General features: G+C 35.6%; 10 protein-coding genes, 1 long non-coding RNA gene and 1 other non-coding gene across 12 annotated transcripts; 8 read left to right on the top strand and 4 right to left on the bottom strand.

Annotated features, from left to right (window-relative positions):
* Positions 1 to 6,185: 6,185 nt before the first annotated feature.
* On the top strand, positions 6,186 to 6,256 carry Trnag-gcc (transfer RNA glycine (anticodon GCC)). Its single transcript has one exon. It is a non-coding gene; the product is annotated as a tRNA-Gly (tRNA).
* Positions 6,257 to 6,315: 59 nt separating this feature from the next.
* LOC132798906 (zinc finger protein 132) lies at positions 6,316 to 44,639 on the bottom strand. Its single transcript, XM_060810936.1, has 4 exons — positions 43,317 to 44,639; positions 27,749 to 28,956; positions 14,133 to 14,327; positions 6,316 to 6,675 (listed from the first exon to the last, which is right to left on the bottom strand). The coding sequence occupies exons 1-4, from the start codon at positions 44,628 to 44,630 to the stop codon at positions 6,357 to 6,359; spliced, it is 3,036 nt and encodes a 1,011-aa protein (XP_060666919.1). The 5' UTR covers positions 44,631 to 44,639; the 3' UTR covers positions 6,316 to 6,356.
* On the top strand, positions 11,521 to 12,468 carry LOC132794065 (accessory gland protein Acp29AB-like). The gene is made up of 2 exons (XM_060804297.1): positions 11,521 to 11,633; positions 11,695 to 12,468. Exons 1-2 carry the CDS (start codon positions 11,574 to 11,576, stop codon positions 12,355 to 12,357), a joined length of 723 nt encoding a protein of 240 aa, XP_060660280.1. The 5' UTR covers positions 11,521 to 11,573; the 3' UTR covers positions 12,358 to 12,468.
* LOC132794123 (C-type lectin 37Db-like) lies at positions 12,946 to 13,762 on the top strand. The gene is made up of 2 exons (XM_060804386.1): positions 12,946 to 13,056; positions 13,124 to 13,762. The coding sequence occupies exons 1-2, from the start codon at positions 12,997 to 12,999 to the stop codon at positions 13,703 to 13,705; spliced, it is 642 nt and encodes a 213-aa protein (XP_060660369.1). The 5' UTR covers positions 12,946 to 12,996; the 3' UTR covers positions 13,706 to 13,762.
* On the bottom strand, positions 20,122 to 21,015 carry LOC132793783 (C-type lectin domain family 6 member A-like). Its single transcript, XM_060803871.1, has 2 exons — positions 20,913 to 21,015; positions 20,122 to 20,835 (listed from the first exon to the last, which is right to left on the bottom strand). Exons 1-2 carry the CDS (start codon positions 20,970 to 20,972, stop codon positions 20,227 to 20,229), a joined length of 669 nt encoding a protein of 222 aa, XP_060659854.1. The 5' UTR covers positions 20,973 to 21,015; the 3' UTR covers positions 20,122 to 20,226.
* Positions 29,998 to 31,051, top strand: LOC132798134 (accessory gland protein Acp29AB-like). Its single transcript, XM_060809870.1, has 2 exons — positions 29,998 to 30,092; positions 30,158 to 31,051. Exons 1-2 carry the CDS (start codon positions 30,027 to 30,029, stop codon positions 30,884 to 30,886), a joined length of 795 nt encoding a protein of 264 aa, XP_060665853.1. The 5' UTR covers positions 29,998 to 30,026; the 3' UTR covers positions 30,887 to 31,051.
* On the top strand, positions 37,113 to 37,964 carry LOC132799018 (accessory gland protein Acp29AB-like). The gene is made up of 3 exons (XM_060811131.1): positions 37,113 to 37,188; positions 37,248 to 37,848; positions 37,957 to 37,964. Exons 1-3 carry the CDS (start codon positions 37,129 to 37,131, stop codon positions 37,962 to 37,964), a joined length of 669 nt encoding a protein of 222 aa, XP_060667114.1. The 5' UTR covers positions 37,113 to 37,128.
* On the top strand, positions 38,658 to 39,515 carry LOC132799014 (accessory gland protein Acp29AB-like). Its single transcript, XM_060811116.1, has 2 exons — positions 38,658 to 38,739; positions 38,808 to 39,515. Exons 1-2 carry the CDS (start codon positions 38,680 to 38,682, stop codon positions 39,513 to 39,515), a joined length of 768 nt encoding a protein of 255 aa, XP_060667099.1. The 5' UTR covers positions 38,658 to 38,679.
* Positions 40,236 to 41,158, top strand: LOC132796645 (C-type lectin 37Db-like). The gene is made up of 2 exons (XM_060807894.1): positions 40,236 to 40,323; positions 40,386 to 41,158. The coding sequence occupies exons 1-2, from the start codon at positions 40,258 to 40,260 to the stop codon at positions 41,100 to 41,102; spliced, it is 783 nt and encodes a 260-aa protein (XP_060663877.1). The 5' UTR covers positions 40,236 to 40,257; the 3' UTR covers positions 41,103 to 41,158.
* Positions 44,640 to 49,683: 5,044 nt separating the features above from the next.
* Positions 49,684 to 52,888, bottom strand: LOC132798569 (nuclear cap-binding protein subunit 1-like). Its single transcript, XM_060810478.1, has 3 exons — positions 51,378 to 52,888; positions 50,282 to 50,585; positions 49,684 to 50,230 (listed from the first exon to the last, which is right to left on the bottom strand). Exons 1-3 carry the CDS (start codon positions 52,787 to 52,789, stop codon positions 49,715 to 49,717), a joined length of 2,232 nt encoding a protein of 743 aa, XP_060666461.1. The 5' UTR covers positions 52,790 to 52,888; the 3' UTR covers positions 49,684 to 49,714.
* Positions 52,889 to 53,941: 1,053 nt separating this feature from the next.
* Positions 53,942 to 56,297, top strand: LOC132798880 (uncharacterized). The gene is made up of 3 exons (XR_009633987.1): positions 53,942 to 54,553; positions 54,638 to 54,721; positions 55,736 to 56,297. It is a non-coding gene; the product is annotated as an uncharacterized LOC132798880 (long non-coding RNA).
* A 4,219-nt stretch (positions 56,298 to 60,516) lies between these two features.
* LOC132798303 (uncharacterized) lies at positions 60,517 to 60,902 on the bottom strand. Its single transcript, XM_060810115.1, has 2 exons — positions 60,833 to 60,902; positions 60,517 to 60,773 (listed from the first exon to the last, which is right to left on the bottom strand). Exons 1-2 carry the CDS (start codon positions 60,887 to 60,889, stop codon positions 60,525 to 60,527), a joined length of 306 nt encoding a protein of 101 aa, XP_060666098.1. The 5' UTR covers positions 60,890 to 60,902; the 3' UTR covers positions 60,517 to 60,524.
* Between the last annotated feature and the right edge of the window lie 46 nt (positions 60,903 to 60,948).

Here is a 60,948-nt window from a genome sequence, read left to right as displayed (position 1 = left end):
ACCCTGAATATAACTCACAAGAGAATAAAGTAAATCAAATAAGTAACCTCAATAAAAACAGAAGTGATTTTGAAGTAGATACACGATTTAGACAAGCCCCATTGGTTAAATCAAAAACCACAAATCCTTTCAAAAAACAGGTAACATTAAAAGCTCGATGAAAAACATTACGAAGAAACGAATAGAGGTAGAAAAGTTACACATTATAGATCGAAGTTTAAAAGAAGAAAGTAATTAACAAAAGTAAATATGTTAATTCCAGCCCAAGTGACAAAACATCCTAAATTACTGATGTTACTTATATTGTCAATTATTTGCACAACCGTAAACGCTCAACAAGTTGAAGTAAATCCCATTCAAAATGATCAAGGATTCATCCTATTTGAGTCAGGAACAATTAATTTACCAATATCCTTCGAACATCATTGCTTAACTATAAACGTAACACAAATAGAGAACTCTTTTGATTTATTATTAACTCAAAGCCATATCTTTAATAAGTACCCCCAAATAAAATATTTAATGAATAAATTAGAAAAGCAAATGGCAGGTATCAGAATAACAAGTCGTACTAAACGAGGTTTATTCGATTTCATAGGATCATCACTTAAATTCCTTTTCGGCACATTAGATGAAGAAGATAAGAAACAATTTGAAAACCAAATTAACGTTATTGCCCATAATTCAATTCAGGCAAATAATCTTAATGATTTTATAAATACATTTAATCAAGGTATTAATGTTATAAATAATCAAAGCAAAATTTTGGAAGAAGAAAAACAATTAAATTCATTAATTTTTAACATTGAACATTTTACCGAATATATAGAAGACATCGAACTAAGCCTACAATTAACTCGCTTAGGAATATTTAATCCAAAATTACTTAAACACGATCAAATAGATCACATTAATCACGAAAAGTTGATGAATATTAAAACTTCTGCTTGGTTCAGTACACTTACAAATGAAATTTTCATCATGTCCCATATTCCATTGAGTAATCTTGAAACCAAAACTTTCCAAGTAATCCCTTACCCAGATAAGAATGGACAAATCATCAATGAAAATGTTGAAGGAAAATTTTATCTACACAATAACTTTGTTTCAAATTCAATCTCTAAAAAGATCATAAATGACCACTGCATAAATAATATAATAAAACATGAAACTCCAGTTTGCACTTTTAATAAATACCGTAAACAAGAATTTATACAAATAGTAGAGCCGAATATCATAATAACCTGGAACTTAACCAGAACCAAACTAAATCAGAATTGTAATGATTTAGATATGTACATCGAAAAGATAAAATAATAAAAATATTTAATTGTACCATTGAATTGAAAAATGTTAAAATTTCAAATAGAGCACAACAATTTACAACTATTATGTTTACAGAATATAATGTAACTAAAATAGAACCACTATCACACATTGAAATAAAAGAAATGATTATGTATAACAATAGAGAAAACAATAATTACAAATATTCAATAATTACGATTGTATTAATATTAATCCTCATTGTTATATACAACTTAGTGAATAAGAAAATTAAAACACTATTCAACATAATAACACAAAAATTTGTAAAAACACATGACACAGACATAAGTGCTAATGCTGAAACCGATAATATTGAAATTCCAGTCCCACTTATGTATCCTGAACTAAACGCTTGAGGACAAGCTAACCTCTATAGGTTGGGGGGAGTAATATATCCACCACCAGAATAATTTCTCGTACGTGACAAACACTCATAATTATTCCCCTATCTTCCAAATTCTTTCCCACAAGTCAAATCATAAACATAAACACTTGTCGCGACGGCACCGACTGTCACAAATAGAAAGATCCTATTACATTGGCGATCGTGCCACTTCCAAAAATCCAAAGTCCATTAAAACTTTCCGTTTGCAACTTGAGGACTCAGCATTACTGCACTAACACAAACACAAAACATCACACGTATGTTAGCCCTAAGTCGTAATAAGAACTTTCATGTTAGAGCCCAACATATTGTGAGTTCAGTTTTTTTAAGACACTTTCCTCATTCAAGACGCGTAGCTCGCGACTTTATAAATAAAAATAAAGTAGTCTATTAAGTAAACAAAAATAAATCCTTGCGTTTTATTTTTTTTACTGTTCGTGTACCGCGAACTTATAATTATATACATATATCAACACATTTCTTAGAATGCTGTTTGATAACAAATTTCTGGTTACACAAATTTTTGTTATACAGATGAAATTTGTAAGCTTTTTCCCAATTCAATTAAAAAATATTAAAATTTCTTTTCAGATGAATTATAACAATGCTCGAATTTCTAATTGCGTCAAATAAAAGTACATTTCTAAAATATAGTCTTAATAAACTGGGAAATTTTTTACAGAACAAAACAAAACGACCTTATCAGAACAAACCATATAAGTGTGTCGAGTGTGCTTGATTGTGAAATACCGGCTACCCAACAAAAAAACAAAACAATGCGGTACTTATTTTAAATATACTGCAAAAATTAAAAAAAATACCTAATTGTTTATTTGGTATATTGATATAGTACCACATTCAAAATATACCAATGAGTACAAAATATATCAGATTGTCAGCCAAACCAACTAAGACATCTAGTAAATGCTATCGAAAACAATTATATCTCTATCTCTTAAAGTCTTTAAGATCTAGGTATTCATACGGTCAGACAGACGAGCATGGCTATATGAAGAATATATATACTGTATAGGATCGGAGGTAGCTCCTTCTGCGTGTTATATACATTTCCTGCAGGCACAAAGTTATAATAACCTTCCACCCTATGAGCAGAGGGTATAAATATTAAAATACACCTCTGATTTCTTATCCGATGAGTTTTAACAAAAGAATTTAATGCTGTAATCTAAAATTGGGTCAATTACTAGGCTTTTATGCATCTTGTTAATTCACGTTTGAGACTAACATTTGTAAGACTTAAAGTAAAAGTAAAAGTAAAATATTATGATTCGTACAAATTTGTTGCAACAATCATTTAACTCAAGTTGCGCCAATTAAACATTCATTCTTCTAATCATCATATATTTTGATATAAATACTATTTTACACCTTTTCATTTAAGAAAGTTCATCTGAGTGCCAATAATTAGTTTCTATAAATATTAAAATATTTAATTTACTATATGTATTTTTGAAGTGCCGTTAGCAGAATAAAGAAACAAGAAATCTACAGTCGAGTGAACTCGACTGAGAAATACCCGCTAGAAGCAAATCAATTAAAAAAATACCAAAATATACTACAATGTATATTTGGTATAACAGGTGCTCTCAAATAAATAATACCCTATATTATATCCATTTCGATTCGTACTAAATAATCGAAAATTAATAATCAAACAAAATTTAGTGTTCACATCATTTTCAGTGGTAAAAACATTTGGCAAATTCCTTTATGCCATAATACTAATTACATGTGTATTTGTTTCTGAGGCTATCGTAAAAAACAAACAATCTTTGCTACAAATTTTGACTTCGCTGTCTTATCAGCACATATTTCTATTTTTCGGTCAATAAGAAAAAAAAGTGATTTATTTATTTCGAATAAGACGACAATATTTAAACTGATATTTTATTAAAAATTCATAATTGTTCATGTCAATTTTGTTCTATGCTCGCAAATAAACAACTGCTTGTCGTGACATGTAGCATCATTCATTAGGTGATTTCCATCACAGAACCATAATTCATTGCAATGTTCTGTAAAATTCCAACCGTTGTTTGGTTCATGAAAATGCCAATTCACATATGTCGGCTTTTTGCCAGTTGCTACTGAAATAAATTCTCCCTCGTTAGCTAAATCGTTAATGTCAATCCAATAATCTTCATCAGCTTGCAATTTATTCTTGATTGCATTGAACTCATCCTGATTTTCGAAACTAACTAAATGTCCATCTAGCATAAGACATTTGTTAACTGCTTCAAACCAATTGAGTTCTTCAGATTCTTCAATATAATAATACTTCGATCCAATCTGCTGATAAGGTGGTCCAGGTATAAACTTTTTGACTACCTCCATTTGTTGCTCGACTTGTTTACCCTGCAATTTGATTTGCTGCATAATTTGTTCACTTGCAATGTGCAAGTCTCTCAATTTCTGTTGGATCGTATTATCCTTCGAATCGAATTTGTTCTCCGACAAGCATTTTTTCTTCAGGTTTACAATCAGTCAATTGTCTCTCTAACGCCTTCGTATGTTCTAATAGAGGCTTCAGAGCTTTATGGCAATATGTTCCACAGTTTGACTCAAGTTGCCTCGATTCCTGACAGCTCTATGAATGGAAACCGAAACTTAGGATCATCTAAAGGAAGATTTATTAAGAGTACTTACTTCCTCACTGCCATATACAACAAGGACTGAGAGAAGGAGTCCAAATATTATTATATTCATGTTGATTCACACAATATTAAACAGTGATGTTTTTTTGAACTGAAGCTCTTCTGGCAAAAACAGAACTTATATACCCAAAATATACTATATTTAGTTCATGTGTAACTGATTGAAATGCACGCAATGCATAATATGTGTTATGCAATTGAACTTAAGGTTATCAAAATTGAAACAAATAAGGAGATGAGTCGTTGTCTATCACTTTCATTAATCTAAACATATAGTGAAAATGTTCGATAGACTCTGCTTCTAGATTTATACGAATAGAATTAAATGAATGTTATAAAATAATTGAGTACTAAGTGCAATTTTTAGATTTGTTGTTGAAATAATTAATTTATTACTATTTAGTGTTTTTATAAAGTGCACAAAGGCATTGCCATAAGAAGCAAAAAGAAAAGAAAATATATTTTAGTAAACAAAACTTGTATGAAAAACTGTTGCTATAATCGTGAAGACAATTCTTAAATAACCTATTCAATTAAACAGATGTGTATTTATGTGGCTGCCTGGAATAATAATATATTTATTTATGTTCATTTCCGAGTTCACAAATAAACAATTGCTTTTTACTACATGTATCATCATTCATTTGATGCCCAACAGCGCAATGTAATTCGCCGCAATGTTCATTATTACCGACATTGTTTGGTTCACCAGACTTCCATATAAAATAGTTTGCTCTACGACCTGTCGAAATCGAAGTAAATTCTCCCTCTTTAGATATATCGTTAATGTCAATCCAATAATCTTTATCAGTTCGCAATTTCTTTTTGATTGCATTGAACTCATCTAGATTTTCGATACTAATCAAATGTCCACCCAAGGTTAGACATTTGTTGACTGCCCCCATCCAATTGATCTCTTCAGATTCTTCAATATAATAATATTTCGAACCAATTTTCTGAAAAGACGGCCCAACTTTTTGTTTATGTTCTTCTATTAGTTTCTGTAGATTTTGCAGTTTTTGATCGACCTTTTCATCTTGCAATTTGAAGTGTTTAAGTAAATCTGCTTCAGCAGCTGCTCTCAAATTATCTAATCTCTGTTCGATCCAAGTGTCTACATGTTTCTTTAAATTGTCTGGCTCAGTCAAGCGTTGGCTTTGATTCTGTAAATGCTTTGTATAATCTAACACAGGTTTCATGGCTTTAAAACAATAATTTCCACAGGTTGATTCCAGTTCTTTAGATTCTTGGCAGCTCTATAAATAGAAAGCGAATCTTGTGGCAATCTTGAATATAATTTAATAGTTGAACTCACTATTTCCACGTTATTCCCTGCAACCGCCGAGATAAGGGACACGAATAATATTATTGTATTCATTTCGATTCGCACAAAAGTAAACAGTAAATATGTTTACCTAGAAGCCGAGCTTAAATACCAAAAATATACTAGATTTCACGGAATTTGCGTCACATAATTTATATTCTTTTTTTAGAGGTTATCACTTGACCCTCTTTTTATTAAAGACGTTTCCTTTATAATCATATAAAGTGTCATGAATGGAAATTTATGAGGGGAATTACACACGTATTTTATAAATAATAAATATGATCAGCATTAAATGAGTGATTCATTTCTATTGGGGTTATCAATGTCACATGCGCGTGAATCACATTTCAATCTCTTCATGACAGCAATCTATGAAAATTTCTTAAATTATACAAACGATGAACCTTTTTGAGTTAAGACAACGATTTGACATTTTAAATTTGGTATATTTTAAGATTGAATCACACAAGCATCGGTGGTTCAGTGGTAGAATGCTCGCCTGCCACGCGGGCGGCCCGGGTTCGATTCCCGGCCGATGCAAAAAAAACCTTTTTTCTATTTTGTGTACCATAAAAATTTTCTGTTTCACTTACCTTCAAATTACTTAAAATTGTATACTTTTAGGAGCATTTCAAATGATTTATGCCAACGGCGAATTGTGTGTGCGTAAATGCAGTTGATACTCCTTAAAACTGTTGCTCTTGAAGATGCTGGTTGAGTGCGGATCCTCAGCCATGCAGGAGGCACACTCGTAGATGAATTTGCCGGGATGTTTGCCCGTCTTGATGATGTGATTCCGCAGGTTATCCAACGTGCTGCATTGGTAGTCACAGTGCGGACATTTGTGCGATTTGCTGCCCGTGTGACGAAGCATGTGTCGCTTCAGTTGACCCTTGAGACGCGCCTTGAAATCACACTGATCGCAGCCAAAGCGTTCGCTCTCATGCGAATTGAGGTGCCTGAAGAAAACAAAAAAACTGTTAAATATTCGCACTGCTAGTAGTCGAAGCCATATTTAAAATCTTGAACTTGATTAGGAGGTAAATTCCAGTGGCGGCGGCTGTCGCAGAGCAACGCAGCCAGCAACAACTAATTGCTAATTTCGCATTCGAATCGCACGCCCGAAATCAAAATACGAATAAGTTGGCAACTCGCGCCGCTTCAAAAGGACAACAGGCAATCGACAACGTTTGCGGTTCTCAGTTGCGGTGTGAGGGTGTGGATAAGGGACAAGAGACAAGGGAAAGAGAGGCGGGACTGAAAACCGTCTACTCAGATGTAGATCTGTTTTGGTAAACTGCATCAAAGCATTCGCTTTGCTTGGGTTTTTCAGACTAAAATATACGCTATTTGCAATTTATTCAAAGGCTGCTCAGCTATTAACATAATGCTTTGATTTATAGACAATTAGTACGCAAAGTAATCTATTTAAATAGGAATAAAATATTAAAAAAAAAGTATATAAGGAAATTTTATATCTAAGCTAAACATCCACTGATTTTAAAGTAACTTTTAATGATAGCAAATTCAATAGAAGGTTTAATTTACTTCAGCTCAAAATCGTAAGCTGATGACTAGAAAAAGTTATTTCTCTTCAATGCAAAAATAAACAATATTTATATTCTCAATTTGCATATTCTTAATTTTCGAATCTCTGATCTTTATTTGAAAAAATTTACTTCAGTTCAAAATCTCAAGCTGATCTTCAATGTCTAGAAAAAAAATTGATTTATATTCAAAGAAAAAACAAACAATTTTTATATTCTCAATTTTCATATTCTTAATTTTCGAATCTCTGATCTTTATTTGAAAAAATTTACTTCAGTTCAAAATCTTAAGCTGATCTTCAATGTCTCGAAAAAAAAAATAGATTTCTATTCAAAGCAAAAATAAACAATATTTATATTCTCAATTTGCATATTCTTAATTTTCGAATCTCTGATCTTTATTTAAACAAGTAAGAAAGCTACAGTCGAGTGTACTCGACTGTGAGATACCCGCTACCCATTTTGAATAAAAGCAATATATTTTGCGGTATATTTCTCAAAATATACCAAATATACTACTAAAAACCAAAAAAAAATATACCAAATGGTATATTTGGTATATCGATATAGTACCGCATTCAAAATATACCATAGACAGCACAATATACCAGACTGTCGGCCAAAGCAAATTAGACCCCTAGTAAGTAGGCGTTTTTGCCCATACAAAAGTATTTCTTTAATAACTTCGACAATTTTTATCTGATCGCAACCAAATTTTTAGGAATCATAACTACTATAGTAATTATTATATATACCAAAATTCGTAACTCTAGCTTTAAAATTACGCTTGTTATTCGATTTTTTTTATTTGCGGGGGCGGAAGGGGGCGTGGCAAAAATTTGAAACAAACTTGATCTGCGTGCAAACATAACAAATGTTGTCGAAAAAAAATTATAGCTCTATCTCTTATAGTCTCTGAGATCTAGGTGTTCATACGGACAGACGGACGGACACACAGACGGACAGACACACAGACGGACAGACGGACATGGCTAGATCGTCTCGGCTGTTGAAGCTGATCAAGAATATATATACTTTATAGGGTCGGAGATGCCTCCTTCTGCCTGTTACATACATTTCCTGCCGGCACAAAGTTATAATACCCTTCTACCCTATGGGTAGCGGGTATAAAAATGTACTTCAGTTAAAAACCTTAAGCTGATCTTCAATGTGTAGAAATAGATTATTTCTATTCAAAATGTATTAATCTTAATTTTAGCTGATTAATGCTTAGAAAAAGTTTTGTTTCTATTCGCCACATATATTTTAAGATGAGCTGATCTTCGATTGAATCGATTGAGTACAGTTTGAAAAGTCACAAAGCAGATATCTCTGCCCATATGCCTAACTTTCGATGATGCCATACACGACTGTAGGGTGCACACAGTTACGCGGCTTCAATTACGACGACGACCCAATGCCAATGCACGGCCTTTGGAGATGCTTCTGGCAGAGTCTGGCAAAAAACTAAGCAAAAAAAATACCCAGAAGCAAATTCGGGGCCTGCGGCTGACGCTCATTTGTTGCTGTTGCTGTGGCTGTGGCTGTTGTGTCCACTCCAGTTATCAGCTACTGTCCAAACCGAGGACTCACAATTAATTGCCAATGTTCTGCGTGGCCGCGTCGAATTGGAATCTGTGTGAAATCTCAAGCAGAGCTTAAGTTGCAGCCTCGATAGAGAGAGCGGAAAAACAGACTCTGTGACTCTGAGATGGAAACCGAGACGAAGACGAAGACGGAGAACAAGACTGAAACTGAGAGGTGGAGACAGAGACGTTTGTCGTGCGGTTCATGCGCACTCGGTAGGCTTAATTAGCGGCAAGTAATGGAGCCGCTCATTGCTGTTGCAGTTGCTGTGGCAGTTGCATATTCGTGCCACGCTGCAAGTTGTAGGAGTTGTAGGACTTGCGTCTCCTTTGAGCGGCCGACAACTCGTCGATCGTACCAAATACTGAACGCATTTCAGAGACCCGGCTTTGAATTCCACAACAGGCCGCACTTTTTCTCTTCTTTGTTGTATTTTGATAGCTAATTGAAGATCTTGACTGCGAGTTAAGCATATCACAGTTCGCGCTTCTTGCCACTTCTGTGCGGGATTTATGCATCCCATTTTAATGAGAGTCTCGCAATTATTTGAAATTGTTGAGCGTAAACAACAGTTTTCGTTCGTGTGTGATTGAATATTGATTCATTTTTCCATACTTCTTTTTAAATTTTGTTGCTTACATTTCCGACATATTCACTTGTGAGTAATTAAAGTATTTTTGGGTTTTTTAAGAATGAACTAAAAATAAATCTGAGCAAAACAATACGATGTTTTCAACTGCTCTAGCTGAACGATTTTTTTCGCCCTATGAATTGATCGTAAGTATTATGGCAATGGGTATAGAGCTCTACATATATATTAGTTGCGGCAATACAATAAATAGTGCAGCATTGAATTGCTTGCCACATGCAACTTTGCAATATTCAAATTCTGTGCAAACAACTGGAAAAAGAAAAGAGTACAAAAGACAACGCCAAATGTTGTCCCCATCAAAGCGATCGCAACGAGGCGACGCTGCACGTTCACAATTACACAAAAAAAAAAAGAACAAGTAAGAAAGCTACAGTAGAGTGTGCTCGACTGTGAGAGTCCCGATATATCCAGACAAAACTGGGAGGTATTTATTTTATTTAGTTTAAAATATAGCAAACAATATACCACAAAAATACTAATATGTGCTGAAGGTCATATTTGGTATATTGTTGAGGTACTCGATTATAAATATACATATTTGGTATATTTACCGCTATGCGGTATTAATTTTAAAATATACCAAATAATATACTAAAAATACTAAAATATACTGAATGTCATGTTTGGTATATTGTTGAAATACTCGTTTATAAATATACCTATTTGGTACAAAGCTGTGCGGTATTAATTTTAAAATATACCGAATAATATACCACAAAAATTCTAAAATGTACTGAAGGTCATTTTTGGTATATCGTTGAAGTGCTAGATGTGAAATATACCTTTATGGTATATTAATTATACCAGATTGTATACCATACAGAAGTATATTTTAAGTGATTTGTTATCAATTTTATGCGATCGCAATCAAATTTTCAGGAATCAGAAATACTAAAGCTATTATTGTCTTTACCAAAATTAGCAACTCTAGCTTCAAAATTTTACATGTTATTTGATATTTTCAGTTTTTGCGGGGCGGAAGTGGGCGTGGTAAACATACGAAACAAACTTGATCTGCGGGCAAACATAACAAATGCTATCAAAACCAAATTCTATCTCTATCTCTAATAGTCTCTGAGATCTAGGTGTTCATACGGACGGACAGACAGACAGACATATCTACATGTATCGCCTCGACTGTTGACGCTGATCAAGAATATATAAACTTTTTTGGATCGTCAATCCCTCCTTCTGCATGTTACATACATTTCCTGCTGGCACAAACTTATAATACCCTTCTACTCTTTAGCTAGAGAGTATAAGAAAAAGACCACTCGCAACTGCTCTCTGTGTGTGTGTTGCAGATTGGACTTGGGGCGGACAGCTGCACAGTGGCAGTGGCAGACAACGGTGGCACTGCCATTGCCAGCAATTGGCCCTGAACGAGCCGAAACGTCGTCGCACAGATCGAACGCTGTCGCTGAAGCTGCTGTGGCTGCTGCATGCGGAGGAGGAGCTGCAACTTGCAACTTGCAACTGGTAACTGGCAACTTGCAACAGGAGGCAGCTGCAGCAGCATTGAGACGGGCAGCGCATTGGAAATATTACAAGAATTCAATGCGCATATCAAAGGCGATCGATAAGTCACGATTTTGTGGTTCGACTCTCGGGCAACTTGCTTATTTCCCCTTTTTCCCCCACTTGGCTCCACACTTTGATGTGGCAAGCAGCTTCTGGTTGTTGTTGCTGTTGTTGCTTTCATCAATTTATGCAATTGCCGTTCAAAGTCTGCAATTATGGATGACATTTTTGCTCTTGTTGCTACTTTTTTTTTTATTTGCTTTTTTGCATTTTGCTTTTACAACTTTTTCTACCCTAGAAAAAGAAATGTGGGAAGCGGGCTGTTTGGCTTTGATTTGAGTATAAATACTGCGAATAATCAAGGAAAAAACCAGACAATATTCTCGATTTGATTTTGAGATTATTAATTGAGCTTTCGCTACCTTCTATAATAAATAAATATAGTACATTCTACAATATGAAATGTGCTTATTTAATGCCCGTCATTCATTCGGCTGTTTTAGTCATCTGCCAGCTCTCATTTCTTTAACTCACACTCAAGTGCGTCGCAATGAAAAACAACTTATTTTCAGTTTTAATCGCATTGCTTGCCGTCCAAAAGTGCAACGCGGTGAGTCATTAACCTCATCATCATCGACGTAGTGATAACAAAATTCGATTCTCTATTTTAGAACTGTGAAGAATCTAGAGAACTTGAGTCAACTTGCGGCAAATATTGCTTTAAAGTCGTTAAGCCTTTCTTGGACCATATGAAGATGTGCCACAGCAGAGCCGATGACATCGAAGATAAGCGACAATCGAATACCCTGGAAAATCTCACCGACAGCATTGATGAACTACGCAAAACGGTCAACGAAGAATTCAAATCTATTAATCGAGAGATGAGTTCGCGACAGGTTGAAACTATTCCAGGAAAGCTTTTACTATTAGAAAAAAAGTCACAGGCACCGACGGAACAACTATTTCAGAAAATCGGTGCAAAATATTACTATATTGAAAACTCAAAGAGGTTGAATTGGTTCGCTGCTTGGCATGAGTGCGTCAAAATGGATGCACACTTAGTGAGTCTACAAAGTGAAGATGAACGCAATGCAATTATTTCGAAATTAACTGCAAGTACGTATTGGATTGATGTCAACGATATTGAGACTGAAGGTGAATATATATCCCTTAAAACTGGAAAGCAGGCGCCATTCCTCAAATGGCATTCAGGCGAACCGAATAATATGCAAAATGAAGATTGCGTTCTACTAATTCGTACCCAAACTTCATATTATCTGATGATCGATGGTCATTGTGTCCCTGAAAGTAACTTTATTTGCGAAAGGGAATAAAGACTTTAGAGTATTTGAATATTCACTCTTAATAAATCTATAAAACATACACGAAAGTGTATACTAAAATTGTTTTTTAAATAAATCAACATTGCATCAGAACAAATAATTTTCCAACACTTGGTTTTAAATTGCTGATAAGAAATGTATATAAGTATATATAATGAATATAAACAAACAATTTTCCAACACTTGTTTTTAAATTGCTGATAAAGACTATATATAATAAAATATATATAATATATAAAAATATTATTTATATATAAAGATTACAAGTTATTGACACGTCTCAGGTCATTTGATAAGGAATATTTTTATAACGCAATACAGTGAAGACTCTCTTGGCAGAACACTGACAATCGAACAACTTTCGTCAGCTCATGGAAAAAAAATGTTAATTTAAAAGAGAATAAATAATTATGAAAATTGAACTATAGAGAAAGTGTTCATTAAAAGTGGTGGCTCACTTAACGAGTTTTCACTGTATTCAACGCTGTCAAACTGGCGGATTTCGTGACAACTTTTTTCATGTGCATCATTCGTCTGCCAGCTTTCAATAATAAAATACTGACGCGGAAAGTCTTATTCTATTGTTATAAAAGTTAATATTAACGAATAAATAAATATAAAATAAACACAATGAAAATCGTTTTATTTTCGATTTTGATCGCAGTACTTGCCGTGCAAAAGTGCCAAGCAGTGAGTTTTGTTAATGTAGTGCATCATCAATAAATTGATAACAACAAATCTAGATTCTCTTTTGTAGAACTGCCAAGAATTGCGAGAGCTTGAATCAACTTGTGGTCGTTATTGTTTTAAGTCGTTGCATCCGATCTTGGAGCACACTCGTGTCTTGCAGAGCAGAATCAGTTACTTGGAAGCTATTGAGGACTCCAAGACTCATGAGAAATTGGAAAATATTGAGCGTCTACTACATAAAACTATCGATCCAATTCAAGCATTGCCATTTGAGAGAATTGGTTCGAAGTATTACTATATTGAGCATGACGACGAGGTGAATTGGTTCAAGGCTGCTCACAAATGCGCCGAATTAGGTGGACATTTGGCGCATCTACAAAATGAGCATGATCTTGAGGTATTAAGTGGGAAGTTAAAGCACAAATATTACTGGATCGATATCAATGATTTGGCCAACGAAAGTGAATATATTTCACTGACGTCTGGACTAAAGGCGCCATTCTTAAAATGGTTTTCTCCTGGTGAACCAAACGATGCAAACTCCAACGAAGATTGCGTGCAGTTGCGTGAGGTCGATAATATCTATACGATGAATGATATTTCTTGCTACGATAAATGTAACTTCATATGCGAGAAGAACAACCCGTAAACTCTACATACTTCATTGTTACAAGAAAAATTTAAGTATCTGAATTGAAACTTGATTGAAATAATTTTACTTTGTTATTTGCCATGCTAAATAATTTTAAATAAAGAGTTCATTTTAATGAAGTTTCCATTTTTAATGGAACTTTAAAAGTACGGTATTTATCTAAACAGATACCAAAATTTATATTCCGAAAAAATACTAAAAATATACCGAAATATGTGTTTGGTATATCGATATACTATCACATTCAAAAATATACTAAAGACTGCAAAATATACCTCATTATCAAAATATAAAATTATTTCTTAAATAGGTTTTAAAATTTTTTCCAACTAACCAAATAAATACTGTTATTGTTATTGGAAGTACTAAAAATGAGTGCAAATGAATTGTTGCTGAAAAAGTTTTAAAGTCTATGGCAACTCACCTCTTTAAGTGCTGAGCACTTTTGCCCACATAACTGCAATTGTTGTGGGAACACTTGTGACTGCCCTCGGCATGGGAGAGCAGGTGCGTTTTCAGGGCTGCACTGCGAAAGGTTGAATAGTGGCAGCCCTCAAATTGACAGCGAAGACTGCGCTCGAGGTCAGTGTGAAGCATTTCGTGGTCCTTCAAAGAGGATCTGTAAGAGAAGAGTTGTAGAGCATGGTTAGAGAGAGAGATGTTACATCACATTTATTTATTCCTTTTGTTTTGTTGTATTTCGCATTTTATTTGAACATTTTTTAATTACATTAAATCAAAGCAAAAGTAATTCGCACCAAAGTCACGTCGCATGCAAAGGCACGTTCAATGGGCACAGAGACACGAACCTGAACCGACCTACCGACCATGTCCATGTCCATGTCCCAGTCTGTGTCCATGTCCATGTCCATGTCCGTGTCCACTCAAAAAGGTCCGTTCGAGTTGTCGGCCCACAATCCAAATGCAAACTCGTAGGCAAAACTTTTCTGCACATCAATTACAGATGCTAATTAATCGAAACAGCTGAGAGTCGTCGTCGTTATCATCGTCATTGTTGTTGTTGTCGTTATTGTCTAAGGCCAATGCTCACTTTAAATTAGTCGGACATTTAGGGTTTCTAGCACATATAGCTTCAATTGAAATTGAATATACAGCATAGTTGAAATGATTTAAAATAACAATCCCCATAGTCAAGTGCACTTAAAGTCCTGAATCTGGTATATTTTGTATTTAGTATACCAAATATAATTTATTTTAGTACGTTTTGGTATATTAGTTTGGTATATTATGAAAATACTATATGGTTTATTTGGTATTTAGTACTATATCCATATACAAAATACTAGTTATTTTTAGTATTTTTGGTATATTAGTTTGGTATATTGTGAGAATACTACATGGTTTATTTGGTATGTAGTACTATCACGATATACCAAATATAGTTTTTGTTACATTTCAGTATTTTTTGGTATATTGTGAGAATACTGTTTAATATGCATTACTCTATCTAATGATATATTTTAGTATTTTTGGTATATTGTGAAAGTATAGCCTGGTATATTTGGTATGTAAGAAAATCTGAATTTATTTGTTCAGCACATCAAAACAAAACACTTTAGACGGAATATCTATTTATTAGAAATACTTCTGCGCAATAAAGTAAATTATTATTAAAGAGAAAGTCAAAACACTTGTCTTTAATTTAATACAGATTGCAATGCTGTGCTTAGTTTTCTGCCACATTTGTGCGCATAAATATTGAAAGTGTTAATTTCCGTTGCTCATTTGGAATTTATGTGACGTTGGTTGGGCATATAGAAAAAGATTCTTCTTAATAATGCGCGACATTAACAAAGTTTCAATCTTTAATCTAAATTCCTCTTAGCGGCAACAATGCTAGCGACGATATCAGGTAGTTGTTGTTGTTGTTGGGTGGGAGGGGGAAACATTGTGCTTGGAGGCGTGGCCAGGCTGGTGTTGGAGACATTGTCATGCATTTCTAATGATGCCGTCGCGTGGGCGTCGGCAACAACAACAACAACAAAAAGAGAACAAAAACGACAACGACAACGTTGGCGTTGATATGTGAAATGTCACTTTGTATGGAGTTTGAATAGCAACGACAATGACAACGACAACGACAACAGGATGATGATGGGCGTGGCAGGCGGGTGGGCGGTGGACAACAGCAAGTCGATGCTGGCGTTTGAGACTTGACAAAAGGATGCCATTTCACCTGCAGGAGTTTTCCCGTAAATTGTTGTTGTTGTTGTTCATGTTGCTGCTGTTGATGTTGCTGGCATGCACACTGGGATAATGGCGCCGACGGCAACAACAAATGAAAGCAAAGCGAATTAGATGCAACAACGACAACAACAAAATTATCTTTCGCTTCGCTCTTTCGTTCGTTCCTGTATTTTCAGTTATAACATTAACTTTTATTTCCTCAACTGCATTTTACGCTTCCTCTTCTTTTGCTTCTTCTTCTCCTTCTTGCCCGCTTTTCAGTTCAGTTCGTTCTCAAACTTCTGCAGCTTTAACTGTCTGTCTCACTAATTCGCATCTCTTAGATACTTATTTCCATCCACGAATTCCAACTGTCATTAACGTAAATTGAATGCTTCCAACATTTTCGGGAAAATACAAAAACTTAACTATTTATATAGTACAGCAAATTGATTTGAGTATAAATGAATTAATGCTATCTTTAGTTTTATTTCTAAACAAGTAAGAAAGCTAAAGTATGCTCGACTGTGAGATACTCGCTGGACATTGTGTAACGGTGCGGTATTAACTTTAAAGTATACTAAATTAATATACAGCAAAATACTAAAAATATACTAAATACTATATTTGGTATATGTATATAGTACTTCATTTAAAACATACCATAAAAGCAAAACAGTGCGGTATTAACGTTAAAGTACACCAAAATAATATACCACAAAAATACTAAAAATAAACCAAAGAATATATTTGGTATATATATGAAGTACTATAAAGGGCAAAATATACCAGATTCACAGCCAAAGCAATTTTGACGCGTTTCTTCCATATAAATAAAATAAATAACCTCTACATAACTTTATGACATTTCGATAGTCAGTTCAAAAATGATCGCAATAAATCATAAGTGAATATACTTTTGAGGTTGAAAAGAAAGAACAAAGAACAAAGAAAGTGTATGAATGATTGTATATCTCTTTAAAGAATTTAAAATATTGCAATTTAATCTGTTTTTTTTACTTAGTCACACGACTTATTGAGAGATAAGAAAATAAATTCAAGTCTAATCGCTTTTGCACAATTTCTATAGTCTGTCAAAATACAAATGTTTAAAATGTCATTCATTGCATAAAACATTTAAAATCGAAACACGCCCTGCAGCAAGCGCCGCCTTTCAATGTGAATATGCATAAGGATAAGAATAAGAATGTGACTGAGGATGAGGATGTGGATGAGCTGGTAGCGAGGCAACTTCGTTGCGATTAGTTGACGAAACGTTTCACGCCTGGCGACGAAAACTTTGCCCTTTTGTTCTGCAGCCAATGGCTGGGTGTGGAAGTCAAAAAGGGGAGCTGAAGAAGGGAATGCTGCCTTCAAAGTCGAACTCAAGTCTACAGAAATCAGCCGAGAGCAACACGAGAGAAGCAGCAGCTGCACGCGGCAAAGAAGCTGTTTGGCTTTGGGCTGGCGGTGTTGTGTCAACTTTTGCACGCCATCCATTAGCAGAGGAGGCAGCAGGAGCTGAAGCTAAGGACATGGCTGGCTGAATGGTTGGCGGAAGCCCAAGACGCTGAGCAAACATGTCGCGGGTGCGGCAGCTGCAGGTGCAAATGTATCCTGCTGCTGCTGCTGATGCTGCTGCCTGCTCATTGTCAGCTGCAATTCCTTGTGTCTTGCCTCCTTTTAACTCCCAACTCCAACTCCATCTCGCATCTGAACTGCTTCTTAGACAATCGCATGTGTAGTCGCAGTCAATGGTGTTGTGCTCTGTCTTTGGCATTGTTGTTCCCAAAACTCGCATAAATATTTATGACAGCCTTTTGCTTGTCTTCCTTGTCGTGTCTTCTGTGTTAGTGTGTGTGTGTGTGTGTGTGTTGGTTTGGCACAAGTTTTGTGCCGCGGGTGTTAGTCACCAGTGCAGCGACAGCTTCCGGTGTCACTCACAAGGATGTGCTCAAGTTTTCGCCAGTCAAGCTTTCACTCCCCCCTCCACATCCACATCCACTGGCATCCAATCCTTGTCCAACTTTCATGTAATTGGTACGTAAGTCTTGTGCCACATCGTCTTTTGCAGTTCTCCAAAGTTGTTGTTCGCTTGTGCGACATTAGCTGGATTTTGATGGTTCGTCCTGTGCTGCATGTGAAATTAGTTTTTTATCAAGCTACAGTGGGCGTGGCTGCACACACATTTATGCCCCATGTGTAATTAGGGAAGTGCCACCCAAACACCTTTTATTCATTTTCGTTGGCTTATCTGCGAGGCGGCAGCACAACTTGAAGCGTCGCCGGAAATTATCGTTAAATGTCTTACGTCTCACCTCTAACACCTTGCAATCTTTTTTATTTCATTATGAACGCATCTGATATCCAGATCACTTCTATGCTTATTATTCCTATCTTTTATATAGTCTCAAAAATAACTTCTTCACATACAGATTTTTAATAATGTATAGGAATTCTAAACTGGAAATAATGCTCGACGAAATAAAGCATTTTAAACTAGATTTTAGCGGGGATATTTCAGGTATGCATTCAGTATAAAGTCATTAAATTGATTAAAGTTATTTGGGAAACAATTTTATATTGCAGGAAAAGCTTTTTCAGTCAGGTTTTAGTTGACTTGGTTAAAATTATTTAGTATATATTATTCTCAATGGTATATTTTTTGTCTTTGGTTTATTTAAATATTTTTCAGTATATTGCTATAGTTGGTATATTTTTTTACTCAATGGTATATTTTTTAATGCACTATCTCATCTATATACCGAATATTGTCTTTGGTATATTTAAATATGTTTCGGTATATGGCTATAGTTGGTATATTTTATACTCAATGGTATACTTTTATTGCGATAGTTCATCTATACACCGAATATTGTTTTTGGTATATTTAATTGTATATTTTTAACGCAGTTTTGGTATATTTAAGTATTCTTTGGTATATTAATTTGGTATTGTTTATGTTTTGCCTTACTGAAAATGGTTAGCGGGTATATTAAAGTTGAGCCCACTCGACATTCTTACTGTTTTCCACGCATGTTATTCCTCTTTGGCGTATTTATTTCTTTCTGTGTAATTTATATTAATTTTTTAAAAGCACTAAGCACAAGCATTACTTATATGATTCCAGAAATCAATATGCATACAGACATTTTATGACGTAATAATTTCAACCTTTTAAACTTTTGATTACGAGCTGTTTACGCTTTGTCACACGATTGAGTGTGTGCTCTACTGGTGATAAGAAAAGGAAAATACATACATAAAATACATATTCAAAATTGAATGAATAGGAAATATACTTAGTACGGCCTGACTTTATACACACATAAAGTAAAGATTATGTAAATTAAACAAATTCTGTTTATACATAAATATAAAATCAAAAATCAAACGGATGCGAAATAATATTTGACAAAAAAAATCATCATACATGTTTGATGTCCTGATAATTGGTTGAATTTAGTAGTTGTTCCGCTAATAAAAAAATGATATCTTCCAAATTATACAAAAATTCCTATATAAAGTATTAACAATTCAATGGCATTAAAAATCGGTGCGCTTATCGACATTATACTGTATTTCTTATATATACATATATTATTTATATAATATATATATAAATCATATTGATGAAATACGAAATATAGTACAGCTTGCTATATATGCTGTGCATTATCGGCATTTAGTTTTAGTTTTGCTGCCTTGTGCGAATCGAAATGAATATATGTATATTAAGTATGATTCTGATTATGTATGTCGACTTTATTGTTAGTTTAATATCCTCTTCAAATTTACTTTACTTTTACTTATGAGAGACAACGGATCTTTTATCACAATTTGCATTGTATTGCTTCAATGTCATTCAACCTGTGCTAGCGATTCCGAACAGCTTTCAAGGTCTAATTAGGCAAGCTAATATGCCAAAAATATACTAAAATATACCGAATGCTATATTTAGTATACCGATATACTATTATATGAGTATTTATTGAAAATGGGTAGAGGGTTATTCACAGTCACAGTGTGGCTTTCAAGAGTCAAGGAAATTCAAACAACATGTTAAGGGCATACAAATAACATTATAATATCCATTGCTTTAGTGTAATGTAACAGAACTTAAATGACCCTTAACCACTCCTTAAATAGTATTTCGATTGATTAGCAAATCAAACTATTGCCCATAGGAGTGAACATTTCAAAAATGTTGCTAGGTTAAAATCATACTCAATATTTAATACTCTACTTGAGTGAGGTTTTGTTTATTGATAACGCATACCACACAAAATCAGCAATGATTAAGAAAAGAGTATTACATTTGCAGCACTGAACTAATCTTGAAATTCCTTCTCACAGATAATATTGAAATAACTAGAATCGCACTTGGCATCGCTCATTGCATACACTGAAAACTTATTGTGCAGCTCAACACAGCGCTCTTGACCCTTGTTTGGCTCATTTGGAAACCAAGCGAAGAAAGGCGGTGCTTTGCCCGATGTTTTGGATACATAATCGTCCTCTTTCAGGATATTGTTGATATCCAGCCAATAATCGTTGTTGCTCAGCCGCGGGATGATTGCATTCAGCTCGCTTCGATTCTGAAGGTGCACCAAATGTCCGCTCGTTAGGAGACACAGACGATTCGCTTGAGACCAGTTGAGATAAAGTCCCTCTTCAATCAAGTAGAACTTTGAACCGATTTGCTCATAGGGATATATATCAGCTGGCAATTTAATCGGCAAATCCTTAAGCCTTTTCTCCACCTTGGCCTCCAGTGTTTTAAACTTTTGTTCAATCAGGGCATCGATGTTTGATTCAGAGTTTGGATTGCAATATCTGAGTTCACTTTGCATTGCTTTTGAGTGATCTAACAGCGATTTGACAACATTAAAGCAATAGCCACCGCAAGTCAACTCAAGTGCTTTGGATTCCTCACAAGTCTGTCATATTTATTACAAAAAAAAAGAAAAACGCATTTGAATTTTTAATCGCAGAGTGTTTTGTTGCGTAATCTCACCGGAACATTCCCTTGAACTGCGAGTACTGCGATTAAAAGCACCAGACCAATGACTCTCATTGTGACTCACTGTTGGCAGACGGCAGCAGACAACTAAAGCATCCGAATGAATTTTCAAACTATTTAATGGAATCTATTAAATTGATTTAAATAATACACGCTTCGTCATACCCGGCACACATTACGAGCGAGTGTGTATTAAGTTTTCGAACAATATATACTATATTGATATACCAAATATATACCAAATATAGCTTTTGGTACATTTTTGTATTTATAAGATATTTAATTTGGTATATTTTAATAATAATACCGCTTTTACCGTGTGTGTAAAACATTGTTTTAACATTTTGTTTACTAAAACAATTTATATTGCAGTTTACTTATTTTAGATTTAAAGCCGGGTATCGCACAGTCGACTAAGAACTACTTTAGTATTCCTTCACGATTATAAACAAAATTTAATATATGTATATGTTATCACTTTGTATTCTCTGCTATCAGCGCTTATAACGTGTTAAACAATTAGTTCTAGTTCAAGTTTGCGACATTTGACTTATACCCTAGACATTTGTGATGTGTTGAAGGGGACTTGAGTTAGACACTCTTGTATAAAATGCTCGACAGAAGCATATTCTGTATTCAGCATTAAGATTAACTCACACTGATTTTCCATTAATTCCCAATCTATTCTTTAGCTGCTAAAATTCGACAAATTGAATTGAAAGCCTGAAATTATTGAGCTGTTTTCATGGGAAATAATTGAAAAATGTGATTACAAAATGCATATAAAATAGGGTATCACAAGTGTTATTGATTGAAAATGGAATGATACACAATGAGGTAACATATATATAGAAATTTGGTATATAACAATTCAAAAAAAGTTAGTTATGTTAAATGGTGAGATTGACAGATCAATAAATGGATAGGTAGATACTAGAAATTTTAAAAGATAATTATTCTGCCTCAAATTAAACTGCAGCTAGCACACTATCTTTTTCTTAATTCTCTTTTATGGAGAGCTGTATAAGCTCAATCGAAAAGGTCTCCATTTGATAAACATTTATGCATGCTGACGTGATGCTCACGAGTTGATGCCACAGACAGCAGTATAGAAAGATACGACATGGCTTGGCTGCGACTTGCCAATGAGCATCAACAACAACAGCGATTGAAACTCAGTACAAATACAAAACAAGAGCAGAACACACACACACACACATACACGTTCTGCTGACGGGGGCCGGACCACAAAAACCGAACAATGTCCGACTCAATTTCGCAGATTCATAAAAGTGAAGTGCGCTGGCTGGCGAGAGTTGAGCATGCCAATCCCTTAAATCGATGGATGGAGCAAGTGTGTTGGCATTGGAAATGGGAAATCAAGTTTTGTGAAATTGACTCTCAAGTGACGACTGGACCTCGGACTAGGGAAATGGGACGTGGAAGTGGTGTGATGGAGAGAGACCATTAAAATGAATTGCACTGCACTTTGTGCCATCAACAGAATCAACTCCGGGAGAACGAATGATGCAGCATAGAAATGACTTAAAATACAAAATAAAATAAACTAGAAACGCAGACATAGAAAGCTACAGAAAAAGAAGAGAGTAGAGAGAAAAGCAGTCGAAGCAGCGGCAGCAACAACTACGAATTGGAAATGCGAAATGCCAAAAGAATCCGATTCCTATTCCGAAACAGCACAGAACAAAACAGAACATTGCACGCCATTTCAATAAAAGTGAATTGCCCAACGACGACGACGACGTCGACGACGATGGATGAAAATGAGCAAGAGAAAAAGAGGTTGAGGATGGAGATGAGAATGAGGACGTGAGCGCCTCAAACTTTAGACTGATGCTGATACTGGCAAAGTATCCGCACAGGACCCATCTAAACAGCCAGCGAGCAGACTCTAGTCAAGCTAGTGATGCGCTCGTGACACGAATTAATGAGAAATGAATTAGCTATACGCTAGATACGAGTAAATTTATATGACTTGTATTATCTGACCAGCTATAATCTAACTTTCAATATTGAGATTCAATTATAAATTATGATCTTTAGGAAGTCAAAAATTATTATTAAGTATTTGATCATATACTAATTGCTTGTTTGTCATTTAAAACAACTTTTAATATTGAGGTTTATTTGTAAATTATGAACTTTAAGAAATAAAAAATAACTCAGGATTGTTAATGAGATTATCTTGCTAAAAGAAATAGTATTTTTCTGTAGGCTGTAAATTTTCTAACCAATTTAACTATATTTATATGTATTATATAATTATATGTAATATTCATATCAACTTGTACTTGGTAATGCTAGTGTTCTATTTCCTAAAATGAGTTATATAAATACATATTATATATTTAACATATTAGCAAAATTAAAAAAAAAAAGAATTACATAAAAATTTCATTAGAGAAAAATACAAAATATTTCGCTATTTAAAAAATAATTTATTTATGATTTTTCCCTAAAAAAAAATGTAAACTCAATCTATAAAATATATATCAAATTTATATAGTTCAATATTTTGGTATGAAAACTCAATCTACATAAATATCTAGCAACTTTATATAGTTCAATATTTTGGTATTATCCTACTCGTGTCACGCTGCCATCTCTAGCGTCGCTGGTAGCAGAAACCCGCCGTCAGCAGCCGTAAAAGTTGAGTTAGTTCAAGTCTGGAATTCCGGAAGTGAGCTGCGCTGCGCTGCGTTGCGTTGCGTTGTTGACATGACTGACGACGTCGCGTCGTCCTTTTCTCAACGGCGAACTGCGACTGCGACTGCGGCATACTGGAAACTTTTGCTGGCACTGGCAACCCACTTCTCTTCCCCTTCCTTATCCCCATCCCCTTCCCCTTTTCCCAGTTCAGTGTAATCTTGCAGCCAGTTGATCTGCGAGTCTCGGGCTCCTTGGCTGGCCACTTGGTCTCGTTAGTCGTAAAAGCAAAGTATCTACATCAAAGCGCGCACGACAATAACTTCAAATGAGCATTTTAATAAATTTTTCAAATAATCACTTGAAAAGTGGAAAATACTCTCTCTCTCTGCTTTTTCTCCTCACAAGACCCTTTGCTTTATGCATTCAGTTATTCCCAGTCAAACTTCAGACTCAGACTCAGATTCAGACTCAGAGTCTCAGTCTCAGCCGTCGACTAGCTGCAATTCAACTTAATGTTTGCTTAAGGAATTAGTTGCAACTTGGCAGCGAGCATCAACTATAGGATATGGATATGAATGTGAATGTGAATGCAGGACGTGAACGAGGAGCAGCAGACGTCATCACATAGCACAGACTAAAAGAAAACTTATGATTAGTTACGACTGAGACGTAATTGGATGCCTAGATTTGGATCTGTCCACGCCAGAATAGCATTCCCAATCCCCTCATCCCCTCGAATCTAACTTGAGTCACAATGAAAGCAGCGAGTCTTTGGGATTATTTAATATAAATACGAGATTAAAATACAACTACAATATGTATAATAAATTAAGTAATCGAAGTAAACAAATCGGGGAATTTCTCTTGAACTGTCGTGATTAATTTATTGCGACCTTTTGAAATACAGCATGACCATAATTAATTAATAATAAGTATACTAATAATAAATTAATAAGTATGCTAATTGGATGATTTGTGTCAACATTTGACATCGAATTTGGTTTTATTTTGAACACAGATAAGATTGCTCTCTATGAAATGTATTATTTTATATGCCACAAAAAGCCTGCTGCTTTCGGGTCTTGATTGATTTGCTTGGCAATCTGGTATATTTTGAATTAACATACCTCAAAATACTAATAATATACCGAATTCTTTTTTTTTTGGTATATTGATATACTACTCAATATGCCAAATAAAAAATTTAAGCAAAACATTGCCGCATTATTGTCAGCAAATACCAAATGAATAAAGCAAAAATACTGAAAATATACCAAAGACTATATTTGGTATATTGATGTACTACTTAAAAATGAATATATCTAAAAATACTAATATATATCTAAGGCTATATTTGGTATACTAATATACTACTCAAAAATACTATAAATATGCCGAAGGCTATATTTGGTATACTACTAATTCTTAATGAGGAATATTTTGAGAATAATACAGCAATGTTTTGTTTTTATTGACTTGTTTTGTCGACTTTCTTAATTGTATTTAATGTATGTTAAGAGTATCTGCGAATCGATGCATCTAACAACATTGATAGACCATCTGCGCTGAGTACTGAATTGCATAAGGAAATTATTTTGCAACGCAATCAAATATAGTAATAGTAAACAAAAACATAGCAGCGTAAACAAAACTCAATGTGCTGACTAATCCGAAAATGATGTATTTAAGACTCTCCCATTCAATGGGATGCTTCAGTCGTGATCTACATTTCAATAGCAGCAAGCATAGCTAGCAATATCACAATGCAAATCGGAATTATTTTGAGTATTATTTCGCTATGCACATTGCAAATCATACAAGCCAACAATTATATAGACCCTGAAGACTATCGGCTTCTCGAATTTCCTAAATTGGCGAGCAGATCAGAAGCACACTCCCTTTGTGAACTAAGTAATGGATTGCTCTTACAATTGCGAGACCACGAAGACCTGGATGCCATTCAACATCAGTTAAGGCAACCGAGATATTGGCTCGGAAGTCGCAATAGCTATCGACGGATCGGACGTGGATGTCCAGTAATTGAGCGAAATGATGATTCTACAAGTTATCGAATAAACAAAAGTTCAAGTTGCTCAGCATTGAATAACGTCATCTGCCAGTTAAATTAAGTCTAAATAAGTTGAAATAAATATAATTTTGTTATTAATTGCATATTAATAATGTTGATAAGCTCTTGTGATATTTCGCTTTAAATATTCATTAAAATATGCGTCTAGTTTCAGATGTGTTTTAGTTGTCAATAACAATATCAAAAGACTAGATTTACATTGATCTTATGTCATGTGTTTTGAAAGATTCGCGCATTTAGACCAGTTCGTATAATGAAATGCTTTTTAAATAAATAACGAACAGTCCATGATGATTTAATGTTTGGTTATCATCACCATAATTCATCAAAGATATAAAACAAGTAAGAAAGCTTCAGTCGAGCACAGTCGACTGTAAGATATTTGCTACGTGTTTTGAATAAAAGCAAAACAGTGCGGTATTATTCCTAAAACAGACGATAAAATACTAAAAATATACCAAATTAATAAAGTACTAGATTCAAAATATACCATTGAGTGCAAAATATACCAAGCAAAAGTATTTTTGAAGCAACTCCCTAAAACATATCATAAAATACTAAAAATATACCAAATTAATATGGTACTAGATTCAAAATATACCATTGAGTGCAAAATATACCAAACAAAAGTATTTTTTAAGTGACTTCTACAATATTTATTTGATTGCGACTATTTATTGTTTTATATAATACCAAAAATAAAATGTGTTCTGCATTGAATTATATTATAGTATATATTTTAATGAATTAAGGTATTCAAATATTCGAATAACAATTTAACAACTTATATTTTCAGATTACACAGAAAGTGTATTCTCGCTTGGGCTTGCCATGAAGACAGCAAATGTTTTGTGCTCACTTGGTTTATATTCTTTGGTGCACTTTTTGGTGGCAGAGCCGCAGGCAGGCTTGATTTGCGAGTGCATTGCATACTTTGTGGCAAGTTGCAGTCCTGCCACATGCCACATGCCGCATGCTACATGTGTGTGTTTTCCTACACTCCCACTCACTCTCTTGTTCTTTTTTCTTTGCGTAATTTAGCTGGAATGTCCAGCACTTAATGAGTTATTTTTTGGTTACTTATTTGGCAATCGCAGCAAACGCTTTTCGCCCCGGAATTTTTAATTAATGCAAAATGCAAAATTGCACGGATTTCATTTGCAGCGCCTTTTTCATTTGCTGCATCTCATGCTGTTGTGTTCTTTGCATAATGGTCAACTATTTGCCTGAAAGGCGACTACACAATAAATTGCATGACATTTTCTCATATGTGCAAAACATTTCACATTGCATCTCCTGAGGCTGTTTTGCTATATACGACTGCTTGTATTATTTTCTGCATTTCTAATTAGCGCACATTTTTGCTGGGTTCGGGTTGAAAGAAACATTTGTAGCACAGTGTATTGCAGTTTTAATTTGTTTAAAGTAATGTAATAATTTTAAAATTACTTAAAAAACCAAATAGAAATAGCTTGTTAAAAAATATGACTTCATCAAGTAACTCAACTTAAATTTCATAAAAATAGATGATCAGACTTTGCCTAGTAAGTAAAAGTAAATTTCCCTTTCATTTCAATACAAAACTAATACAGAATTTATTTTAATCGCAATAGTCTTTCCTATAGTTAAGCAAACAAAAAGTTGCATTTTAGTAGATTAACGAAGACTTTCAAATCAAAACCTTTGAAATTATATCTCATAAGTATTAAAGTAAGTTCTTCTTTTCATTTCAATATTACGAAGTCTTTTAAAAGACGTAAGAAGAAAAGAGTTTAAAACCCTTTAATTAAAGATTCTTTTTTTAATAACAATTTAATGTCAGTGTAGGAAATGAGAACAGTAAAAAAAGTTAAATCAGTAATGAAATTCAATGACAATGTGCAAAATGTTGGTACATCAATGTATCTTGATTAGAGCCTACAATAAGATGTGAACTTAAATGCAATTTGATTAAAGTTCTTGCTTTCACTGAGAAATATGTTAGTTCAATATTTTGCCACAAGATGCAGTAAAAAAACCTTTTTTGCATTCAAAACAGAGAATAAAAAGTCTATTGAGAAATCGTACTTACTTTTTGTTCAATATTTTGCCACAGGTGCCACACTGAAAAGTCTTTCGTGGCTTCTCCGCATTTGTCTTGGGCAACTGCTTTCGCTTAGCATTGCTCGATGTTGCTGTTGTCACTTGTTCCTGACGACCATGACCGTGCATGGTGGCCATGTGATTCTTGAGATTGCTGCGCCTCGCAAACTTGGTCGAGCACTCGGCGCACTCAAAGATGCGTTCATCGGTGTGATTCCGCAGATGGGCGCGCAAAGAGTGTTTGCGAAACTGCTTTGGACACAGCGGACATGGCAGCAGCTCGTTCTTGCCAATCGCCGAGTCGCGAGTGTGAAAGAAACGATGATAGAGGAGATCCGATTTGTACTGCGCACTAAAACCGCATTCATCGCAGTGATAAGAGTTCGCCGGTGGATTGCAGTGGCTAGAACTGGAGGCCAAAGGCGGTTGGCAACTGCGTGTGTGTCGACCCAACGCTTGGGCGGACTGAAAGCTGCTGCCACAGCTGAGGCAGGCGTGATTGTCCATGGGATGGCACAGGCGACGATGCTCGACCAGCGCTTGAGGCGTCTCAAAGCTGAGCGCACAACTGCTGCAGCATTGCTTCTTGGCATCTTGGTTGTCTTTTTCCGTTTCTGGCTGCTGTTCCTCGAGCACTTCGCACAACATTTGCTCCAGTTCACGCTCTGGCTGCCCTGCCCTCATCTTTGCCCGTTTGGGCAGCAGTCGCTTGGCATGCCGCTTGTGCTGCATCAGATTGCGATGACGTCGCGCCTCCATCGGCGTCTCGAACTGCAGTTGACACAGCGCACAATAGTAGCGCGCAAGGCGATGCTTGTGCTTCTCGTGACGCTGCAGCGCAACACGCGATCTCTGTGCCACGCCGCAGATGTTGCAGCGAAAGCGACACTGATACTCATCCGATGCGCTGCCCTGCTGTGTGGCCAACACCTCAACGTGCTCGTTGGCCAGATGCTGACGCAGTTGCGCATTGTAGAGAAACCGTTCGCTGCACACTCCGCAGCTCAGCAGTCGACGCTGGGCAATGCAAACCGGCACGGATCGATTGAGGGCCAAGAGCACCTCCTTGTGTGTGGCGTCGAGCAGATGCTGCCACATCTCCTCGTTGCTGCCACACTCGAATTGACAGTAGCTGCACCAGAAGTCGCCGCCTAACCGCTCGGTCAGCTCCACATGCGAAGCGGAACGCCAATGAGACTGCAATCAAAAGAGAAGAGAATTTATTAACAATATCAAGGAAATGTTTAAAAATGGTTTCAGAACGAGCTGTGAATATTGACGGCATGAAGAAATCTACATATAACAAAAAATCTACAGACGAGTGTTCTCGACTATGAGATACCTGTTACCTATTTTAAATGAAAGCAAAACAGTGCGATTTTATTCTTAAAACATACGAAATTAATAGACAGCAAAAATACAAAAAGTGTACCGAATGATTACTTTAGTATATGATATACCAAATACCAAAATGCTATCTTAAGTATATTAATATAGTACCGCCTTCAAAATATACCAGATTGCCGATAAAAATCGTTCGTACAATAATATCTACTGTCTTTATAACTCCTGAAAACTTGATAGCAATTAGATAAGAATTGTTGAAGTTATTTAAGAAATATTTGTAGTCGAGTCTTCGTTGCTATCGTTGATAATTTGGTATATTTTGAAGCCTATGGTATATTTGTAGCTACCTTTGGTATATTTAAGTATTTTGAGATTAATTAAATATAATATAATTTAGTTTATTTTGGTAGTATATGGTATATTTTGCACTCCATAGTATACCGATAAGCTTAATAAAGCCTTTTGCTATATATTTTAATATTTTTTTGTATATCAATTTGATATGTTTTAAGAATAATATCGCACTGTGTTGCGCCCTTTGAAAAAGTGTGGCAGATATTAAACAGTCGAGCACTCCCGACAAAATATTTAATTATGAATATTTGCATTTACTTTTTGTCTGTGTCTTTAACAATACAGTTTGTCTGCTTTCCGTTAAACTAATCAACAATTTCTTGGAATATTATCAAGAAGCTTTATGAATGGAAGTTGCACATAAAACAAGTAATTAACTTAAATGCAAATCTAGTGATAAGACATCATTTCCGTTATGTACAATAAGATTTTATTTAATGCAATGAGTTTTATCTGTCTTATCTCTAAGCGAAATATAGTATATTCTGGGTATTTAAGCAGAAGCAAATCATTTAAGAGCAACAGTTTCTTAGAGTTCACAATTCTGCAATTTTTTTCAAGCTAAAATGAATATACGGAGCGTATTTTTTGTACTTCTAGTCTCAATGTTTATTCTGTTGGGCAATGGAGAAGTGAGTAGACCTATTTATTATAAAATAGTAATGTGAAGTGAATGTTGAGTTTAAAAAATTTACAGAACAACTGCAGCGAGTTGATCAATCTGCAATCACTGTGTCGAAAGTATTGCCTTCAAGCTATAAAACCTGCGTTAAATAAAATGCAAGACTTACAGAGCAAACTGGATGACTTGAAGAATGAGTCAATGAACAGTTTCACGAAATTCGGAAAACTAATAGATTTACAGAATGAAAAGTTTGTAGAGAATTTCGCAAATTTACGTAATGAAACTGAAACAAATAAATATGTCGAACAAAAGCTACAAATTGCAACAGAGAGAATACAACAACAATTACAACAGCAAGATGTAAAGTTCCAGCAAAAGCTTAACAATCTTGAAGTACGAAAAACATTAGTTGGTCCACCTTATCAAAAAATTGGTTCAAAATATTATTATATTGAAGAAAGTTCAGAAGTTAATTGGTTTGAGGCAGTTAACAAATGTCTGGCACTTGGTGGACATTTGGCTAGTTTCAAGAATAAGATGGAAAATAATGCAATCAAGCACAAATTGCAGAATGACAAAGATTATTGGATTGACATTAACGATCTAGCTAAGGAGGGAGAGTATGTTTCCATTGCCACAGGTCGCCGGGCAACCTATTTTGACTGGAAATCAGGTGAACCTAACAACTGGAAAGATATCGAGAATTGCGTTGAATTGAATCGTAATGGTAACTTTCAAATGAATGATGATACATGTAGTAAAAACCAATTGTTTATTTGCGAACATAGAAACGAGCTCTAATAAGTTATGTAATTTAAGTATGACGACTTTTTCCTTTTTTATTTCAACCAATTGATGCATAATTATCGCATATTTTATTCGCGAATATTCGAAATAAATAAATCAACTTTAACTGCAAATGTTTGAAGTTTAATATGGTTGAATAAACATTCTACGCGCGTCCGTCTAGTAGAGATTACACTGTGTTAAAAAGTACAATCTACTTTCAGCAATATACTATAAGAAAATACTATTTTTATAAACAATCGCTTGATGATAACCTCAAGATCAAATACATATCTCAAATCTGGATCGCTATATACAATGTTTTTTCAAGGCCATCAGTTACATAAGCTATAACATATTTTGAGTATTTAAGTTCGGCTTTTGGCAGAAGAAGCTCAGTTCGACGAAAACTTCAGTACATAATATTTTTTGAATCAAAATGAATATAAAAATATTTGGTCTCCTTTTCTTAGTCCTAGCTGTTTATGGCAGTGAGGAAGTAAGTACACCTAATACATTGTCTATTAGATGATTCTAAGTTCCGGTTTCCATGCATAGAGCTGTCAGGAATCGAAGCAACTTGATTTATACCTGGACCCCCTTATCAGCAGATTGGTTCAAAATATTATTATATTGATGACTCTGAAAAAGTCAATTGGTTTGGTGAAGTCAACAAATGTCTCTCAATTTAGTTAGTATCCAAGATATGGATGAATTCATCGCAATTAAGCAGAAACTGCAAAACGATAAAAATTATTGGGTTGTCATTAACGATTTAGATAAAAATGATAACTTGACTTCGATTTCTACAAGTCGCAGAGCAAACTTCAAAGTTGAAAACTATTTTTTTTGGAGATTTAATTGTTATTCGATAGTATTTACTAGAGGACTTAGTTGCTTTAGCTGACAATCTGGTATATTTTGCACTCATTGTTATATGTTGAATGTAGTACTATATCAATGTACCAAATAAACAATTCGGTATATTTTGTTTTTTTTCGCTATATTATTCGGTATATTTAAAATAAGTACCGCATTGTTTTAATTTTTATTGGGTAGTTGTGTATTTTACAATCAAGCACACTCGTTGTAGCTTTCCTATATGTTTTGTTCTGATAAAGTTGCGAAAAAAGTATGTAAAAAATTGCACAGTTTATTGAGGCTATATTTTAGAAATGTATTTTTATTTGACGCAATTTCAAATTCCATCATGTTATAAATCATCTGATAAGAAATTTTAATAGTTTTTAATTGACATTTCATCTGAACAACAATAAATTATTTCACCAGAAATTTTATATCAAACAGCCTTCTAAGAAATGAGTTGACATATGTATATATAATATAATGTATAGGTCATATTTTCTGGGTATATAAACTCTGGTTATGGGTCCAATAGCTTCAGTTCGATATTTAACTTTGTGCGAGTCAAAATGAACACATTATTCGTTTGTCTCCTTGCCTCAGTCCTTGTGGTATACGGCAGTGAAGATGTAAGTCTAATTCGATTAATGATCGTTAAGATGATCTCAAAGTCAATTTCCATCTATAGAATCTTCAGGAGTCGAAGCAGCAAGAGACGGACTGTGTCAATTACTGCTCGAATATTATAAACCCTATGCTAAACGTTACGAGGAATCTACAAAACCAAGTGAATGATTTTAAACATCAAACGAAATGTTTGGCGCAACTGGAGAACACGAATAAACTGTTGGCGGAGAAATTTGCTTCGCAGGACAAAAAGATTGAACAGAAATGGAAAGACTTGAGCACTGCACGTGGAAAAATTGTGCAACAAATCGAATTACAGGGAGAACAAGTCAAAAAACAGTTGGAACATCTTCAAAAAGCGAAGGAAGTTAAGAAGCAAATACCTGGATCACCTTATCAGAAGATTGGTTCAAAATATTATTATATTGAAGAATCTGAAAAAGTCAATTGGTTTGGGGCAGTCAACAAATGTCTCTCAATGGATGGACATTTAGTTAGTATCCAAAATCTGGATGAATTTAACGCAATCAAGCAGAAACTGCATTCAGGCAACAATTATTGGATTGACATTAACGTTTTAGCTAATAAGGATGAATGTACTTCGATTTCTACAGGTCGGAGAGCAAATTTTTTTATGTGGCAGTCAGGTGAACCAAACAATGGCGGTGGTATTTACAATTGTTGTATGTGGAATTCATTTGGAGAATTCAAAATGTTTCTTAATACATGTAGTAATAAAGTTTTGTTTATTTGCGAATTTAGAAATTAATATTGTTAAATATAATATTATTCCAGCCAGCCTAATAAATATTAGTACACATCTGTATAATTGAATGGGTTATTTAAGAATTTTTTATCCGATTGTAGCAACAGTTTTTTTTCTTCAGACAAATGTTTACAAAAATGTATATTTTTTTATTTTCACTTTTTATGGCATTTCCAATGTGAGCGCTTTTGACAAAAACATTAAAATATAATAAAAGAATTGATTCAATAACAAATTTCAAAATTGAAATCAGTATTCTATTATTAGAAATTCTGATAGTAAAAGACCGAAAGTAAAGACTGTTGGGCGTTGTTCTGATAACACATTCTGAATTCAATACATTATATGCTTATTATTAAGTAGAGGGCAACGACTCATTTCTGTCCTCAATATCATATACATACATCACACTTATCACAGTTTTCTTACACTTATACCTTCAATTATGAATCACTCCAAAAGTTTCTGCTTCCAAAAACCAATCTGTGGCAAGTGCGCTGGCTCGTACACGACTGGTTCGGTACTATTCACTAGTGATGACTATTTGTGCATCAACTGTGGAGGTGATCATGCTTCAACAGACAAGAAATGTCCAGCCAGGGCTAAAAAAAGCAGAATGCCATAACCAAAACCAAGGCTCCCTGCCTCCAGAAACACTTTGAGAGCAAGACATAACCAGGACGTCACTCGGAGTTTCATCCCTGCTAGCACTGTCAGTTGCAATATTTCCTACGCTGAGGTCGCTCCAAACGGGCTTAACCTGGGCCAAGCGCTCTTAAACATAACCAGCGAGACCCAAACGTGCTGCCTGATAATAAATTCAACGCAAGAATGGAACAATTATTTAAGTTGGTCCAAGAAACATTGGAGGCAAACAAGGTATTTCGAAATCTGGTCACGGTTAAAATCAACCGACTGTTAAAGTCGGATCTCCGGTTTTTCCTTAGTGCTCATAATATAGATGTTATGCTGGCCACAGAAACACATATGAAAGAAGGACAGCGTATATTTCTGCCAGGATATACTTCTTTCCAAATGGTGGTACCTCAGTGATTGTGCGCTCCACATTGAACTACACTCTACAGTCTTCTGTGGACAGACAAATAGCTCGAGTGAATCTACTAACCTCTCCCACCCAATGTACCATGGACCAAAGTGGGATTTGAGTCCCAGTTCGCCGAGTTTGGTAACAAATTTATTGCTGGAGGTGACTACAATGCCAAACATGCATAGTGGGGCCCCACGAGTGGCAATCCGAGTGCCTACTCCAGAGGCAAACTGTGCAAGAAGTAGTAGCGAATAGCCAATACCAGATTGTGGCAACGGGAGAGCCCACTTTCTATTCCTACAACTCACAAATTACACCATCAGCAATAGATTTTTTTGTTACCAATGGCATCAACAGCAATAGGATTCATGACAGAACGCTGCACGAACTTTCTTCGGATCACACTTCTAGACTGACTAAAGCTTACGCTACTCCGTCAAGGAAGCCACTACGCGATCGTATACTCGCTCGTGGAGCCGATATGAGAATTTTCAAGGCGCACTTGGAGGAGGAATTGGACCTCAACATGGAAATTCAAGAGGAGGATATTGACAACGCCATCAATATTTTCATGAACCAACTAACACAAACTGCAACAAGAGCTGCTCCTAGAAACCTACAACATGTGAATGAACAACGCCAGCTTCAGCTTCCTCCTGCAATCATCGAACTTCTCCGAATTAAGCGCAAAGTCACAAGAGAGTACGTCAGAGCTGGTGATGCTCAAATCCAGCAGATTGACAATAGATTGGCCAATCGTCTTCACAAAGTCCTGGTTCGCAGGAAACAAATGCAAATTGGCAATTTGCTCGATATCTTAGGGACGGATGCTTCTACTAACTACTCCCTGTGGAAAATAACTAAAAGGTACAGGACGCTACCCACAACAGAGTCTGCTTTTAAAGACTCTAAAGGAGGCTGGTGCCGCACTAGACAAAGCAGAAGTGAAACCCCGTTTCAAATGACTTTACCCGCAGATCCTGTCTCACTGGACGAAGTTAAGCAACTAATTTCGAAATTAAAAGTAAAGAAAGCCCCTGGCGAGGACTTGCTGGACCATCAGAATACTTCCAGATCAAGCTTTGCTATTCTCTCATGTTCAACAGTATCCTGCGTTTGGGATACTTTCCGAGTGCTTGGAAGTCGGCGAGCATCATTATGATAAAGCAACCATCAAATGTGGATTCTTACAGGCCTATCAGTCTTCTTCCTTCTTTAGAAAAAATAATGGAGAGGCTGATTCTAAACAGAATGATAAGTGTCGAGGCTGTCACCCGTGCGATTCCCAAGTTCGAGTTTGGTTTTCGTAGTCTGCATGGCACCCCAGAGCAACTTCATAGAGTTGTCAACTTTGCGCTGGAGGCGAAAGAGTATGCGGTGGCTGCTTTCTTGGATATCCAGCAGAGTGTGGCATCCCGGACTTCTTCACAAAGCAAAAAATGGCTAACACCTCAGCTTTTCTTACTAATAAGGAGCTTCTTAGAAGGATGCTCTTTTCATGTGGTGACCGATAGATAGACCCGTCGTCGATCAAGTCTATAGAAGCGCGTGTTGGCCCAACATTGTATACACTATACTCTGCTGACATGCCCACCCACTCGTCAATCAAAGCACTTACACGAAAGGATACACGGATTGCAACCTATGCTAACGGTACTGCGGTATTCACCAAAAACAGCTCCATAGAGCTTGCAAATATAGGTCTCCAAGAATAACTAGATGCAGTTCAGGAATGGGCTAGGAATTGGAACGTGTGCATCAATGCAGGTAAATGCGCAAACATGACCTTCGCAAATCGAGCGCGAAAATGCCCGTGTGTGACGCTTAATGGTAGAGTGTTAACTCACTCAGCATCACGCGAATACCTTGGAGCCGTTCTAGACAGAAGGCTCAATTTCGAAAGCCATGTCAAGTCGCTGCTGCACTCTTAAAAATATACGGAAATGCTTGGAGGTCACCCTAACAGCCTGGCTAGGCGCCAAACGCCAAGTCATCGCACTACAGTCAGGAGAAGATTAAAACGATATCATCCTCAAGACCTGCTGGCTCGGGCCTTGACCTAATATTTACCAGCTATACTATACATACATTTCTCGTATATACTTAGGTTTAATTTATTTAATCTTTATTTACTTTATATTGCTGCTGACACAATTAATTTTCTGTTTAGTATTTCTGATTTGCTTAAGTTGCTAATGCTCTTAGAATTAGTTGTCTTTTCTTCAGTGTAATATATTTTGCGTATATAGGTTCTGTTTTTTATAATTTTGTTTTGGCAAGAAATGTGTGTAACAGGTAGAAGAAGGTATCTCCGACCCTATAAAGTATTAATATTCCTGATTAGCGTCAACAGCCGAGACGATCTAGCTATGTCCGTCTGTATGAACATCTAAATCTCAGAGACTATAAGGATAGAAATATAATTGTTTTTCGATAGCATTTATTAGAGGTCTTAGTTTATTTGGCTGACAATCTGGTATATTTTGCACTCATTGGTATATTTTGAATGGAGCACTATATTTTTGCGGTATATTATTTGGTGTATTTTAAAATAAGTACCGCATTGTTTTGTTTTTGTTGCGGGTAGCGGGTAGCGTGTATTTCACAGTCAAGCACACTCGATGTAGCTTTCCTATATGTTTTATTGTGATAAGGTTCACAGTTTATTGAGGCTATATTTTAGAACTGTACTTTTATTTGACGCAATTTAAAATTCCATCATTTTTAAAAATCATCTGATAAGAAAATATAATATTTTTTAATTGAATTGAGAAAAAGCTTACAAATTTCATCTGAACAACAAAAAACAATTTCACCAGAAATTTGATATCAAGCCGCATTCTAAGAAATGTGTTGGTTTATGTATGTATATAGAACATATTTTCTGGGTATATAAACTCTGGTTATGGGTCCAATAGCTTAAGTTCGATATTTAACTTTGTGCGAGTCAAAATGAACACATTATTTGTTTTTTTCCTTGCCTCAGTCCTTGTGGTATACGGCAGTGAAAATGTAAGTCTAATTCGATTAATGATCGTTAAGATGATCTCAAAGTCAATTTCCATCTATAGAATCTTCAGGAGTCGAAGCAGCAAAAGACGAGCTGTGTCAATTACTGCTCGAATATTATGAAGCCTGTGCTAAATGTTACGAGGAATCTACAAAACCAAGTGAATGATTTTAAACATCAAACGAAATGTTTGTCGCAGTTCGAGAGCACGAATAAGATGATGGAGGAGAAATTTGCATCACAGGATAAAAAGATTGACCAGAAATTGGGAGACTTGAGCAATGCAACTGAAGAAATTATGGAACAAATAAAATTACAGGGTAAACAAGTCGAGCAGCAAATGGAACATCTTCATAAAACGGAGGAACTTAAGAAGCAAATACCTGGACCACCTTATCAGAAGATTGGATCAAAGTATTATTATATTGAAGAATCTGAAGAAGTCAATTGGTTTAGGGCAGTCAACAAATGTCTTATCCTAGGTGGACATTTGGTTAACTTCCAAAATCAGGATGAATTCAATGCAGTCAAGGGGAAACTGCAAGCAAACCAAGATTATTGGATTGACCTTAACGATTTAGCTAAGGAGGGTGAATTTATTTCAGTAGCAACTGGTCAAAAGCCGAAGTTTTTGAATTGGCATATTTATGAACCAAATAACGGTGAGTCTTCTAACGAGCATTGCGGTGAATTATGGTTCAATAATGAAAATCACCTAATGAATGATGCTATATGTGAAAATAAGAACTTGTTTATTTGTGAACGTACAGAGAACTAAATTGACATCAACACCTTTGAATTTTTAATGAACTATCAGTTTAACTATTGTTCTCATATTAAAAAAAAATAAATCACTTTTGTTTCTTATAGACCCAAAAATATAAATATATTCTGAGGAAACAGTAATTCCGAATATCTGTACCAAAAATTGTTTGCTTTTCCGATAGCCTTAGACACAGATATATATTTAGAATTAAAAATTATTTCATAACACAATTTGGCAAATGTTTTTACTGCTGAAAATGATGTGAACACTAAATTATGTTTGATTATTATTAATCAAAGATTTAGTACGAATCGAAATGGGTAATATAATTTATTTGAGAGCATGTGGAAGTCTGATGAACCACACGATATTGGTAATAATGAACATTGCACTGCGCTGTTTTTTTGTTTATTAAATGAATATAGATGAAGATAAATGAATATATTATTATTCCAGCGGGACATTGCACAGTTTATTGAGGCTATATTTTAGAAATGTATTTTTATTTGACGATATTTAAAATTCCATCATTTTTAAAAATCATCTGATAAGAAAATATAATATTTTTTAATTGAATTGAGAAAAAGCTTTCAAATTTAATCTGAAAAACAATAAATTATTTCACCAGAAATTTGATATCAAATATATAGTACATATTTTCTGGGTATATAAACTCTGGTTATGGGTTCAAAGCTTCAGTTCGATATTTAACTTTGTGTGAGTCAAAATGAACACATTATTTGTTTTTTTCCTTGCCTCAGTCCTTGTGGTATACGGCAGTGAAGATGTAAGTCTATGTTAATTCGATTAATTATCGTTAGGATGATCTCAAAGTCAATTTCCATCTATCTTCAGGAGTCGAAACAGCAAGAGACGAGCTGTGTCAATTACTGCTCGAATATTATGAAGCCTGTGCTAAATGTTACGAGGAATCTACAAAACCAAGTGAATGATTTTAAACATCAAACGAAATGTTTGTCGCAGTTCGAGAGCACGAATAAGATGATGGAGGAGAAATTTGCATCACAGGATAAAAAGATTGACCAGAAATTGGGAGACTTGAGCAATGCAACTGAAGAAATTATGGAACAAATAAAATTACAGGGTAAACAAGTCAAGGAACAGTTGGAACATCTTCAAAAAGCGGAGGAACTTAAGAAGCCAATACCTGGACCAGCTTATCAGCGGATTGGATCAAAGTATTATTATATTGAAGAATCTGAAGAAGTCAATTGGTTTGTTGCAGTCAACAAATGTTTTATCATAGGTGGACATTTAATTAGTATCGAAAATCAGGATGAATTCAATGCAATCAAGGGGAAACTGCAAGCTACAAAAAATTATTGGATTGACATTAACGATTTAGCTAAAGAGGGTGAATTTATTTCCGTAGTAACTCGTCAAAAGCCGAAGTTTTTGAATTGGCATATTAATGAGCCAAATAACGGTGCGTCTTTTAACGAGCATTGCGGTGAATTATGGTTCCATAATGAAAATCACCTAATGAATGATGGTATATGTGAAAAGAAGAACTTGTTTATTTGTGAACGTACAGAGAACTAAATTGACATCAACACTTATGAATTTTTAATAAACTATCAGTTTAACTATTGTCGTCTTAACATATTCGAAATAAATAAATCACTTTTGCTTCTTATTGACCGAGAAACATAAATTTGTGCTGATAAAACAGCGAACCAAACAATATTGTAATAATGATGCTGACAATGCACTGCGCTGGTTTTTGGTTATTTGCGAATTACGAAATGAAGATAAATGAATATATTATTATTCAAATAAATACACATCTGTTTAATTGAATGGGCTATTTAAGAATTGTCTTCACGATTATAGCAACAGTTTTTCATACAATTTTTGTTTATTAAGGTGTATTTTCTTTTATTTTTTGCTTCTTATGGCAATGTCTTTCTGCACTTAATAAAAACACTAAATTGTAATAAAGTTATTATTTCAACAACAAATCTAAAAGTTGCCCTTAGTGCTCAATATTTTAACCTTCATAAAATTCTATTCGTATAAATCTAGAAGCAGAGTCTATCGAACACGTTCAACCATTAATACTATATGTTTAGATTAATGAAAGTGATAGACAACGACTCGTCTCTTTCTTTGTCTCAATTTTGATAACCTTAAGTTCAATTACATAACACATATTGTGCATTACGTGCATTCCAATCAGTTACACATGAACTAAATATAGTATATTTTTGGTATATAAGTTCTGTTTTTGCCAGAAGAGCTTCAGTTCAAAAACACATCACTGTTTAATATTGTGTGAATCAAAATGAATATAATAATACAAGTATTTGGACTCCTTCTCTTAGTCCTCGTTGTGTATGGCAGTGCGGAAGTAAGAAATCTTTATAAATCGTGCTTTCGATGATTCTCAAATGATTCGGTTTCCATTCATAGAGCTGTCAGGAATCGAGGCAACTTGAGTCAATCTGTGGAAATTATTGCTTTAGAGCCATGAAGCCTATGTTAGATTATACGAAGACTTTAGAGCGACAAATGACTGATTTTGCTCATGAAAAACAATTTTTGTTGGAGCTGGCAAACACGAAGAAAATATTAGAGGCAAAATTCGATTTGCAGGATAATACGATCCAACAGAAATTTAGAGACTTGAGCACTGCAAGTGAACAAATTTTGCAACAAATCAAATCACAGGGTAAACAAGTCGAGCAACAGTTGGAACATCTTCATAAAGCGGAGGAAGATAAGAAGCCAATACCTGGACCAGCTTATCAGCGGATTGGATCAAAGTATTATTATATTGAAGAATCTGAAGAAGTCAATTGGTTTGTTGCAGTCAACAAATGTTTTATCATAGGTGGACATTTAATTAGTATCGAAAATCAGGATGAATTCAATGCAATTAAGGAGAAATTGCAGACTGATAAAGATTATTGGATTGGAATTAGCGATTTAGCTAAAGAGGGGAAATACGTTTCGGTTGTCAAGGGTGACGAAGAGGGTTATTTAAATTGGCATGATGGCGAACCTTATAATTATGAATCGAGCGAGCACTGCGTTGAATTAAGATTTAACGATAATAAGCATCTAATGAATGTTGAGAATTGTGATACAAAACAATTGTTTATTTGCGAGAAGACGCTAATGTTGTAAGATTTAAAAATATATAAACTTTATTCATTTCTATGCCAAATAAATAAAGAAGTAAATGCTCATTAATTTATTATTTTTATATTCATTTACAATTTCAGTTTCGTTGTTTTTTTTTTTACTGAGAGATACTGTATATTTCTGTCTAGTGATTTGCACTTTCGGCAATACTGATAATAAGTTTATAATAATTATTCAGTGCAAACATTGACAACATTGTACGGTTTTAATTCATTCCGTTTATGGAGAATCTCGAAGCTGTCTTGCCACACATTGTAAATATTTCCATATACGTATGTATATAATACGTATTGTAATTTTTTTGTTCTTTTCCAATCATTTAATCGCTGTTGACTATATAAGGCAAATCAAGATGACCTTATATGTATAGCGACGTTATCAATTTTTATTTGCCTCGTATTAATCAAATCAGTTTATGGCAGACGCGACAATAAAAAAGAATAAAAATAAGCGTATTTATACCGGGTCAATCGAGTGAAATTCTACAGTCGTGTTTTGGTTTTCAAACGTAAAAGTAACAAGTAAAGAGTTCGCAATGGGAATCCGATTTGCTTTAAGTATAATTCTAATTCTCGTTCTGCAAAACTCCATGAAAGTGAGCTGCCGTAATCTCTCAGTTTCTGATGATCGTTACAAGCAGTACGGAAAAAAATATTATTATATTGAAAGCACTCAGAAAGTGGATTGGAAAACGGCAAGCGAGATGTGTTCGTCTTCGGGTGGCCGTGTGGCAGGTCCCCATATTGAGCCTCAATTTGAAAGCCATATTAACAGCCTGATGAATAAGCCAACTTTTTGGCAATACCACGAAATTACATTTGGACAATTGAAGTTTTGGTTTACAGCACCAGTAAGCGAATTGCTTTCACGTGACTGGAGTCCGAAATCTTGTCTTACGCTATTTGATAACAATGGATTTTACTCTCGAAGAAACGTGGATTGCGCACTGTTGAATTACTTCATTTGTGAACATTTAGAAAATTAATATAACAATTACTTAAACCATTCAATATAATATGCGTTCAATAGAAATAAATGTATTTTACACAAGGCGTCATTCAACGATGAATAAATTGCAATGCTAAATTTCAATAAAGTGTTATTGTTGAAGAGCAAATTTTTAAGTAAATTATATGAATTTAGCAAAACAACTAATTGCAATAAAAAGTGCTAAAAATTGATTGTTTAACTTTACAATAAATATAAAAAAAAATCATTTCTAAATTCGAATAATAATTGAGCAGCGAACACCGAGCTTGATGCCTAACTACTACTAATATGGTATATACTATATACCATATATACTATAATGCTTAAAATATACTATAGAGTACAAAATATACTAGATGGTCAACCAATAAAATCAGGACCCGACTGCATCTTTATTTTTTGAATGCCGATATTTGATATATCGATATACTATAACGTTCAAAATATACTATAGAGTACAAAATATACTGATTGTCAATGGAAGCAGCCAAGACCCGATTACAGGCCTTGTATACCTATATTTGGTATATCTATATACTATAACGTTCAAAATATACTATAGAGTACAAAAATGTACCAGACTTTTAACCAAACCAACCAGGAATTCAGCTCTATCCTTTGTATCCCGATATTTGGTATATTGAAATACTACAATGCTTAAAATATACTATAGAGTACAAAATAAACTAGATTGTCAAACAATAAATTCAGAACCCGACTACATCTTTATTTATTGTATGCCGATATTTGGCAAAAATGTACTAGATTTTCAATCAAAGCAACCAGGTCCCGATTACAGCTCTATCCTTTGTATATCTATATTTCGTATATCGATATACTATAACATTCAAGATACGCCATAGTGTATCAAATATACTAGATTTTCAACCAAAGCAACCAGGATCCAGATATATCTCTTGTATTCCGATATTTGGTATATCGTAATACTATAACGTTTAAAATATACTATAGAGTACCAAAGCAAACAGGGATCGAATCCAGCTCTATTTCTTGTAGTGCTTTAGATCTAGGTGTTCAGACGGACAGACTGACTTGTTATAAATGTTCACAATCTTATTTTCTCTGTATAAAACTTAGTTACTCCTTAATGTAATAAAAACTATATTGGGATATGGTGAAGATGGGAAAGATTTTTCAAAGTGGTGTTAATTTCATAGCTTCTCGATATGTTAAAGCTTTACCTACCTGAAAGGCCTGCTCGGTGTTGGCATAGAATTGACAGGGCAGACACTGGAAGGGCGCCTGTCGCACAATGCTGCCCATGTGCTCGAGTATGGCGTGCAACGAGTTCTGTCGCTGTGGCTGCGTCTGCTGCTGCAGGCGTCGATAGTGATAATGCGAGATGAGATGCTTGCCCATCAGATGGCGGGCCATGCTGTGGCGACAGAGTTCACAGCGCAGCAGCTGCGTGCGACGCTGACGACGACAACGACGCTGGCGACGAGGTGGCTCAAGTTCGACGGGTTGAAAGGCTTTGGTGAGCGTCAGATTGTCGCCCTCGAGATTCGCCTGCTCCAGCTGTCGTTCGGCCTCGGCGCGTCGCTGATGATAGGCGCTGCGCAAGTGTTGCTCATAGTTGAGACGCGTCTTGAGGCGGCGACAGCAGATGTTGCACCAATAGCTCGCGTTCGGTTGCTGCAACTTGGTCAGATCGATATTCTCGCGATACTCCAGCTGCTTACTGCCCGGTACCCATTTGCCATGCGTATGTTCTGCCGGCGGATGATCGTGATGCTGCTCCTCGGCTGGTTCATCCCAACTGGGCGAGATGCGTTCGAGATGTGTGTGTTGCAGCTGCGCCGGACGATGTTCGGGTTTCCATTTGCCACCTGTGTGTGTGGCGGGCACAGCTGGTGGCGAGTGACGACGTGGCGTCACATCGTAATCCTCGTCAGCATCGTGATCGTGATCGGGATCATCGTCATCGGCCTCAAAGTCATCTGGATCATCGTCATCATCCTCTTCGTCGCTTGCCTCGGGCGAATGCACAAATTTCAACGGCTTAAAATCGCTTTCCTCCTGATCGCGCATCGCCTTCAACAGCGGATCTCCATGCCAGCCTTGCTCCTCTTTTCCTCCACGTTCGTTGTTCATTGCTCGTGTGGCACTCGATTTGCCGCCCGTGGAGACACTCTGCAGCTGCAGCGACGAGAAGAACACATCGGCACCCATCGGCTCGTAGCTGGCATCGTAGGCTTCGGTCAGCGTTTTGGATGTCTTGCCCCCATGACTGGCATTTGCTTTACGCAAATAACTGCTGGGTGCTTCGGGCTCGGCGAAATGCGAAAAGCTGTGATCGTAGCTGTGATCCGATGTTGGAGTCGTCTCCGTTGTTGCTGTTGTCGCTGCCACTTGCTTTGTATCTGCATTTCTGGCATTGTTGCTGAGGCAGTTGCCCTTGCGATGCTGTATGTACTTGCTGAGACCCACAATCGTTGCATTGCACTTGATGCACAGATGTGTGTCCTCCAGCTCATCTGATTCCTGCTGGTTGTGCATAATGGTTAACTGCAAGGAGAAGAGCATCACATTGGAATCAGATTAAGTTCAAAAATTGCTTGCTTAACTTAGTAAATAAATGGCATTTAAGTAATTGTTGGTTATATAGACAAACCTTTCATTATTTAATATACGCATAATTGATAATACGTACAGTTTGATTAACTTAAATAATACTGCTTGCTGTTGACGACCGCTGTTTAACGTCCTACGATTGAAGATCTACTACTTCCAACAACTGATGATCAACTGACGATATATTATACCGATAGCTTAGCTTGCTAATGCCAATAGATACCTATAAGATCAATCAAACCTCTGTTAGATTTATTTAGAGACCCAATATAATTTGAATGAGAATAAAAATTACTTGTTTCCTTAACTTTAATTTTGTGATTTTAAATTTTTGTAAATAAAACATTCAAAAAATGGATATTAGAATCTATAAATTACCGAAAAAAGCTTAATTTAATTATTTTTTTTGTATAATATTGTTTATTCATTGAGCCATGTATTTTATTCAATAATACCTTTAAAAATTTAAGATCTAGCCTAAAATGCTAATGGACTAAGTAAAGAAGAATGCTGTAGCGGCCGATTTATTCCCAACAAATCTATTTATTATAAGTGAAGCATTAAAAATTCAGATTTTGAGAGACATCATATAAACTCAGCATTTATTTAGCTGCATATGCATTTGAAGAACATTGTCAGCAAGTTTCGCATCGCTATCTCTTCAAATTTCTGAGATCTGTCAGTTCATACAAACGGACAGACGGGCAGACGGGATGCCGAAAATCCCATTTTCTGCATGTTACATTACCATTAAGCCATTACACCCTTCAACTGCTGCACATTTTATGCGAGTCTATATTCTCCAGACGAAGCGTTTGCATGATTTATCGGCGCTTTGAGGCTCTTCATTGAGCGCTCGGCGCAAGAGAATTGCAGGGAATGTGGTGGGTCATATATTTCAAGCGCAGTTTATTCATTAAGCATGTTGGCAACTGCGTGAACAGCGGCCAATGTCGCTGTTGCTCTCATTCCCTCAGTGCTCACCACAGCGTTGACATGCCATCGGGTTGACTGTGCGTATACGCGATATGTGTGCTGAGTGTGTGTCTCTCTACTCTGTCGTTTATCCCTTGCGCCTGTTTTGTGTTCCTGTTTATGTCCGTGTCCGCCTGTTGGCATTGCGGCCTGTCACAAATGAAGTTTATTGCGTCTGTGTTGCGTACGTGTCGCGCTCTCTAGCCGTCTCACTCGCACTCTCTCTCTCTCTCTCTGTTTTGCGCGCGATGGCTAAATGTAAAAGTGTCATTTCCGCCATATGTGAGCGCGATGAACGATGCGTCGACGCCAACGCGAGCATCTCTTCTTGTTGTTGTTGTTGTTACTGCTGCTGCTGCTGCTGTTGTTAATAATTTCCACAGTACAATTGCAGCAGCAGTTGGCAGTGGCTGCTGGAATTTATACAAACGAGGCCCATGTCTGAGGTTAAATACGAAAAACATAACAATTCTCACTGCCTCCGCCTCGTGGAGGCGGATGTCAAAGCATTTGGCGCTGTTGCTGTTGATGATATGCTTTGCTCTCGTTGGAATGAGAAGCACAACACACAGCCGTTGTTGTTGCTCTTGCTGCTGCTGTTGCTGCTGCGTTCATCCGTCTAAACGAGCGGCAAAACGACAAGGACAATATTGGCCCAGACTGTGCTAACGGTGCCAGGGATGCGACCATTGTTGTTGTTGCTCTGAGTGATAAACGCGCGTTTGTTTAACAATTAACGTGCCATGCAACACATGCACAATTATTTATACTACTACTCAGCCCAGTCTTTCAGCTCTCTATCTCTCTCTATCTTTCTGTTGCTCTCCTTCAACTATTGCAAGTATTTTGGCTGAGCTGTTACCAATTTTTATATGGCTAATTAGTAGGCTGCCTGATTTTCAAACTTGACTGTGTGTGTGGGTGTGCTTGTGTGTGATTCATGTTAATTGCTTATTACACATACACAAATATGTACATGCTTGTGCGTAAGAGGCGTTTAAACATCTAATTGCCATCTAATTGCACATATCCTCGAATTTATGTGCTGAGATCCAAAGTCAAAGTCAAGACAAGACAAGCGACTCGAAATTAATGACACCTGTGCTGCAAGTGAGTTAAGCGAGGCGATGCGAAGCGAAGCGAATTAACAAACGCCATTCAACGCAACACCAAATTCATTACACATAAATCTCGACTAAACAGAGAAGTAAGTTAAAAAAATCATAGAAAAGGAAAAATCATTTGCAATTGTAAACTTTCAACATACTTAAAACTTACTAAGATTATATGTAATTTAATATACTTTTGAAGCAAATTGTGGTTCATTAATATTTATTTTATTTTATGACTTCAGATTGTTGATACCGAAATGGTTGCATTATAAATGCCAAAATGCAAAATAGATCATTTAGGAATTTAACGTATATTGAAATAGAATTTATTTGTATACCCGTTTTGTCTGACGATATGGTATATTCCAGTACTCTATAGTATATGTTATTTATGTGCAGTATTATATTAATATACTTAAAATTGTTAAATTGATATATTTTAAGAATACTACTACACTATTTTCTCTTTTTTAAATGCGACTATGTGATATATTTTAGTGCCCTATGGTATATTTTGAATATCAATATACCAAATATATATATATCAATATACCAAATATAGTTTTTAGTATTTTTGCGGTATATTTTAAGACTTATACTGCACTGTTTTACTTTTATTCAAAATTGGTAAAGGATAGCTTTCTTACTTTCTCTAACAATCTGGTATATTTCAGTACTCGATGGTATATCTTGAATATAAAAAATACCTACAAAATCCTTTGGTAAATTTATAGCACTTTATCGGTATATTAATTTGGTATATTTTAAACGCATAGCTTTCTAATATCTAATTTTTATTAAAAAAAACTTTTCTGGTAACGTTATGGCACCCAAATATTCAAAATGTGTTTCTTACTAGAAAAAGAGATTTCATAGTGACCCCTAAAAGTATGCTATACTTTTTGCTCACCTCAAAGAAATTGAGAGACAGAAATTGATAAGATTAAACAGCAAATAAAACAATTTATTGAAAGTGTTTATAATATTTATGAATAATTTAGTTGTTCAGTAACTTATTTATATCATATATTTATTTAATCTATTGCTTTTGTAAGCTCTTTTTGTCTTTGTCTCTCTTTTTAATGTATTTCTAAAAATGAGTAGAAATTTACATAAACAATCATCATCTATAAATGATTCAATTAATATATTTAAAGTTATAGACATTTGAAATAATTGAATTTATTATTTTTTAGATTTCATTCTATTTACATTCGATTTTAAATGCTTTAACGAATATTTGCTCACATGTGTTGTTATATTGGAGTAGTCGATGTGTTGTAAATGCGGATATGGGAGTGATTAGATTGGTATGTGCCACCGTTTGTGGTACGTACTCATGCAGCGCCACTAATATTGAGGAATTAAATAATAAAAGCAGTTAAAAGCTGCACAAACACAATTGTGCCATTATTTGCATTTGTGACAACGGCAGCAGCGACAGCGACAGCAACAGCAACAGCCATGGCAATGGCAACAGCCGCCCATCAACAACAATAAAAGCAAAATGGCAATACCAAAAGCAACGACAACAACAACGACAGCAATGAGAGCAACAACTAACAAAACACGACGACATTGTTGAGGACATCATCAGCAAACAGAACAACAAACCGACAGAAAACCAGGCGAACGATGTGGACGAGAGAGAGAGAGAAATCCTCGTGGTTGTTTGATTCGAAAATTGAGTTTTAGCGGCGCAAATAAAAATAAAACTTAGAAACAACAACAAAAACAACAACAACAAGCAGGGGTAATAGCAACAGCAGCCAGTGTTCAACCATTAAAAAGGAGTTATCACCCAATTTAGCACCACAAGCGCGAAATAACGCACACAAACACTTGGATGAGCATACAACCCATACAATATACATACTATACATATACAAAGTAGGGGTAAAGAGGCTTGGGGTTTTGCCTCGACATGCTTGTGCAAGCCATCGACGTCGTCGTCGTCGTCGTCAGCGTCAGTTGAACACCAAATAGACATACTGTACAACATGGCATTTATGTCAAACCCAAACGGTCCCATATGAATGGCTTTTCAGACGGGGGCGACAGCAAGGCAACTGGGGGACATGATTTGGCTGTGGACAGAGGCAAGTCAAAGCTTCTAATATGGAGTTACGATACTGATAAATTGATAGAGTGAACCAATAAGCAAACACAAAGTATTGGAAAGAAAATGAAATACTCCAAAAAATATAGCATACTTTTTAGGGCTACAAATTTTCTGGAACAGCATGCATTATGAAAAATTGTCTAAGTAAATATAAATAAATATACAACTAAAAAGGCGTCTTTGTTGCCAATTTTTTGTATTCCACAAGAAAATAAAATATGTACTAATTAATGTCAAAATAGAAGGGGTAATAATATCGATGTCTTCATAACATTTACAACATGATTATTTTGCAAACATAATAAATCCTTAAATAAAAAAGAAATACTAAAATATGACAACGTCTATATTTTGTTTATTTTAATAAATTTATTCTTATTATTTGATATACTGTTGCATTCAAAATATACCAAGTGTACAGTATATACCAAATTGTCAACAAAAGCATCCAAGATCCGACCGCAACAATTTCAAGAATCAGAATTGGCGGCTAGCATGTATTCAAAATATACCAAATGAACAGTATATTCCAAATCACATTAAAAATATACCAAAGGTGCAGTATATACCAGACTGTCAAAGATTACTGATAATATTGTATAGTATGTATCAAAGAAAGAGTATAAAAAAGTATATGTATTTAATTAATATACTATTTAATTCAAAATATACAAATGTACTGAAAATACCAGATTGTCAGTCAATCAGTCAATTGCAGCAGTTTAATAAATTTTCAAAGTAAAAAGCTTAAAAATATTTTTATATTTTTTATTGATTTATATTTCCCAAATATCGAATGCTCATTGAATGTAGGCCAAATAGCTTTCAATGAGCTTCGGCAGTCGCTTGCAGTGCTCCCATTGAGCTGCAACTTGAGCCAGTTGCTGGCTAATTCCACGCACATCTTCCATGTGATTGAAGAGCAGACTCTGAAGGCGTCCCAAGACCCAATGTGTCCAGTAATCCGTCTCCTTTTGCTCATAGGACATTTCGTGCTCTGTCAAAACCTTAGCGCACCACTGAACAACATAGATGAAGAGATCATTGAATCCTTGCTGTTGTAACGAGGGTTTATTGGTGTCTTGAGTGCTTTGATTTTTGGTGAACTTGATGATCGATTCAATCACTTCCCACAAATACATGTGACACAATTGTTCTGGCTGTCCAAAGATCCAGTCGACAATAACATTTGCCTTCACCAGTTGAGTTTTCAACATTTTCTCGACAAGCACAAATTGCAGATGATCGTTGTTGGCCCAAACTTCCGAGATGGCCGACAATATGGACAGCTGATTATCTTCATTGTGCACCAACATCTAAGCACAATATGAGTAACTAAATATAGCGAACCTCAAAGCGCAACTCACCTGCAACACAGGCTGAAACTTGGCGAGTATGGCAAAGACGTGTGTGAAAGATTTGCAGCCAAGATGGAGACAACACTGCATGAATACGTTAATCTTGAGATCGACTTCCAAATCGGCTTCCTCGACCAGACCGCCAACAGACAGAACGCTGCTCTTGCCGCGTATCGCTTGCAACACATGATTGGCCAAACTTGCGCCAGGCAACAGCTGATCAATGTACTTGAAGACGTGGTCAGGCGGCGGAGGCAGCAATGCGGCATAGGAATCAGGCACCAACTGCACAATGTATTCGCGATAACTCAGACTGTGGAACAGCAGTGAAAGCTTAACAAAATTAAAGTGCTATTTACCACGGAGCGATCTAAAATCAGGAAATTCATGAATTTTCGTTCATACTATAAACAAATTTCTAATTTCCGGATTACAACTTTTCCATCTTAAAGTCAGAAATTATGAAATAATATCGGGAACTTCAAGAATTTCAAAAATATTTAAGTAAATTCTACGAATTGTTTATAATATCTGGAATTAAATTCGTGATTTATAAAAAATTGCATTATTAAAAAAGTCATGAAAGAAACTTATAAAAACTTTATAAAATTCGGCATTAACTTGAAGAATTTTATTTATTTCTTTGCTTCAAAAAATTTAAATTTGAATATTGAAGATAATGTTTTAGAAATGCTAACCCAAGAAATTGTAATTCAAAATGAAATGAAACAAAAAACTATAAAATAGCAGAAAGCAAACTATGTGAAAATTAATGCCTAAGATCTTAATTCGATCTGTTAAGATTCGAAATATTGATAAAACTTAAAATCGAACAATATTTACAATATCAATATAAAAACAGAAACAAATTGTACTATAAAAATGGTATCGAAAATCGCTATAAAGAAAAGAAAACTTTGTTGAATAAAGCAATGTAATTTTGCCAACAAAAAAATGTGATTGACTACAGTAGAGCAGAGACTTTTTAGAATTACCTAATTATATCCTAATTTCACAAATATATGTTCCCATCTCATTTTTTAAGAATTCATGAAAATTTCTGACCTTAGAACACGTTCTTTTCTCATTATATGTATCTACCTACCGCATGCACCTCTTGAACAGCTCGCGCACAAACATTGGACTCGGATGCAGCGGCGGCAATCGGGTGCAACACTCCCAATCCTGCCAGTTCCATTGATAGCGAAAGTTGCTCAAATGATGCGAGAACCACATGACAAACCGATCGAGGCTCGAGACGCTCATAAACTCCAGCTGGGTGAACAATACATCGACAGCTTGGGCAACAATCTGTGAGAATTGGCTTGGCTGCTGCTTGCACAGCTCAATGATGATGGAGCCATAGTTGATGATCAAGTACGGAGCTTGTGGCAGCTGCAACATTTGACCGAGCAGCACCTCAACGATGCAGTGTTCGACGGCAAGCTGCGGCTTCGAGGCGGCATAGATAAGCATTTGATTGGCGCACAACTTGCGCTCCAAGTGATGCAACTGCAACAGTTCTAGAATGTGCGATTCCAAGACGTAACGCTCAATGTCCAGCTCCTCGGGCAGACGCAAATTCGATGGGGCATCGCTCGGCTCGAAGAGACGAAAGCCAAGTCGAGTCTTTGGATAGCGTATAGTCGATGTTGCAACTGCTCCCAGCTGGGGTGGCAACTCTTGAGTGGGCAACACGTGTTGCAACGCTGTGCTCAGTCGATCATCGAATGCCAAATGGGGACGCAGCAACTGCTGCTCGATCCAATTGCTTCGCTCGAGTCGCAACAATTGCTGCCACAACAGCTCCAGATACTCCTGTTGCGGCATCTCGCGATGACTCCAGATGTGCAACATTGCAACACTGCGCTCCGGTGCACAACGCTCCTTGCTCATGTAGAGCTGCAGCCGCTTGATCAGCACCTGCAACGCCATCTCCTTCTTTTCGTAGAACTCGCGACCCACCAGCGGCAAAGCGCTCATCACCAAGTAGGCAAAAAAGTCGCGTCGCGCTTGCGGCGACTCCTCTTCGTCGCAGACATCCAACAGCTTGGAGAGCAACTGCATCATGGAGCCAACAGTCACCAGATTGGCATTCACCAGATCGGCGAGTAGCAACAACAAACCGCGTGCCTCGCTCCACTCGCCGAGTTTCAAGTGCTTGACAAACTGCCGCTGCAGATAGTTGACAGTCTCGCAACCAAACTCATAGTCACGCACATTAACGAGGCTCAGGAATGTGGCATAGACACCGGTCTGCATCGGGTGTGTGGCCACACAGCTGCACACAATGCGAAGTATTTGGATCTTTCGCAACTGTTTGGTGTCGCACACAAGACTGCTGAGATCCTCGATGGCATCGTGCCTCATATCGCCGTGCTGATCACTCAACATCACCAGCAGCTTCTCAATTCTTAGCATCAACTCGAGCGAATCACATCCGCGACGATGCCTCTTGGCAGGACGATCTGACATTTCGACATCATCCTCCATTGTGCATTGTCGTCTGCGATTCATTTTTGCACTTAACACTTGACACAATGAAACCGAATTGAATAATATATTTTGCAGCTAAGCAATTTACTCTGGCGACACAGTTGACAGAATGACTTTCGACAGTTGTCTTTCATCAAACACATCAATTTCTCTTGATGGTTTAAAAATTTCTAAGCCTACTACAACTTCAATTGAATGCCGAACTTTTCAAAGCCTGTTTGAACTTCCATTGAATAGCTGAAGTTTGATTAGGTTTATTTCTGTGTTGGTGCATACAATAATAACTATAGTCTTTATGATTCTTAAAAATTTGATTGCGATCAGATAAAAATTGTAGAAGTTATTTAAGAAATACTTCATTATGAGAAAAAATGTAAGTAGCTGACTGTCTGGTATATTTTGCACTATATGGTATATTTTGAATGTAGTACTATATTAAAACACCAAGTAAATATACCAAAGGATAATTTTAGTATATTTGTGAGGTATTTATTTGGTATATTACTTACTGTTTTTCAATGGCATGTTTTGAAGGGCTCAATATAAATATAACAAGTACAGTATTTGTATATATTTGTGGTATTTTTATGGTATATTAATTTGGTATATTTTAAAATTAATATCTCAAAAATTAATACCTCTCATTAAAAATGAGTAGCGGGTATCTCACAGTCGAGTATGGTATATTTTGAATGTAGTACTATATGAAAACACCAAGGTATATTTAAGTATTTTTGTGAGGTATTAATTTGGTATATTATGTACGTACTGTTTTCCAAAGGTATATTTTGAATGGCACAATATAAATATAACAAGCACAGTATTTTTATATATTTTTTTGATTTTGACGGTATATTAATTTGGTATATTTTAAAATTAATATCTCTCATTAAACATGAGTAGCGGGTATCTCGCAGTTGTAGCTTTCTCACTTGTTTTGATATGAAATGCTTCACTTAAATATTATTTTTATCAAACACGAATGCACTTTCATTCCAATCAAATATGTATGTAATTTACATATAATGTCACTTATTAGGTTTATTGTATTTATTCAATATTTGCAACATGAAATAAAGAATTATAAAATATTCTTATTCTGTAAGGATTTTAATTTTGTTTAAAAATTTTTTTTTTCTGCGCCTCTTCGTTAGTTATACTTGCAGCAAATAAAATTTGAATCACATTTACGCTTAATTATTTTTTTGAAAGTGTGTGCTAAATATAAATGCTGAATGAGGGCAATTCCTTAAAATATCGCTTTATCGAAATGGATATCATAAATATGTAGTTTTATGAGCCGTAAGTAAATGAAATACAGTTTGTGGCGCTGCGGGAACTGCAAAAGATGCAACAAGCCATCAACAACAAGCAACAACAAGCAGAGACAACAAGCAGCGACATCGACAACTGCAATTTGACGAACGTCATCAAAAATTTTACGATGCTCTTATGAACGAACCAAATAAAAATTATATGCCACATAAAGCTGATGACTGATCCCGGCACAGATACAGTCGACAGCAGAACAGGTAAGCAAAAGTCAAGCAGAAGTCATTATCGCCACAACTTGAGTCCCCCTCGGTGTATGTAAATGACATGCCATCAATGAGGATGACCACGATGATGACGATGATGATGATGATGATGATGATGATGGCAATGGCATTGCAGGTCCAGAGACAGAAGTTGCGACAATAAAACAGACACAAAAGCCAACAGCGACTGCAACTGCAGCGCTGATGGAGAGAAATCAAGAAATGAAATAATAATAAATTCTGCACGGTAAATTACGGCGAGTCGTAAAAGAAAATATGCAAATCGATTGCATTAATTTAATAATGATGTGAATAATTTTTGTTGTCGCAGAACGATCGAAGAGGAACGTTCATAACCGATGATCACAGCTGCTTAAATCCTGTTCGCAAAAAGAAGTTGTTAAAAAACCTTTAGGTCAGTAAAAAAAAAAACGAGAATGCAGCTTTATACTCCAGTATTCTGAATTTCAAGTAATGTTTACTTCAAACTCAAAAAGTAATAATCATTTTATGCTTTTCGGAAGCTGATTACAGCGCTTCAAGAAGCTTTGCATAATTTGCTTGCGATTGCAAAGAATTTGCGTGACTGAGCTTAAATAAGCTTTGGTGTGCGACGGAAGCTTCCAGTATACATAAAGCTTTATTACCTCTGTTGTATGTATAGTTGAATAATAATATAGTAATGTTAATATTTGAACTATTTCTTCAAAGTTTGAATGTACTTTTAAATCGCTCATTCCATAAAACAATTGATGCTAATAATTAGTTTACTAGCTGAAGGCCTTCGCTGCCATTGCTTTAACAATAGCGTTAGTATTATTTTAATTATAGCTAACCTTTAAATAAATAAAATTAGTTTACTATTTCTTAAAAGCTTTAATGAGCTTTTAAGGTAAACATTGCCTTCGTTTAATAGATTGTTGTAAGTAAAACGAATATAATTTTATTTTTTCCTTTAACCCACCATTTCTTTAAGAATAATTATTCAAGAAAACAAGTTGTTGTTGTGCTTTAAAATCGCGCATTTCTTAGAGCAATTGCTAATGGTATTTAGTTTACTATTTCTTCAAAGCTTTCACGAGCTTTTAAATCAAACATTCCGTAGAACAACAGATGCTTTTAAAAAGTTTACTATTTATTTAAAGCTTTAAGGATATTTATTTAATGTAATGTTGTTAGTATGATTCATTTTATGATTTATTTAACCACACATTCCTTAGATGTTCTAGTAATGACAATATTTTGACTATTTTTCAAAAGCTTTCATGTGCTTTTAAATTACACATTTCATATTTTCATATATTCAAAGCTTTAATTAGTATTTAAGTTATTCATTGTCTTAATTTAATCATTTTATGATTTCATTTACCACACATTTCCTGGGAAAAGTTCTTCAAATAAAAAATAATTGTATTATACATTTCCTTAGAAATGTTGCTTAAATAAAAAATGTCGCTTTCAAATCTGTGCCAAACAGATCAATTTTCAAAAACTGCCAATGATGAACTGATCGAGCCATTAGCATTCAAAATAAAGTCAATAAGAGGCGAACCATGAAATCGAACTGAAAAGTTATGGACTGAAATTAACTGCAAATCGTTAACAATAATTCAAAAGGAGCGGAGAAGACAGAAGAGGGGAAGAAGGAGGAGGAGCGGAGTTTGAAGCGATTCTAGTTTGCATAGTGCGAGTCGAAGAAACGAGGCGAAGATGCGATTTTATGGGCATATTTCACGCCAAGCGCGCCATCTCCGCCTGTGTCCCACTGACGGTTGTTGTTGTTGTGTTGTGCGGCCCACGACGAATTCATAAAGTATCTCGCACTTTTAATGATTTCTGAGTTACAAGCTAGCCGAGTTGGCTTTGGCTATACCAACTACAACTCCGATTCGACTATGACTATCGAGAGAGGTTGGGCACACGCAGCAGGTACAATGCAACAATTTGGCGGCAACTTATGACAGACACAACGATCGCAAATAAAGTCAAATGGCGCGGCAACTGGACTGAGACTGCGACTGAAGAGAACTGAAGAGAACTGATCCTGATCACCAAGATCGCCAAGTTGTATTGCAGTGTGGGGCGCGAGAATTTATGCAGCTCTTTCGACGCGACGCGACGACGTCGTTGTCGTTGCCGCTGTTCCTGTTGCCGCGGCGGCTTTCGTGCGCACTTAAATTATGAATATTACCAAATGGGTCAATTCGAAATAAATAAGCAAGTTCCAGTTCCATTGGCCATAGCCATTCTCATTGCCATTCCCATTCCCATCTGCGTACCACCGCCAAATAGAGTTGTCTCTGTCGCAATTTCTCATTGAGCTGTCGCTGCTCGGATGGAACGTTTCCTGGCAGCAGGGATTGCAAAACCTTCGATTGGCATTGGGCGGCGTTTAATATCGCTCATGCATCTTGTAATCTATGCGCAATTAGCTGCGTACATCAGATTTAGTGTTCTGATTGCATTTGTTCTCTCTCTCTCTCTCTGTTCTGGCCATAAATATGATATGAGTTGTCTTGTTGTTGTTTTCCGTACACTCCCAAAAGCCAATCGATGACTTCTCATCCATTAAAAATATATTTAGTAGACAAGCGGAAATCTATTTAATTTCGCAACAAATGCAAAATTTGTGTCGGCAATCGCATAAACGAGAAATGTTTGTGCATAAATACAAGTTCATTGCTTACAGAAATGTCTGAAGAACTGATCAAGAACTGAGCTTAAACAAGTTTTCTCAAATATTTCTCAACTAAAAAGCAACGTTATTGAAGCTAATGAAGATGTTGAAGTAAGTTGAAATATAAGACTTCAAAGCAGTTGAAAAAAAACATCAATTTATATTGAATAATATTTCCAGCTAAATTTTATTAAATGTCTTTAAAACCTTTGATGATTTAGAGAACTTCAACTTTGACTCTTCAATGTATAATTAACCAATTTTATGCTCCATTACTCATATAAAAAATCAGTAGCAAAAGACAAATTACTAAGGCAAGTCTGTTGAACTATTACATAAATTTTTTTACAACAATATTTCCAGCTAAATTTATTAAACGTATTTAAAACCTTTGATTAATTAGAGAACCTGAACATTCGACTCTCCTGTGTATAATTACCTAATTTTATGCTCAATTACCAATGCATAAAGTCCGTACTAAAATCCACTTAGTTCATTATTTTTATGTCTAAATAATCTATTTAAAAGCAGACACAACCCACAGACTGATCTGTGATCTTTATGGCATGTGGGTGGAGGTGATAAATCCGCGTTAAGTGCACACTTAATGACACACTCTTGATGTCCCTCTCCTATGACTGAAAAGAAGGCGCTTCCGTATCGCGTGGGATCGTCAAACGATCGTTGATCGTAAATTTCACAATTTGTTGGAAGTTGCGCTTTGTTTCAAGTCAAGTGAAGTGAAGCACACACATAAACGTAAATTGCCAAGTCTCATAAATTTTTATTAGCCTCAAGAGAGAGAGAGGAAGAACTGTATAAGAGAGTATCGAAGAGTGGGCGCAATTGCAAATGCAAATGCAGTTCCGATTTATGTGATAAAGCGTTGTCATTTCACGCCTCGAACTAGATGCGTTTTGTTTTTGCCATGGGTCACATCAAAATGTTCTAATTAAATAAACATCACATTTTCTACTTTTTGGGGTTTGTCTTCGTTTTTACGATGCTCTTTTAGGGCTCATAAAATGACAAATTTAACGAGTTTGCCGCGTCCATTATTTGACAGTAAACAGCAATCAGAATAAACCAAGTCCAGGTGACCGGGCGTGACAGATTGCAGTTGCACCTTTGGCCCAGCCTCGAATCGAAACAAAAAACATGTCACATGTCAAAACTGTTGATGGTCATAAAAAGTAAAATGGGGAGGCGACAAAAGACAAAACAGCAAATCGCTAGAAGTTGCTTTTGGTCCAACAACTCCAAGTGGCTTTTATTGTTCTTTAATTGTTGAACTGTGTTCCTTCGTCCGCGCACATAAAACTTAATTTTATGTGAGAGCATAAACCGAGCGAGAGAGAATGACAGAGAGTGCGAAAGAGAGAGTGAGAGTGAGAGCAGTCCAAGCGACCCGCTGTTTTTAGTGAGAAAATCACTTAAGCGCGTTTACTGAATTTACGACTCTAACGACTCTATGACCGTAGAATTGTTTCCGTTTTACGATCTCATGCTATATAAGTAGTGCCGTTAAAATGATTTAAGGCTATTTGATTTAACATTCATTGCATCCGAGATATGGGCAAAATAAGTATATAAAATAAGGAGTGCATTCAATTATTATTAACAAACAATTACAATAAATGCATTAAACTTCATTAGTTTTAATTGACATTTGTCAAACACCTCAAAGAAAGTTTCAAGTTGTGGAAAATATAATAAAGAAGTATGAAGACTAAAGTCGAGTGTGCTCGACTGTGAAATACCCGCTAACCATTTTGAATAAAAGCAAAGCAATGCAGTATTACTCTTAAAATATACTTAATTAATATACCGCCAAAATACTGAAATATACCGATATCTATAATTGGTATATTGATATAGTACCGTTGAAAATATACCAAAATATACCAGATTGTCAGCGCTTGTAGTAGTTTTTCCTTATATAAAAGAATTTCTTAAATAACTTCTACAATTTTCTGATCGCAAACAAATTTTCGGGAAGCTCAAAGTTATAATACCCTCTATTAGTAGCGGGTATAAATATTGTAAAATATGCAAACTTAAACAATAATTTTTATATAGAATTTTCTATTGATTTTGCAGAAATTTGTATTTACTTAAACTTGTATTTTACTGTTTTACTCTAACAACTGAATATTCTTTTCATTCAATATCGGAAATCTCATTAAATAGCCATGTGAAATATAGCTGTTGGTATATTTGTAGTATTTTTTGGGTATATTAATTTTGTAGATTTTAAGACTGATACCGTATAGTTTTAATACTCAGCTGTAGCTTTCTTACTTGTTTAGTTTCCAATTTACTTAAACATTTTTCAAACAAATTTGCTTTTTTATTCAGCAGCGTTTATTTTACTCTATGCTTTGATCTAACTATTCTTTTTATCCGAAAACGGAAATCTAATTCAATAGCTATCTGAAATATTTTTATTTCCCGCTGGCTGTTTCTCTATTGTATCCTGACCAACAGTTGTCAATCTCGCCTCACATCTGAGCGGACCACAGGCGGGGCATTGTAAGGGCTGCAACATCATGACCAATAAATCAGTCACGAGCGCATTTTGAGGCCGCCATAAATATTTGTGATTGACGCTGCACATAAAAAGGGAATTAAAAATGCGTTAAACTTGGCGCATTTGTGGAACACACACCCCGTGTATGTGTGTGTGTGTGTGTTTTTGTTTTGTGAATGGCTGTGAATAAATGTGAGTGATAAGGTGTGATGCAGCTGCTCTGCGATTGCTGAGTTCGCTCTCTTTCAACCTGGCTGAGTCTTTCTAATTTTCATTAATATATAGATTTTGTTTTTATTTTCATTAATATATTTAAAAACAAAACGAAATGAAACTACTAGTTTGAAATATTAATTGCCTTCGAGTTACAACATATTCATCGGCTTCGTGTTATCAGTGAAAGTAATGCAATGAATTATTTTGCTTATTCAGCAAACATATATATGTAATATTTGAGAGAGATTATTTTGCAAGCGTAGGAAGATTTATTTGTTTTCAATTTATTTTCAAATTTACATTGGAATTATTAACAGTTATTGTTACATTTATTATTCAAATATTCTTTTACTACAGTCTTTAGTGTTGGTTTCTAAACTCGCAAATAAACAATTGTTTTTCACTACAATTATAATCATTCATTCGATAACCGCTACGCGAATTTAATTCCCCGCAATCTTCATTGCCGTAATTGTTTGGTTCACCTGATTTCCAATTTAAATAAGTTGCCCTGCTACCCGTGGCTACCGAAACAAATTCTCCTTCATTAGCTAAATCGTTAATGTCAATCCAATAATCTGTTGAAGGTGGCAATACTTTTTTGATGGCATCGATTTCATGCTGATTCTTGAAACTAATCAAATGTCCACCAATGGCAATACATCTGTGTGCAGCTTCAAACCAACTGACTTTTTCTTTTTTCTCAATATAATAATATTTTGAACCAATTTTTTGATAAGGTGGCCCAACATCTGTTTTTTTTATTTCCATCAGTTTCTGTAGATTTTGTAACTTTTATTCGACTGTCTCATTTTGCGATTTAATGTGTTGCAATAATTGTTTAAATTGCTCTTCAACCCTCTCATGCTGAAAATCTTGCTTTGCTTCAAAATGTTCGATTGATTTCTTGAATTCAGACTCCTGCTCATGCTTCAAGTTGTCCACTTCGCTCTGTAAGCTTTCTGAGCGGTCTAGGATAGGCTTTAGGGCTCTAAAGCAATATCCTCCACATATGGAATGAAGTTCCTTTTCCTCTCTGCAGTCCTATACAAAGAAACTCTAGCTCAATATCATCCTCAAAAATAATTAGACACAACACTTACTTCAGCGTTGCTGCACAGAACAAGGACTAAGAGAATAAGCGTGAATAATAGATTCATTTTGCACGATGTGTGTATTTTGAATAACTGTGTCTCCTCAGCGAGCAACGAGTGCTTAT

This window comes from Drosophila nasuta, chromosome 2L (assembly GCF_023558535.2).
Source record: "Drosophila nasuta strain 15112-1781.00 chromosome 2L, ASM2355853v1, whole genome shotgun sequence".
NCBI classification, from domain to species: domain Eukaryota; kingdom Metazoa; phylum Arthropoda; class Insecta; order Diptera; family Drosophilidae; genus Drosophila; species Drosophila nasuta.
This window is presented reverse-complemented; position numbering and strand designations above follow the sequence as displayed.

Coding starts and splice junctions, on each gene's coding strand:
- LOC132794123 (XM_060804386.1), top strand. CDS start 12,997: ATGAAAATCGTTTTATTTTCGATTTTGATCGCAGTACTTGCCGTGCAA. Junction 13,057..13,123: donor CCGTGCAAAAGTGCCAAGCA/GTGAGTTTTGTT, acceptor TCTCTTTTGTAG/AACTGCCAAGAATTGCGAGA.
- LOC132799014 (XM_060811116.1), top strand. CDS start 38,680: ATGAACACATTATTTGTTTTTTTCCTTGCCTCAGTCCTTGTGGTATAC. Junction 38,740..38,807: donor TGGTATACGGCAGTGAAGAT/GTAAGTCTATGT, acceptor ATCTATCTTCAG/GAGTCGAAACAGCAAGAGAC.
- LOC132799018 (XM_060811131.1), top strand. CDS start 37,129: ATGAACACATTATTTGTTTTTTTCCTTGCCTCAGTCCTTGTGGTATAC. Junction 37,189..37,247: donor TGGTATACGGCAGTGAAAAT/GTAAGTCTAATT, acceptor TTCCATCTATAG/AATCTTCAGGAGTCGAAGCA.
- LOC132798906 (XM_060810936.1), bottom strand. CDS start 44,630: ATGCACAACCAGCAGGAATCAGATGAGCTGGAGGACACACATCTGTGC. Junction 28,957..43,316: donor ACACCGAGCAGGCCTTTCAG/GTAGGTAAAGCT, acceptor TTTTGATTGCAG/TCTCATTGGCGTTCCGCTTC. Junction 14,328..27,748: donor GGCAAAATATTGAACAAAAA/GTAAGTACGATT, acceptor CTTCTCTTACAG/ATCCTCTTTGAAGGACCACG.
- LOC132796645 (XM_060807894.1), top strand. CDS start 40,258: ATGAATATAATAATACAAGTATTTGGACTCCTTCTCTTAGTCCTCGTT. Junction 40,324..40,385: donor TTGTGTATGGCAGTGCGGAA/GTAAGAAATCTT, acceptor TTCCATTCATAG/AGCTGTCAGGAATCGAGGCA.
- LOC132794065 (XM_060804297.1), top strand. CDS start 11,574: ATGAAAAACAACTTATTTTCAGTTTTAATCGCATTGCTTGCCGTCCAA. Junction 11,634..11,694: donor CCGTCCAAAAGTGCAACGCG/GTGAGTCATTAA, acceptor TCTCTATTTTAG/AACTGTGAAGAATCTAGAGA.
- LOC132798303 (XM_060810115.1), bottom strand. CDS start 60,889: ATGAATCTATTATTCACGCTTATTCTCTTAGTCCTTGTTCTGTGCAGC. Junction 60,774..60,832: donor TTCTGTGCAGCAACGCTGAA/GTAAGTGTTGTG, acceptor TTCTTTGTATAG/GACTGCAGAGAGGAAAAGGA.
- LOC132798569 (XM_060810478.1), bottom strand. CDS start 52,789: ATGAATCGCAGACGACAATGCACAATGGAGGATGATGTCGAAATGTCA. Junction 50,586..51,377: donor CTGTTCAAGAGGTGCATGCG/GTAGGTAGATAC, acceptor GCTGTTCCACAG/TCTGAGTTATCGCGAATACA. Junction 50,231..50,281: donor AGTTTCAGCCTGTGTTGCAG/GTGAGTTGCGCT, acceptor TATTGTGCTTAG/ATGTTGGTGCACAATGAAGA.
- LOC132798134 (XM_060809870.1), top strand. CDS start 30,027: ATGAATATACGGAGCGTATTTTTTGTACTTCTAGTCTCAATGTTTATT. Junction 30,093..30,157: donor TTCTGTTGGGCAATGGAGAA/GTGAGTAGACCT, acceptor AAAAATTTACAG/AACAACTGCAGCGAGTTGAT.
- LOC132793783 (XM_060803871.1), bottom strand. CDS start 20,972: ATGAGAGTCATTGGTCTGGTGCTTTTAATCGCAGTACTCGCAGTTCAA. Junction 20,836..20,912: donor CAGTTCAAGGGAATGTTCCG/GTGAGATTACGC, acceptor TAAATATGACAG/ACTTGTGAGGAATCCAAAGC.